Source organism: Hyaena hyaena, unplaced genomic scaffold (genome assembly GCF_003009895.1).
Source record: "Hyaena hyaena isolate Hyena2069 unplaced genomic scaffold, ASM300989v1 scaffold_679, whole genome shotgun sequence".
Lineage (NCBI taxonomy): Eukaryota > Metazoa > Chordata > Mammalia > Carnivora > Hyaenidae > Hyaena > Hyaena hyaena.
In genome coordinates, this window is record NW_024081313.1 from 318066 (window position 1) to 390154 (window position 72089).

The 72089-nt window shown below is 40.3% G+C and overlaps 2 long non-coding RNA genes across 2 annotated transcripts; both read left to right on the forward strand.

The window, feature by feature from the left end:
* Positions 1–10380: 10380 nt before the first annotated feature.
* LOC120220260 lies at positions 10381–45370 on the forward strand. The gene is made up of 4 exons (XR_005525506.1): positions 10381–10481; positions 27818–27916; positions 44316–44398; positions 45127–45370. It is a non-coding gene; the product is annotated as an uncharacterized LOC120220260 (long non-coding RNA).
* A 2290-nt stretch (positions 45371–47660) lies between these two features.
* On the forward strand, positions 47661–57589 carry LOC120220261. Its single transcript, XR_005525507.1, has 3 exons — positions 47661–47854; positions 51926–52236; positions 57495–57589. It is a non-coding gene; the product is annotated as an uncharacterized LOC120220261 (long non-coding RNA).
* The last annotated feature ends 14500 nt before the right edge of the window (positions 57590–72089 follow it).

The following is a 72089-nucleotide window of genomic DNA, read 5'->3' on the forward strand; positions in this document are numbered from 1 at the left end:
ATAAAGGCTAAATACAGCTTTGTTGATTTTGATTGATCAAAGATGTTTTTATTTGCTGGGATCAGAATTTCCCATATTTTTAGGCCTCAGATTAGGTCTAGTTCACAGAAAACTGTCATGGATTCTCAAAGCAAACCTAAATTTGAAAGGAGAAAGAAGGGAAGGAAGGAAGAAAGAAGGGAAGGAAGGAAGGAAGAAAGGAAGAAAGGAGGAAAGGAAGGAAGGAAGAACGGATGGAACAAAGGAAGGAAGGAGAGAGAGATAAAGAAAGAGAACTCTGTGTAGCTCTAGATTTTTGTCTGACCTCCCAAAAGTGGGATACATTTTCCTGGTGAATGAGCAAGGTCCCTGCTAAAGAGACAGAGGCAGGAAACCAACACTTATGACATCTCACAGAAGCAGTGTCCACTCCTTCCAGATCCAGCAGGCCCAGGTTTAGAGCTAGATCTGCTTCAGTCAGAGACAGCGACAGTCCCTGTCCTGTAACTGGCTCACACTCTGACATATATTTTCTACCAGCTACATCTTTTCGGATTATGCACAAGTGGTAGAGTTTTTAACACAGTGCATGAGATGGCTGTTGGATGAGCAGTTTCTAGATTTTGCCAATTCCCTTGTGAGAAATTTGATGATGTGGTGATGATGATTGTTTCCTGTCAAGAATGGAAACCACCTATTATTGGAAGCCCCGAGAGGCTTTTGTATAATTTGTGTGTCACCCAGATCTAATACCCAAATTCTGGCCTGATTTCTGATGACTGTACCAGGGCTGTTATTCATCTCAAGTATCATATATGTACAGTGTATTAGTCAGGAAATGGAACCAATAGAAGGCCTAGAGCTATATCTATGCATCTACATATCTCTATCTGTACCTGTATCTCTATTTATTATAAGGATTGGATCATGTAGTACTGGAGGCCCACTGCCTGCTGTCTGCAAGCTGGAGGCCCAGGAGAGCCATGAGTATACTTTGGAGCCTGATTCCTGGAACACTGATGTTGTAGATTCCAGTCCAAGTCTGAAGGCCTAAGATCCAAGAGTGTTGAGGACAGGAGATCTGTGGACCAGCTCATTAATATAGTTGAGCAGAGAGAGAGGTTATCCAACCTTCTTCTGCCTTTTTGTTCTATTCAAGCCCTCAACAAACTAGATGATGTCCATTCACGCTGGGGAGAGCCATCTGCTTTACTCAGGTCAGCGCCAACTCAAATGCTCATCTCTTCTGGAAACACACTCCCAGGCACACCCTGACATAATGTTTAATCTGGTATCTGGATATCCATGGCCTAGTCAAGCTGACACACAAAAATTAATTATCTATATTACTGACTCTCCTCCAATTATAGGTGCATTTGGGGAACACTAATTTGGGTCTGAGAAAAATATTTCCAGAAGTCACAGAATTCTGACTCTCTACCAGTTACTGGTGAGGCAAGAATCAGTTCTGATGATCTCATTCATCTATCAAATATTAATTTAGAGCTTATAAGACAGATGCTCTGTTAGCTCTCTTAGTACTCATTTCAAACTCTTTTCCCTTGCCTCCTTCCTTTTTATAGAAGTTGCAAAGCTAAACACTCATATTTTTAGACAACCTTGAAGCTACGTGTGGCCATGTAACACTGTTCTGACCAGTGAAACATAAGAAGGAAATATTGCTTGAGATTTCAGAGAACGCCTTCGCTTTCTTGATAAAATGGATAGTACCTTCTGCCTTTATTCTACACCCTATCTTTCTTTATCTTGCCTAGAATAAAGACGTAATGTCTGGAGCTCTAGCAGCTATCGCATGAGCATAAAGTAAGGCCAAGAGAATTAGCAACCATGGCCTTACTGTCCTTCACCTAATGAACCCACACACACAATTACCCTCAGATTTCCTCTATGAGCCCAGACAGTTGGGTTTTCTAAGACTCACAACCAAATGCAATCCCTGACTGATATATATAGGCATTGGGAAAATAATGGAGAGAGGACAGGATAGAGTCTCTGACCTATGATTTTGTGAGAAAGACGAGTCTATAGAACTTGAGGTCTTTAGGCAGTGTCCTCCAGACATGTCTTGGAAGCTCAGGGCTCATTTCCTGCCCGAGGAACCTGGTGCACAGAGACAAATAAAACAGCATTTCTAGCTGTTAATGCAGAATCAGTGGCAACTCCAGTGTTAATCCTGCAGGCTGGAAAAAAATTATGCTCTGTCTCCACTGGACTGAATCTTTACTAAAACAGCATTAATACCTATTTATATTTTTCTATCAATATTTCATAAATTTGAAAAGAAACAACTTGAAAGAATTCAGATGATTTTTTTCTCTGTGTGTGCTTTCAGAGCATCAATTATTGCTGTGGGGCACCTTCAGCATTGCCTAAAGCTGCAATAAAATCACTAGTTCTAACTTTGAAGATTTTAGAAATGCTAATAGTGGAATGCGTATGAATTATTACTCTTGCTCTAATGCAGTAATACTCTCCTGAAGAGTAAACAAAATCTTCATTCAATTTAAGAATGGATGATGATTTTTTTTGGCTTGAGTGAGAGGAGGTGTGAGTGGAGGGTGGGAGGGATTAAACAACTTCTTAATTGTTTTAAATTCAGTGTCTCATTGAGTAAAGAATATAGATAAGTCAAATAAGATTGTTAGTGTAATATCTTTACATTCTTTCCTAAATATTTCACATATTCATATGATTCTGATGAAAATATTGTTGGCAGGCAGGTTAATATAACTATTTCCATTTTGCAGGTGGGAGATTAAGGCATTGAGAATTTTTTCTTCATGGGCTTTTCAGTGTTCCAGGAAGACAAAACTCACTACTCACAATTGGTATAAAAAGTAATCTATTGGTCATGTCTGTCACTTTGTTGTCCTTCAAGCCTGGTAATAAATAAAAAATAAAAAACAGAACAAAACAACCTGACCAACTTCCCTCATTCCACTCTTGAAAACAACAATAATCAAAGAATGGAAATATTTGTGAATCCATTTACATTTAATCCAAACTGAACCAGGAGAGGTAAAGAGGGAATGGAAAAGGAAGAAAGGAGGATCAGAAGTAGCATTATAAAGGTAAATATACATTCATCTACCCCCTTAATTCCTTCTCCCAGATCTAGAAAAAGAGATGGGAGGGATAATGAAAACACAGATTCCATATTTTTACCCACTTCAGATCTTTTAAGTTCTAGTTAAATCTGAAAAGAAAGGTGGTGAGAAGAATGAGATGAGATTAAAGTCAAGTTTGAGGAGAACGTCTACATTAGTGGTGTGAGAATCTCCATGGATCATCTCTCCAGCAGAACCATAATGGGTGAAGTTTATTTTTTAAATAATTTTAAGTCTCTATAAATTGTCCTAATAGTATATAACAACTGGAAAAAGATTTATTCAAGGAAATCTAATTAACCTTGATAAGAGCAGCAAGAATCTGTGGCATTTGAGCCACGACCCACTTCATACACCTCATACAGCTCATTTCAGTAGAAGTTGTATCATGAAAAGAACAACCATAAGAGAGTTAGAACGACTGTACTAATACCAGACAAAATGGACTTTAAATCAAAAATATGTTACTAGAGATAAAGAGGATCACTTTATAATAATAAATGGATCTATTCATCAGTTAGATGTAACACTTATAAACATATATGCACCTAACAAGAGAGTTTTCAAAATTCAGAAGGAAAAGTTGACTATTTGAAGGGAGACCTCGACAATTCAACTATACTAGTTGTAACTTCAATATTGTACTTTCAATAGTAGATACAACAACCAGGCAGAAGATCAACAAATATAGAAAAATTCATGACACTATAAATCAACTAGATCTAACAACAGTTGAACATTCTATCCAACAAGAGCATAAGTACACATTCTTATCAAGTGCACATGGATCATTTATAGGTATAGACAATATGCCAGATCATTAAAAAAAACTCAAGGGGCGCCTGGGTGGCTTAGTCGGTTAAGCGTCCGACTTTCGCTTAGGTCATGATCTCGCGGTTCGTGGGTCCGAGCCCCGCGTCGGGCTCTGTGCTGACCGCCAGCTGAGAGCCTGGAGCCTGTTTCAGTCTGTGACTCCCTCTCTCTCTGACCCTCCCCTGCTCACGCTGTCTGTCTGTCTCTCTCCTAGAAATAAATAAAACATTTAAAAAAATAATAAAAAAATAAAAAAAACTCAATAAAAATAAAAAGATATACAAAGTATACAAAGAATGTTTTCAAACCACAATGAGATGATTTTAGAGCTCAAAAACAACAAAAGATTTTTGATAAATTCACAAATATTGGAAAAAATAAGACACTTCTAAATTATCAATAGATCAAAGAAGAAATTACAATCAAAATTGGAAAATACTTTGAGGTAATAAAAAACAAAGCAAAAAAGGAAGTTAGCAAATTTATAGGATACAATTAAAGCAGTACTTCAGGAAAAATGTATACAACAGTATTTGGAAGAAAATTATAATAAATGTCTATGTTTTAAAAAGAAAGATCTAAAGTCAATAATCTAACCGGCTACCTTAGGACACTGAAAAAAAAGAAGAGCAAACTAAATCTGAAGCAAATAGAAGAAAGGAAATAATAAATATAAATATATATAAATATAGAACAGAAATAAAAGAAATGGAGAATAGAAAAATAGTAGTGAAAAGTGACAAAACCAAAACTTGATTCTTTGAAAAGATCAACAAAATTGATAAGCATTTAACCAGACTGATCAAGAAAAAGAGAGAAGACTCAAATTACTGGACTCAGAAATGAAAGAAAGGTCATTACCCCCAACTCTCAAATTCACTATACTATATACACTACTTTATCTTTCCTTACTTGGGGAACTGGTCAGCCTTTTTGTTCTATTCAAGCTTTCAACTGATTAGATGAAGCCCACTCATATTAGGGAGGGAAATCTGCTTTACTCAATCTACTGATTTAAATGTTAATCTCATCCAAAAACACCCTCATAGAGACACTCAGAATAATTTTAGATCAAATAGCTAGGCATCTTGTGGCCCAGTTGACTTGACACCTGAAAATAACCGTCATACTTCCTCTCTTCTTTCCTTCTTACCCCGTCTTCCTAGCTGTAGGTACCCACAGCTGAGCTTCTGTTGCACTGAGCTGGGTTAGAATGAATGAGCAGGCTGTATCTCAAATGCCATGGATTCTTGCCCGTCAAGATTTATTAAATTTTTCTCGGATAAATGTTTCTCAATTTGCTATAACCCATTAGGGAAACTTTCATTAAAAATTTAAACCTATTGGATAAAATGGAATTAATTCACCCTCTCTCCTTCCTTTACTTCCTCCCTTCTTGCCAGAATTCCCTCTTTTCCCACTAACTTCCTTTCTTCTTTCCTTCCTTTTTTTCCCCTCCTTCCTCCAACACATGTTTAGCAGAGCCTCTAGCCCTACATAGCCATATTGAGAGGAAAGTAATATATCTAATCATCCTTGTTTATCAAACTCTTTGGGGAAATAATTTGCAAAGACTAGAGATCTAAGAGCTCTGAGTGTGGGAACTGAATGCCACCTCTTGGATTCCTAGTGGAAAGTGTGGTCTGGGAAAGAGGTTTACAATGGTAAGGGTCAGACAAGGTCTTTTTATAATAGAATGCTTACATCAAAAATCATCTGTATTCTGTGACTTAGAGGAGAATACTTTACTGGAAATTATGCATTTATTGGTTTCAGTGTTGCACATTCTGGATTTGGTCTCTATTCCAAGTTTTTAATTAGTATACATGACTTACACCATTGTCTTTTTTTAAATGAATTTAAATATTGGTCTAAACCAATAACCAAAAATCTAATAATATAGTTATTTCTCCTGCAAAGAGTGGGTTTTTTATCATTACTTTATTGAATATTTTTATGCTTAGATATAAGTAAAATTTCATTTTATTAATATCATACATTTTATATCTTGAAGCAGTGATTTGTTTAGATTTTCCATAAATTATTTGTGCTGTTACATCAGAAAACTGAATAATGACTTTGTAATTTTCTTTATTAAAAATAGCTGAAGCAATTGTTTTGAAACTAGTGGGATATGAACCATCTCTAATTCAACATGTTAATCATGGATGCTTGGGGGGAATATTTTGGAATCAGAGTATTAAGAATAATTATTAACTCCTCGAACAATAGGCATTCATTTTGTGTGTATGTGCACATGTTCTTTTGTTCATTTAAAAAAATGGAGGCTTAATGCCCCTTATGTCCAAGAACCCGTATCAGATACACAAATTTTCCATTATTTTTTAGCCTACTTTGAGGGTGGGAGACATGTAACTGAGATAGTAGAAAGTCTAAGAAAATTCCTTCAGACGTTGGAATAAATACTACAGCGTTTTGGGAAAGAGAGTAAGTGCAGTTTGGTTGAGAGTCCAGGAAGTGCATAGGGGAGGTGATACTGAAATTAGAAATATATACTCTCTAAGTTGGAATTAATTGTTCCTGCATCCATGTTCTTTGCATCTTCATTATAGAATTTGCTTCATTCAGTTTTAGCATTCTTCATTATTTTTATTTGCTTATCTGGCTAGTTTTAAAGCTTCTTGAGGACAGGGACCTTGTCATAATCATATTGGCTCCAAATACTCACTATTCTTCTGTCTCCTTTCATCTAGTCCCCATAGTAGTGGCTAAACAAATGTTTGTTTCACTAAATTTGGCACTACTATGAAGAGAAAATTATGCAGAAGCTCAGAACTCTAGTCTATATGAGTCAAAATACCTTTGGTAAGAGGTTTAAGATTAACGGAAAATTCCTATGGAAGTAATGCACACTTTCCTCTGAAAAGAAGTCAGGGCCCAGATAGACATGAGGTCAGAAGCTATGAAAATATTTTTGAGAATCAGGGGGGATATGGTAGGACACAATTGGGTTTTTTGTTTGTTTGTTTGTTTTATTTCAGAGAGAGAGAGGCAACGTGAGCAGGGGATGGTCAGAGAGAGAGGGAGATACAGAATCTGAAGCAGGCTCCAGGCTCTGAGCTAGCTGTCAGCACAGAGCCCGACATGGGGCCCGATCCCACAAACCGTGAGATCATGACCTGAGGTGAAGTCGGACGCCCAACCGACTGAGCCACCCAGGCGCCCCAGGACACAATTGTTTACAGACACCCAGGAGAAAAAGGGTAAGTGGGTCTTGTTACAATTAGTGACTGGAAGTCCTAATTATGAATAAAGATGTATTGTAACTTTTGCTAACCTACCTATGCAAAATTGTGTTCTAAGATATGAACAGATACAGAAGACTTGGTTTCTGCCCTCAAGCAGCTTTTCAAAATATATTTTCAACAGAAACATATTATCAGCATTGCTTCTCTACCTTCTGCCTTCCCTATTTCTTATAACTAGAACTGTTGACTCACACTATACAGCACCAGCTTTTCCTGATTCTGAAGCTAATCTTGAGTGAGGGAGACATATTAGCCTCATTTTCACTATTTAGGAGGACTTGAAAATGAGCCTCATTCCTGGACCTGGGATCTAGGACTCAGCCTAGCCATGGGTGCTAGGCTCCCATGAATCTTCTGAACACTTAGACTTGGGATGACCACTGTTTTGTTGTCATGTGGTTAGAGTTATAGTATTTGCTACTCTCTCTTTCACCTGGTCCAGTACCTTCATTCTCTCAAGTTTCTGCCTTAGCCCACACTCTTATCAGCCATGTATGTCTCTGCCCATTTCCTCTAGCCCTCTGGCCCCCAATACTAGCCTATTTCATCCCTTCCAGTCTCTTTCTCTGAGAGCTGGACACCACCCTGGTATATCAGACTGCAGGCCCCAACTCTGTCGGGAATGGGAAAATCTCCCAAGACTGTCTTTTTCCATTTCCTGAGATCCTCTGATTTCCTCCTTTTTGAAGTTTCCATTCCTGTGCACTACATTTGTAAGACCAGACCACACAGTTGTAATGGTTTCCTGAATAGTGCCATGTTTTCTGTACCCCTTGGATTCTAAGCCTTAGACTATCCACCTTCCTTTTCCTGGGACAGCCTTTGCAGCTGGACCAGGTTCTGTGCTACCTTCACATCCGTTTTTACTTTACTTGGTTTCTCTCCTCTTTCTTCCAGTTCCATGTTTCTGAGGACCCTCATACTTCAAGCTCAAGTCCAGGTAGGTACAGCCACATTGATCTTCTTTTATTAGATGGTGCTTCTAATCTAATTAGAATAATTTTCTTAGCACATATGGACACACACACACATTCATTCATAATACATCCTCTTTAAATATTAAATTTGTGTCCAAGTATTTTTGTGTCCAAGTATCCATCCATCCATCCATCTATTTATCCATTCAACATATATTTAGTAAGAAACTACTGAATTTAAGCCATCTGGCTCAAATGATGATGATTGGTAAATTCAAACCATACAGACACTCTTAAGATAAAACTCTGCTAGTTTTAGAATTTATAAGATGACATGAAACTTTTGTGCTACATAATTATGAGTGATAAATTCTAGACCACGAATGTAACTTTAAGACTAAGTGTATTTTAATTTGAAGTAATAAAAATATGATCTCAAGTGTATTATATAGAATGTAAAGCTAACTATTATATATCAGGTACTTTACATATTTTATAAGATAGGTTTTTTTAAATCAGTATCTACAATTTAAGGGGTGAAAATAAGAAATGGAAGCTTAGAGAAAATTAAGTAACTTGCCTAAGTCAATTGTCAGAAAGCAGTGGAGAGAGATTGTATACTTAGGTATTTCTAGGTCTAAAACCCAGATTCTTACAATATTACCTCTCTTATATTTAATAAAGAGTAAAAACAACATTTGAAATTTCATAATCTGGTCCTATTAGAATTTTATTATTATTATTATTATTAAAATGTTTTTATGGTTTTTATTTATTTTTGAGACAGAGAGAGAGGAGGACACAGAATCTGAAACAGGCTCCAGGCTCTGAGCCACCGGCACAGAACCCGATGCGGGGCTCGAACCCATGAACCATGAGATCATGACCTGAGCTAAAGTCGAACACTTAACCGATTGAGCCACCCAGGCACCCCTATTATTATTATTATTTTTAATGGTTGCTTTTTTTATTCTTCCTGAAAAGTCTATCATTACACAGAAATGTTATATGTCTATGTCCAGCTCCCACCAAGCCCCCATTTGTCTAGTATTTAAATAATCAGGATGTAGTTAAAGAAAGGGGTTTGACCAGTCAAGGGAAAACGCATGGCTTCCCTTCTGCTCAGGAACTTCATGTGAGGTACAGTATCTCAGCACTTCAGTTAAATTTTAAGGCTCTAAAGTTTTAAATTAAAAAAAAAAAATTTTTTGGTTTCATTTAATTTTGAGACAGAGAGAGACACAGCACGAGTGGGGGAGGGGCAGAGAGAGGGAGACACAGAATGTAAAACAGGCTCCAGGCTCTGAGCTGTCAGCACAGAACCCAATGCAGGGCTAGAACCCACACAAGGGAAATCATGACCTGAGCCAAACTCGGTCACTTAACCAACTGAGCCATCCAGGTGCCCCAAGTTTTACTGAATTCTAAGAATGCCCTTTAGGTGGTTTCTCAGCCCATAGCAGAATGCAGTGGGAATGATGAAGGCATATAACTGCAAGAAATAATAGCTGCTGTATTTTGATGAGAGGAAAGATGGGGAAACTACAAAAGTAGACATAGAGACTAAGAAAACTAAGAAATTTAAAGAGCCTTTATGGTGAGACACTAGACATACCTGCCTGAAAAAGGCATTGTGTGATAATTGCTTCCTTACAACCATTTAGAAGGGAGCTGGTACATAGGGACACACAAAATGATGATTTGGGGAACTAAGTAAAAGATTAAAATATATTCCAATTCTCTCTCTTGGAAGGCAAGAAAGTGTATACAACATGTGAGAGCATTGAAATCCAAAATGGTTTTAGGACTTCAAGGAATAAACTTATATTTTATGAAAAATTACACTCATTTGGAATATTCATCCCAGTGCTACTTCTTACCCTCTCTGTGACCTTCAGAAAGTCACTCAATTTCTCAGAGACTGTTCCCTTCTCTGTAACATGAGGCTAATAGTAATAATTATGATGGCTTGGTTGTGAGGATGAAATTAGATCAAGTGCTAGCACAGCTCCCAACATATGGTAAGTACCTAAAAAGGAGTTTGCTATTGTTTTTTAGGTTCCGTCCATTTGCATTTGCATTTACTTGGATCCATGGATTTAGGTTTTTGCATTTTGGAGCTTAAGAAAATTCATCTGCAGAGATGTGTTTATTAGAGAGTTTGTAGTATCTTGAGATCCATCTTTGCCTGAGTTTCTCATTACTTTTTACAATTACATGAAACTCAATTATATTTCTCATCTCTTTTTTTGTTGCCCAGACACACTCCATAGGAACCACATGGCAGCCTTGATCTAGTGTGAAGAACCCCAGGCCAGCCTCTGGAGACCCAGATTTCATTTTGCCTCTCTTGGTACTTCACTGTGTGAACTCAGGTAAGTGGCTTAACTTCTCTGGGCTTTTATAGTCTGAATTTCTCCCTAATATTCCTATCACCTTCTTTTATAGCATTTTCTATCACTCTTTGGAACTATTTAAATGCTTTCTTTGAATAAATTTAAATATATGCATAGTATAGTGTTTAAGTGTGGACTCTCTGGGGTAAGTTTGACTGACTCCAACACTTGCTGGCTCCTGGAGGGTAGGCAAATTACCTAACTTGGCTGTACCTAGTTCTACTAATTTGTGAAATGGGGATAAGAGTATCTACTTTGTATGGTTATTAGGAGGATTAAAAAATGACTCATAACACCTGCAGCATTTGAAATCATGCCTAGCACATGGTATAAGCCCCACAAGAGATATGAAGATGAATACATTTTTGAAGAGCTGTCAATTTACTGGGGGGAGACTAAGGCATATACCAAATAACAAGGAAGAGTATGATGCATATTCAGTAGAAAGAAATTGTAGAACCTGATGGAACACAAGGGAAGGAACAACTGGTTCCAGTTCCTTGGACTGAAAGGACCAAGGAAGGTCTCATGAATTAGGTCAATTTTGTCTGGGCCAGGAGGAGTAGACTGGCTTTCATGGGAAGGGTTTCTTGGTAGAAGAAATAAAAGGAGGCAGAGTGAAAAAACTCAGAGAATACCTGACGTAGCTCTTTTTAGCCACAGTGTTAATGCTGAGTGAGGGTGTGTACTGAGAAATGAAGTTGGGAGAGTGACCTGAGATTAGATCAGCAAAAAGTTTGTTTAGTGCTTTGGCAAGGAGTACGGGGTTGACTCTACCAGCAACAAGAAGCACTGAAGGTTGTTGAAGTGATATCATTCCATTTGTGAGCTAGGGAAAAGTTTCAGGTGATTCTATCAAGGAGAAATTACAGGAAAGAGAAAGTGGAGTCAGAGAGAACATTCAAGGACCACTGGGATAGTTGAGGAAGAGGTTATAAGGGTCTAAATTGGAGAAGTGGCTGTTGGGGTAAAGAGAAGGGCTAAAATTGAGAGGTGGGAAGTTAGGTGCTGTGCTATAAACTTTCCTACCTGTCCATCAGTTTTCTGTTGTTTTTTGTTTTTTGTTTTTTTTTTTTTCTCCCTGCTTGGCTTTTTTAGCCCACCTTCTGAGTTCCTGTGGAGTTCTCTCCATGGTGATCTACCTGTACTCAGTGGCCCACATGAATCTAGGAGTGGAAAGGTTAAATGGCAAGCCCTCAGTGAGGTTTTGTCCCCGTGTGTTTAAGTGAGAGGATATTTTAGAAGCAGAAGGCAATCACACAACAAATAGCTTTTGTTTAATGGGGAAGGCACTTCCAAGCAATAATTAATCTGAAAGCCTTACTTCACTTACAGGAACCCAACTATTGAAAGGTGCATTTAAACCTTTTCATTATACATCTGCAATAGATACTGTATAGCAGGAATTTGGGGGATCATTTTATAATGCAGCCTCTGTGGTATGAAGAACACTGTCTTTCATCACTGCCTGGGTTTGTGTAATAGCAAATAGGAAAGGAACCATCTAGATCAAAAGAAATAACATTATAGACAGCACCTATGTATTTCAGAGCAGATATTATCTTTACTTGAAAGAGGACAATGTAAGAAATTGAAGGTCATGCTGATTCTCTTTAATTAGTTATACTTGGTTTGACAAAAGAAGGTGAAATTTACAAATCTGTGTAAAATATAAATCAGAAACCAATCAGTGATCACTGCAACAGAATAACAAAAGGAGATCAGAACCAGATAGAAACATAAAGTTAAGAAATTTAGAGTGACAGTGATGTCCTGTGAAAAGAGACTGTTAATGAATCCCAGAACCACACTGTAGCAATTATCCTGCATTGACATATGTGAGTGTGTATGCATATATACATTTGTATATATATGCATAGATATAGATACATAATATAATACATAATATATGTAAATAAAAGATAATTAATTCACCAAATGTTTACTGAACCCTCAATGTGTGCCAGACGCTCTCCTAGGAACTAAGGATAAGGCAACCAACAAAAGCAGACCATATCCTGAAGAGCCTATACTCAGTAGGAGAGACAGACAATAAATATACGTGAAGTAAGGTGATGATAAATACTAAGAACAAAATAGAGACCACGTTAAATGGAGAATGAGAGGTAGAGGGAAGGTTGTGTTTTATATAACATGTTTAGGAAGGGCCTCCTTAGTAAGGTGAAGATTTGAGGAAAGGCTTCCAGAGATCTGGGAAAGAAAAGTGGTCCAGCCAGAGGGGACAGGAAGTGAAAGCTCTGAGGTGAGATGTCTTGCTGTTTCTGAGGGACAGCAATGAGGCAGGATGGTGGGGTCAGATAGAGGGAGAAGGAGACGGTAGATGAGGGTCAGAGGAATAGCTAGGTCTTTCAGGCTCTTGTAGGGCATAGTAAGATTATGGATTTTATTATGAGTGAGATGGGAAGCTTCTAGAAGCATAGTATTTATTTATTTATTTATTTATTATTTTAGAGAAAGAGTGAACATGAGTGGGGGAGGGGGCAGAAGGACAAAGAGGGAATCCTAAGCAGCTTCCATGCTCGGTGCAGAGCCCTACGTGGGACTTGATCCCACGTCCCCGGGATATGGCCTGAGCTGAAGTCAAGAGTCAGACACTCACCAGGTGCCAACCAGGTGCCCCTAGAAGCATATTATAATGCTAACCACATAGAGTTAACTTTACTACTTTCATCTGTTACTTTATGATCACAGTTTTGCATCTAAAAATGTCTATGATAAGACATCTCCTCCTCTTCTGTCCTGCTTGCCTTCTTCCCATCTATAGTGCCCAAACACAGTGCGAGGACAGCTCTGGACTCTGTCCTGGGCTCCTGCCACTGCATCTTTGGATAGTTTCAGTAAGTTACACTTCTTATTTAGTTCTCCTATCCAAAAAAAGGAAGCAATTTCACCAAACTCTTGTTTTTAATGACTTAACAAGAAAAAATTTAAAAATGTGCAAACTCATAATATTACAAGATTCTTTGTCTTTATACAATTGCCACGGGGCATAGTATGCAGTAGGCACACAATAAAGGCCTGTGGAATTGAAAGGCGAAAGATTTATATGATCTTAAGAGAAACCAGAGTAAGGCCTGTGGAATTAGAGAATTAAATGAGGAGAGATATAAAATGTTCTCTGAGTTTCATTAGGGCTAATATAATTTTATGCAGTAAGCTCAAAAGATACCTTCTCTGGGGAATATCAATCTAGCTACCCAGATGTGTCATTTTTGTTTTCATAATACTTCTCTAATACTTTTTTTTAAGTGTATTTATTTTGAGTGAGAGAGAAAGAGAGAAAGAGAGGGAGAGAGGCCGAGAAAGAGGGAGAGAGAGAATCTTGAGCAGGTTCCACACTGTCAGTGCAGAGCCTGATGTAAGGCTCAAACTCACAAACCGTGAGATCATGACCTGAGCCAAAATCAAGAATCAGATGCTTAGCTGGCTGAGCCACCCAGGCACCCTAAAGAGCTTATTTTATTTCCTAGAGGGAAAATGGTTCATTATACTTGGATTTGTACTTTTCATGATGTTACAGATAAAATATATTTAATCATTCCCTTTACAAAATTTTGCCAACAATTTTAGAACAGTTTTAAAGCTTTGCAGGATATTCTGTGTGATACTTTTGTGTGTATATACTTCGAGTCTAGCTTTCATAGTAGATATTTGCATAAATGGTCAGAAATTCTTTTTCTTCCTATATGCATGTCCCTTTGATGTGACTTTGCAACTCCCATTAAGAGCTGGTATCTATTTCTTTATGTCTTGACTCTGGACTTGGCCATGTGACTTGCTTTGCCAATAGAATATTAGCAACTGTGATAAAGTAGACCCTTGAAAAGTACCATGCAGGGGTGCCTGGGTGGCTCAGTCGGTTGAGCGTCTGACTTTGGCTCAGGTCATGATCTCGCGGTTCGTGGCTTTGAGCTCCTTGTCAGGCTCTGTGCTGGCAGCTAGCTTAGAGCCTGGAGCCTGTTTCAGATTCTGTGTCTCCCTCTCTCTCTGACCCTCCCCTGCTCATGCTCTCTCTCTCTCTCTCAGAAATAAATTTAAAAAGAAAGAAAGAAAGGAAGGAAGGAAGGAAGGAAGGAAGGAAGGAAGGAAGGAAGGAAGGAAAGAAAGAAAGAAAGAAAGAAAGAAAGAAAGAAAGAAAGAAAGAAAGAAAGAAAGAAAGAAAGAAAGAAAGAAAGAAAACGAAAGTACCATGCACAGTACCCTCCCTTGCTGCTCTTGGTAACCCTGTGGCCAATAGCATGTAAACAAGCTTAGGTTTACCTGCTGATGAGTAGCATATGGCCAAGTACCTCCTTTTCCTCTGCCAAGAGCCAGGAAACTACAAGACATACCAATGATGCTATTGTCAGCCATCTGACACGTGATTGAGCCTGACCAAAAACACACAGACCAGAAATGAACCATCCCAGCTGAGCCTAACCCACCCAATCCATTGAATTCTGAGCAAATACATATTTTAAGTGCTAAGTTTGAGACAGAAAAATCTAACAGATACAGCTCATATCCCTATTGTTTATATTTTGTGAAATATATTTTCTTTTTGCTCCTTTTTCCTCCAAAACACACTGTGGTAGGGACAAGTGTTTCTACCCCAACATCCATTTTCTCTCTTTGGTTTTATTAATAGACCTCTCCCCTTTCCCCCACCTTTCCACATTTGAGTTTTATCTGGCCCCATGGCTGTCCAACTTAAGACTAAATTCCCTGCCTTTTCTAGCAGCTAAAGTGTAGTTATGTGGCAAAATTATGGCCAATGTAACATGAACGGAAAAAAATGTGTGCCAAGAAAGCCGCTTGCTGTCCACTCTTTTGCCATCTCATCTTTCCGTCCCCATTTCCTCAGCCTGGGAAATGGAATAGCCTCAGGCCAGGAGATGGGAGCCACAGGTTAAAGATGGCAGAGGTAACCCACTAGCTTAGGACCCAGATCAGACCTACTTTGCAGATCATACCTACTTACCCATCTTGGACCACTGTCTGCCACTGGTCTGTTATGTGGGAGAAAAATAAACTATCCCCTTAAGTATGCCAGTATATTTTCACATCTCTTTGTTATAGCAGCTTGACTTTTATCCTAACTTGCACATAACAAATAATCAACAGAAACAAATATATAAACACACACTGCCTACGACTTAGAATTCAGGAGCTCAATTAATGTTAGATTCATGGACTTATTCAATATCAGTTACTGATTTCCTTTTTTTTTTTGGCCAGGACAAATGATCAGGGATAGAAAAAACATAACAAAAAATAAAAAAAGGAATTAAAGGTGAAGAATACTGTAACAGAGGACTCTGTCAGGGGTGGTATCCAGAGAAAATGAAAGGATTTGGACATCTTTTAAAAGTTTGCTGTAGTAGGATGAAACACAAATCATGAGATAAAGCAGCCATTCAATGCAACTGTACAATTACTTTTACAGAATTTGGAGGCCTCCTCTCACTTGTTTCTGGGTCACTGACCTTGAGCTGGGGCGGGGGTAGGGGGTAGCCACTGGCTTACTGCTTTCTCACTTCAGACTTCCAACACTATCTTTTCAAAGGGTTTTGTGTGTTGGGCATAGGGGTGGCAGTAGGGACGGAGGTTAGGTTTAGAGGATTACTGACAATCCTGTAATAACTTTTGAAATAGCTTTTCAGATCAATTCCCATTCATTTCCCACTCTACAGAGAAAAGAGGACCAGGGAAGGATCAACAGTTATGAGAAAAACTTAGAGGAAAAAACTCCACTAACCACACCTGGAAATGGAAGATATTTCTTTGTTCCTGTGTCCCATTCCCCGCCACCCCCACCATATTCTGTGGCTTGTTTGTGTTTTCCTTCTATCCACAGTAGCTTTTATTTTATATTGAGAATGTCCTGCGAAGAAGGCACTAAGTGAGAAATCATTGAAAAAGTTCAAGAAAAGAACATATATAATATCTTGAGTGTTTACTAAGAAATGCTAAGCATAAGAGAGAATCTTGTCAAATTAGGTAGTCATGTCTAATTCATCTAATTGCACCAAGTCTCCTGACATGCCCATTTGCAATAGTGGTAGTTTTTATTTTGAGTCATAATGACCTTGCTCTTTATGAATGCCTTGCCCATATGTGCCCTATGTTTTCAGTATGTCTTTTGTTTCCAAGTTGTAGGGTATATGCCTTTACACAAATCATTTATCCTCTGTAAGCCCCATTTTTTAAATTTGTAAAATGATTACATAATCTATGAGATCTGCTTTGGGTCCCAAATTAGACAATTTGAGTTCCCTTATAAACATATTGATTAAAGTCTGGTGACAACTGTAGCTACAATGGCAACAGAATGACGAAGCATATTAACGTTAGTGTTAATGCAATAATCAGCTGTGTTTTATTCCATATGGCAATTTATTTCAACAATTAAGCCAAACTCCATCTGTTTTGGCATACACAATTTTTTTTCAAATGGGTTCCTGAAGTACATCTTTGGAAATAATATTATGTTTTGCAAATATTGCTACCATCAATAAGTGATGACTGTATGGAATCCTTCTTATTAAAAAAATCATGGATACCAAAGCCCATCTTATGTTACAAAGGGCTCATTTTGCTATTTGACCTTAAGGATATGTTGCATGGTCTAATCGATAGTCCCAGAAAAGGAAGACAAATCTCGGTGTCGGCATAGAGGGAATGCACATGGGGTGCTAGTTTCTAGAAGAGGCAGAATAAGCCTCAATGCCATCAACAGCAGATTTCTATTTTTCTGACCTGAAGATCCTGTTGGGACAGGATGTGCCTCAATCTGTGATGGAGACAAGACAAATGGTACCTTCCATACATCCGGCTTGGGTTGAGCTGCATTGACAGAATAGCAATAGGGAACATTTGTCTTTATCTTTATAACACTTGACAAGAGGCATGATTACTGCTGTAAGGGTATCAAAATAAAGAAAAAAATGGGCTGTCCTACAGCCCTGTTATTTATCACATTCAGAAACGCTAACCCAGACTAGCAGGAGAGAAATTCCTTGTCAAATTGCCTCTAAAAATCATTATTTTCCTCCCCGAGATAATATGTGAGTCCCATGGATCCACCCATGCTGTCCCCCCACCCCCACTCCAGGTTTGTGACTGGGGACAGTCATCCCCTGAGCCAGGCTATCCCTCCATAGACTGGAAGTTGCCTCCATGTGGCTCATTGCATGTGCCAGTCTGACAATAAACACACCGTTCCTTGCATGTGCAGGAAATACAGAAAAATGCTAGCTGGCAGCTTATTAACAAATATTGAATGTATGCAGAAAAATTCGATTTATTTTGCAGCAAGTGTTAGAATGTCTCCAGGCAAATTAGTGCTGGAGCCGACTTTGTTCAACCCCTTTATTTATTTTCCTATTTCTCGTTTTCTAATTAGGCAGGCTTTCTTCTGCTTTACAAACACCCTCTCTGCCTAAATCATTGCAGGTCTATTGCATCCTGAATACAACAGTCTTACATATTCATATTAATACCGTGATAGGGAGGTATAATCCACCCTTCTGCATATAGGCTCCAAATTGTTTCAAGAGTGATACTAAAAGCCTTTATGACACAATATGCATTTTCCTGCTCTGACTTATAGGAGGCCTATATGTGCTAATTCCAATGGTTTTTTCCAAAGAAATTACAAACAGTAGACGGGTCTAAATAGTGTTTTCATGAAAGGCCACCTTCTTCAGTGTGTGGTACCAAGTAGTTTTTCTCTCCCCAAAGTGTTCTTTTTCAACAGGTATTTGTGAAAGAGGGTATTTGCTCCCAGTTCCTTATGGAGAGCAATTCAGGAACTAAATCGATGGCTATGTCCTGAAGCTTGTTTGAAATTCAACATTTTATTTGGATTCACGTTCTTCTGTAGGGTTGAGAGCAATGGTTCTCAACCTTAGCTGTCTATTAGAATCATGTGAACCTTAAAAAAATATTGATGTCCAAGCCCCTTCCCAGACCAATTAAATCAGAATATCAGAGGGTGGGGCCATGGCACTAACATTTCTCAAGTTCTCCAGGTGATTCTAATAGACAGCAAGCTGTTGGTTTGCAGATTTTTTTTTTTATCATGAGACTACATCCAAAGAACTCCTGTTTATTTATTCAATAAATATTTGAATAACTACTATTGAAAAAGACTATGTACCATCGGGGACTCAATGACAGAATAACTACTATTAGGAAAAAGACTATGTACCATCGGGGACTCAATGACATATAAAGGAATTTCTATGTTCTCAAAGTAGCTGGTAAGTTAATAGAGGACATGAAGTTTTCATTTATTCCACACATATTTATTGAGTCTTATTATGTGTTATAATCACTGGGGAGTGAGCAAGGAACAAGACAGACAAAACCCCTGCTATCATTAGGTTTACATTCTAGCAAAAAAATTCTTTTAAATAGGTACTTGATTAATCATATAAATAAATGAATACAGAGAGAACATGATAGAGAGTGGCTGAAAGGGGGAAGAGTTCTGGGATGTTTCTCTTAGCAGCAGATGTGAATGATGTGAAGGAAGCAATTAAGTGAAGACCTGGAGTGATCCAGTTTTGTATAGAAAGAACACCAGTGTCAAGGTCTTGAGGTGGGAATGAGCAACTGCCAGAAGCAGAAAGAAGCCAAAGTCGTTAGTGGAGGTAGGTGGTCAGAGAGGAGGTGAGAGAGGTGGACAGAAACTAAACATTCTTCATAAAGAAAGGTAATCTTAAGAGAGTGAAGAAAGAAGTTAAGAGTTGGGAGGTACAGATTAACGGTTCTGAGTATTACCTGGTATGGGCATTCAGTGTTCATAGAAAACGTGGTTTTGAATTGTACCTTGAAGGAGAATATCTGAGAACTGGAGGGGAAGAGCATTTTAAGTAGTAGTATTTCTCTTCAAAGACAAAAAATGGCACAGTAATCTAGACCATGAACTGAGAGTAGAACATTGCTCAACTTGACTGGAGTGAGGGATGTGGAAAGGAGTAATTGGGACTCAGAGTTTGGGATAATAAAGAGCCATATATTGGACATCATTCTAAAGAACTGCTTACTTCTTTAGTCTTATGTCTGGCCAATTCTTGCCTCACTCCCTGTATCCCAGCAACTCCAAACCACTCCTTACTGCCCCACCTCCCACACACACATACTTAGCTGCCATGCTGGTCCTTGCCTTTAGGTTACAATTGTCTTTCCCTTTGTTTGAAATATCTTTCCCATATTCTTGGGCTCCTCTTTGTCTACAAGACAAACTCCTACTAAGGAATTAGCTACAGTTCTTTCAGGAAGGTGTTTCTGACCCTCCTTGGTGACTCCATAAAATGAGAGGCATATTTCTTCAAGGGAATTTGCCATGTTGAGTGGATCATTCATGAGCACTAGGTACTAGCTCTTTATTGAGTGGTAGGTACTACCACTTGTGCTTGCATTATGGCTTAACTGATTGGAAATAAACACTGAATATAACAAGTAAACAAGTTGTATAGTATGCTATACGATGGTGTGATAGGAAAAAGTAGGTTAGGCTATGGAAGATTGGAAGTGGTGCAGGAAGGCAGTTACACTTATAGTAAGTCAGAGTGGGCTTAACTGAGAAAGCAAAATTTGAGCAGACTTTAACCAACTGTTCTAATTTACATGAGACAGAATTTCCTGGGATGTGGGATTTTCAGTACTAGAACTGGATCAGTTCTGGGCAAACCAAGATGATTGATCACCTGAGAGCTGTATGTTAATATTTGTCTTATCTACTAGTTATAAACAATTTGAGGACAGGAACTAGAGAATCAGAGTACCACGGTGGCTAAGATCATAGACTTTGGAGTCAGAGTAGCAGGGTTCAAATCAGAGCTTAGCTCAGCCATTTGTTAGCATTGTGACCTTGGACTATTAAGATTTTTAATTCTCTTGAACCTCTGTCTCTTAATCTATGAAATTGAAGTAGCTGGCACAGAATAAGTGCTCAATAAATGTTGCTGTTATTATTATTCATAGTGCCTAGCACAGCTCCCTGGGGAATAGTAGCTCCTTGATAGATATTTGCGGAAGGAACAAATTAATTAATGATAATGTACCATGTGCCAGGCACCAGGCTAAGCCCTGGATATACAAAAACGAATAAGGCATGATTTCTGCCTTCAAGAAAATCACAATATATCAGGGGAGACATATATGAAACACCATATTTGATTTTAACAACTGTTGTCTTGCTCCACCATGCCATTCTTCATTCTACTTTCCTGGTGTACTTTTCCTTTATAGAGTAGTCATATATGCCACAGTTATTCTCATTGGAATGCAACTGCTTAAAAGCAGGAACCTGGTTTTTTTCATTAAGATATCCCAAGTGCCTGGAACGGTACCTGACACCAAGAAGCTGCTCAATAATGTTTGGTAGATTAATGGCTGGAAGTTCCATTTGGTGTGATCAGAGCTTTTAAAGAGGATGTGCAAGGTGTGGATGACTATTTTTAGAGTCAGGAAAGGTTTCATAGATGACTTAAGTTCCATAGATTTGGCATTTTAGGTTGATCTTGAAGGAGATAGTGTTTCTTTAGAAGATTGGAAGGCTTCTAGAGACTTCAAGGGTAAGAGCCCAGCAAGAGGACCTGACAGAAGCAGGAGAACCAGAAGAATGCAGGGTCAATGAAGGTGGAAGGAGAGGTTGATGGGTAAAGAGGCCTGAAGCAGGTTAGCGTGGGTGAAATTTAAGATACATTTCAGTGTGTTGGTGCTGATGGAGAATGGATCAAAGGTTGAAGCAGTGTGTGGAGTGACAGCATGGAGACCAGTGTGTAGTTACTTAAGAATCTGGATGGGGATGAGTTGGTAATTTGATAGAGGATGGTTTTAATTTTTAATGAATTAAAATCACTTGAGCATTAGAACGCTAAGGGAAAATAGCCAACAGAAGAGGCTAGAATAAACACTGAAGAGGGCACAATTGATACATGAAGTTCTAGAAGAGACAGGGAGAGATGAAATTGAGAGGACAGAGAGAGGGAGGGAGGGCTTCCTTTGCAAAGAAAAGAAAACCTTAATCTTCTTCAGAGACTAGACTTAAGCTTCTCACACTTGTGTGGAACCCAATACTGATTCATGAAGTCATAGGAGATAGTACCATTCTAGAAGCTGAGTCACTATTGGCAACTCAGTTGAGCCCTGTTACTTCATTTCATGCTGGATAGCAATTAAGAAAGGTGGAAACTGGGAGACGTTCTTCAAGAGGAATGTTTAGGGAAAAAAATGTAACCATTCAATTATTAGAAAACACAGGATGTTGTAACAGAGTTTTCTGGCTAACTCAGAATTCATCAAACAACAACAACAACAGCAACAAACAACCCTCTCTGTTTCCAACATTGTTAAAAGTGATGGCATTTTTTTCTTTAATGAAAATGGCAACTGAAAAACCATTTGTTTTTTAACAAATTTTAAATACCCCAGAAGTTTCCTCCTTATTTTCATTTAATTACTCTGAGTTGCAAAGGTAGATGGTATGAAGGATTAGTATTAATGGGTATAGAATTTAAGATGTGCCCAGAGACAGACTTTTTAAGAAAAAAATTACTTAATTCCAGTTGTAGCACAACTACTTAGTGAGTTGAGGTTCCTGGTTATTTGCTTTTACTTATTTTTGACTTTTGTATTAAATCTGAAAATTAACATCTAAGAATTAGGAAATGAAGGATTATGAGTAGCCTGGCTTTTGCAGATCAAACTTATGCTTATAAATTTTGTAGTGGGTGGGTAATCTTTATATTCTGCCATCAGCCAAAGAAGTGGGTTGTCTCTGAATATAACTATTATATTATCAGCTATAATAGTCTTTTCCTCAAGGGCAGTTTCTCAAACAAATGATTTCAAAATCAATAAACACCCTGTAGCCTCCTGTTTCAGAATTTACTTATTCATGAGATGCTTATCTCTCTGTAAATTCCCAGGAAGAATTCTTATTGCTTAATCCCACCATATTGGATTGAATGCTTATCAGTTCAAAATTAGTTCTTATTAAATTTTCTTGGCAACTTTGTAACCATCTCAGGGGGTTCTCCCCCAGAGAGTTTTTCTTACTTTTAAATCTTACATGAATAGAAGCACACTTTAGCATCCTAAAAATCATTAAACATTGGCTTGCCCATTTGCAATGTGTTCCATTTCAGTGTTAGTTAGGCAAAGGCCATATGCCCTCAAACAGGGCTTCATAAACAGCCTATTTTGTACAGCTGTATCTTTCATTATTAGACACCAACAGTCTCCATCACTGACAGGTAGAGACAAATTGAAAGCTGAGCACAATAGAGGCTAGTGTAGGTATCTCCTCATTTTTCACCTTGAAGGCTGTTCCACCATCCTTTGGTTTGGTCCCAGGGTCATTAGCAGCTTCTCTCTCAATCTAGGGATGTGATGTACACATACATGGCCAGGTAACTAAAGAGGAATGGTCTGCTCAGATTGCCTGACTTTGAGAGAAGATGCCTGCTCAAGATGGCAAGAGCTTCTGAAATAATGCTCTGCTGTGGGCTCGTTTGAATAATCTCTCTACTCATTAAACACAGCTGCAAGGCAAGAGGCAGCAGAGTTCAAAAGGCAAGCCAAGGGAATATATTAGTAATAGAATTATAGTTTAAGCCTTTAGGCATGTTTCCCCAATATTTTTGTACTCCATTAATTACAACGAGAACACTTTTGTCACTTACTAAAAAAAGGTTAGAGGAATATTTTGACTAAGAAACATAAGTAAAATGTATATGTTTTATAAAAGTGTTAGGTATGCTGCAATTAAATTTTAAGACAAACTCTGGAAGTCATCCAACAAGTCATTTCCTTGTTGTACAATTTAAGTCCCTGGTGAGCTGGGATTAGAAACCACCAGCATGATTTAGCTTCATGAGTCACTTTACCCTCGGCCCAGTACTTGGGTGTCCTCACGCTGTCTTCTCACAGCTGTGTGTGTGTGTGTGTGTGTGTCTGTGTGTCTGTGTGTGTCTGTGTGTCTGTGTGTGTGTCTGTGTCTGTGTGTCTGTGTTTGTTCTGTTGGGTCATTTCTGTTCTAAATCCTAGAATGCCTCTTATACCCACTCAGAATATCAAATTTATTATAAGACTAAAATAATATTTAAGGGAAAGGAGAAAATGGTGGAAGTAAAAGGTGGAGATAAAAAAAGCAAAGGTTTCTTTATGAAGACCTCACTGGCAGCATTTTTCCTCTTCTCTGTCTTTGAGTTTCAGGGTCACTTAGGACTCTTCTGGAGTTGCAGGGTCATGTTTTTGCTCTTGATTTACCCCCACCCTTAATATCATCCACCACACCATCTCGCCTGGATGACTCACCAACATGACATTTTAAGATATTGGGAATTTGATGTATTTAAATTCTGAATGGTTTAGCTCTGAATTCAATTCTGTAACCTCCCTTGGGCTGTGGATTGGATTGAGTTGAGGTTTATTACCCCAGGGACTCATGTCCTCTTCCAATACAGAAGCAAATGGCTTTCATTTTGTCACAGTTTCTGTAGGGATTTTAAGGATATATTGGTGTCTAAGAGTGGACAACTCCATCCTTCTCCTTTCCTCATATACCTGTCTAAACTGACAGAAAGTGATGTAAATAAATGTAGCACTATTAGAGATTGTAGGGACATTCTAGTTCTCCATTTTCATTAGCATTTCCATATTAAAATCTTCCTAAGGGGTGATGCAGAAAACTACTGAAGAGTTTTGCTTTTTAAGGCACTTTATTTCACCCAGCATCGTATGAATAAAAAATTCCTTTCTGGTGAATTTTCTAGATAACTGAATTGAGCAAAGTCTGAAGAAGAGCTAACTGATAGTCACTTGGTTTTGGCTTTGATCTTTCCCTCTATCTATTTGATTTTGTATGTGGTAAGTGATTGGCAAGCAGTGAGTATAGTATACTGATAAATGGTCCCTCAAAAGCTTTCCACATCCTAATACCTAGAACCTGTGAATGTTACCTTATGTGGAAAAAACGAGCCTTTGTGGATATTATTCAGAATCTTGAGGTGGGGAGATTATGCTGGGTTATTTAGTTGGGCCTTAAATGCAATCACATGTATGGTTCCATGAGGAAGACAGTGGGAGACTTTATACACAGAGGAAAAGGTTATGTGGAGATGGAACAAAGTCAGATTTTGAGATACTGGCCTTGAAGATTGAAGCAAAATGGCCACAAGCCAAAGAATGTCAGCAGCCACCAGAAGCTGGAAGATGTAAAGTATGACTTTATCTAGAGAGAGTGTGGCTCTTAAGATACCTTGATTTTTGCTCAGTGATACTCATTTTGAACTTATGGCTTCCAGAACTGTGAGGAAATAACTTTATGTTGTTTTAAGCGACCCCAAATCTGGTAATTTGTTACAGTGGCAATAGGAAACTAACAGAGGAAGGCATTTTCATCACATTTAAACACTGGAGCCACCAGCCAGGCAAATGAACCCCATGTATCTAATAATAGTTCCATGTTTGCAAGTGATCTTCTAGACTAGTTGGAATAGCACAAAATATTTAACAAAAGGGGGAAAAAAGCCTAGTGATTTAAAGGCTATAGACCAAAATAAAAATATAAATTTGGTACCCATGTGTTTATCCTTCCCTCTTACTTTCATCCTAAAGTTTCCCGTTCTTATAATTGAGATGCTCTTTCTCAGGAAGGAAATAGATGGCATTGGTATGATATAAATAAGTCCTCTAGGATGAAGATCTGGCTGCTGCTGGGTCCACAATTTTAGTTACTTGCCATGTTATTGTAGGGGAAGCCATAAATTGTCACCTTAGGTCTCAGAGTAGCAGGTGGTCCAGCAAGATGCACAATATAGCATTCCTGACCCTGACTGTGCCCTTGACTTTCCATCTTTGGTTTTTCCCTCCTCCTCAAATAAAAGTAGCCCTGATTGTTAAAGGCCTTTTCCATCAAGTTAAATCAGAAGCACCTTCTCATTGGCCAATTTCCTCCTAAGACATCTTACTTTTGGCCTTACCAGGTCCATTTCAGTTAGGGAGATGAGTTCGGTAAGAGAATACATCGAAGGATCTCTGCCCAGATTTATGAAATCAGAAAAACATATATCTTCTAAACAAAAAAACCCTGAAATATCAGACTATAAACATATCCTCACATATATTTACACATATCTGTATGACTTATTTCTATATGGAGAAGAAGAAGTAGGCTTTTGCTGAATAGCCCCTATAGCTGGGACAACGCCTATTTTCCATTTTATTCTTCTTTAAGTTTAGGAATAATAAACAGAGCTTTGAGAATAATTCCACATATCTCTAAACACCATTATTACATTGGCAGCAAGACTTCACTAATTTAGGGAAATGATGTGAGGGTGGAGAAGTACAGAGACAGCTGAAATTCTGGTTGTAGAAAATTTTTAAATTTTCTTTTTAATGTTTTATTTATTTTTGAGAGAGAGATAGAGACAGCATGAGCAGGGAAGGGTTAGAGAGAGAGGGAGACACAGAATCTGAAGACAGTTTCCAGGCTCTGAGCGAGCTGTCAGCACAGAGCCCAATGCGGGGCTTGAACCCATGAACCATGAGATCATGACCTGAGCCGAAGTCAGATGCCCAACTGACTGAGCCACCAAGGTGTCCCAAGTTGTAGAAAATTTTTAAAGAGCACTTTGGTGTCAACTAGAATGCATACTAGACATTAGGGTATGAATGTAGGATGGTTATTGGAATAAAGCAAACTGAATTAATTTCAACATTCTTTTGCACTGGACTAAAGAGAAAACAGTCATTTAATATGCAAGATTTTATTATGCCTCCTCAGTGATCTAACTGAACATATCTGGAGGCATGTTTATAAAGAAATTCTTCATTTCAAGAGATTTTGGTTAGATATAGCTACTGATTTTATACTGGGTTCCTTCCCCTGTGAAACCCCAAAAGGGTTTTCTAGGAATGTGTTATTTTGACCTTCAATAATAGATAACATGGACTGGTATCACCTTTGAGAATTAAAATCTCTCCTCACTTTAAGAACTGAGTTTATTATAAGCATTGTTTCCATAAACTGTTTATTCACCTTCTTTCCAATTTCAGCCCAATGCAATTTTTCTTCTTTTTTCTCATCTCCATCAAGATTGTTCTTGGAGAAGAGCAGTGATATAGTTGCTAAATCCATTGGACTTTTTTAGTACTTATTTTACTGAGCCTTGGAAGAAGGTTGATCCAGTCCTGGCAGTAGCCCAGTAAAACATCTTGGCATCTGCCCTGAGAATTCCACTGGACTGGAACAGTTATGGCCTGAAGCTTCTATCACTCTGATCATTGATCCAAGTCATCAACCATGTGTTCCCCTTTCAGTATTTCTTCTGGGCAGACTCCATGCTGTTGATTGAGAGTAAGAGAGTAATAATATAAGCTCTGATCCCAGGGTAACCATCTAAATTCTGATACAGAGTCAACCTTTTGGGTCACCAGATGAAATCCACATGTCCTTTCAGGCAAGCTGCTAGAAGTATGAATTAAGGGGCGCCTGGGTGGCTTAGTCGGTTAAGCGTCCGACTTTTGCTTAGGTAATGATCTCGTGGTTCGTGGGTTCAAGCCCCGCATTGGGCTCTGTGCTGACTGCCAGCTCAGAGCCTGGACACTGTTTCAGAGTCTGTGACTCCTTCTCTCTCTGACCCTCTCCTGCTCACGCTGTCTCTCTCTCTCTCTCTCTCTCTTAGAAATAAATAAAACATTTTAAAAAATTTTAAAAAAAGAAGTATGAATTAATTGTGTTATCCCATTGAGTTTAGGGCACATTCCCCACCCTGCTCCCCAACATTTTTAGTCCTCTTTACTGTTCATGGCATTTAGAATCACTCTTAGCCTAGGTTGACATTGACTTCTTCCCTGAAGGATTTGAGTTTCCTTTGCCAGTCACTTGGTCCACTATGAACTTGAAACCGCTTTAAAACAGATTCTCAGCTTGAGGTTTCTCTTGACCACACTGATGGTGTAAATTCAGATAAAAATCTGTGTGCTGCCTCATATTCTTATGGGAGAAGTTTTAATTTCCTCCCCAATTATTGCCAAGACTGAGATACCCATTCTTCACTGTCCCCTTCTGTGTAGTGGGTTTATTTCTCATTTACTCTTACACAGTGAGTGCAATCCTTTTGTCTTCTAGCTCCAGGCAGAGGTGTTTTCTTCTCTTAATAATATACAAAATTATGGTGCATAGTTTTTTCAGAAACAATAAGAGAGTAAAAGGTTAGTGTTATACCTAGAAGCTTTCCAGTAAGTAGGCTGAATTTATCTCCTAAATACAGAACTTGCCTTCTTTCCCTCAGGACCACACCTTTTGTCTGCAGCAGACGGCCCTCACTCCTGTCCCCTAAAATGCACTCAGCTCTTCCCCTATGGAGGAACAAGTTTGGCTCCACCTCCAGGTTTGTTTTTTCATAATAATACTATCAGTATGGTATACAGTTGACTCATGACTAGGTCAACCAGGCGTGGGTTTGGTCTTTATTTAACTTTATTAAAATGTCTGAAGTTTAGTCTTTATTGAAACTAACCTTAACCCTACCTGGTCATGCTCCCATTGCATTCTTGACTCACTTCATTCCTGGGTTGTCAAGAATGCACAGCAGTTCACATTTTGACCATCCTCTTCTTCCTATTTTATCTGGACTTCCTTGTGTACTAGTATGCTTTACCCCTAAATTTGCTAATTTAATTCCTTTTATTTCAACTAGCTAGCTTTGAAAATTTTCTCTTTTTTTTTCTAAATTTTTTTTAATGTTTTATTTATTTCTAGGAGAGAGAGAGAGAAAGAGACAGCGTGAGCAGAGGAGGGTCAGACAGAGAAGGAGCCACGTGGACTGAAACAGGCTCCAGGCTCTGAGCTGGCAGTCAGCACAGAGCCCGATGCGGGGTTCGAACCCACGAACCGCGAGATCATGACCCAAGAGAAAGTCGGATGCTTAACCGACTAAGCCACCCAGACGCCCCGAAAATTTTCTCTTCTGCTATGTACAAGTTGACCCTCTGAACTTCCTCTCTCAATTTCGCATAACTCATTTCACAATGCCGACCCTTCCTTCATTTTAGAATGCTCTCGTTTCTTGTCTTCTTTGACACCTTACTCTTCTGGTATTTCTCCTACTGCTCTGTCCATTCCGGCCCTTGAATGTTGGTTTTTTTCAGGCTTTTTCACTATACTTCTGGTCTCACTTGGTATACCTTCTCTGGCCATTTTATCTATACTCTCATGGTTTCAATTTTAAATGCTACACTGACCACTTCCCAATCCCTGTTTCTGGTCCAGTCCCTTTGATTAACTCTAAATCCATCTATTCAATTGCCCTCAGACATCATCCACAGACACCTGAGATCTACCAAGTCTAAAAAGGAGTCAGCACTTTTTCCACAAATGTTTGCCCCTCCTATATTTCAATAGCACCTCTATTTCAATGGCACCATCAGTCAGCTCTTAGTCCAGCCTCAAGTACTGGATATGATCCTTATTGCACCAGTTATTAGGTTTACAAGCTAATTACTTGTTTGTCTCTGTAAGTCTTATTTCCCTTATTTCTAAAGCAGGAATAATAGTGCCTATTTCATAGACTTGGGTATGTTTGTAGCACTTTGTATGACCTATGATAAATGTTCTATTAATGTTATTTTTAAATTATACTTGAGTCTTTCCTTTCAGACAATCCCTATTCAGTTGATCACCAAATATTCCTGTACCCTCCTCCTAACCCATCTCTCCTGTGTCTTTCTCATTTGCATATTTCTTATATTCCCTTTGCTAGGATTTTAGTTTACACCACTAAACTAAACTGTGTCCCTTAGGTGAATTATTTCAACTGATTTCTTTGCTTCCATCTTGCCAGATGTTTATCCATTTTCCACCATCCACCCAGAATAGTCTTCCTAAATCATACAGCTGATTGTACAACACTGCTGCCTGGAAACATTTACAACTTTCCATTGTCCTAAAGATGTCCAAATATCTTTGTAGGATCTCCATGGTCAGGCATCTACAATGTCTCCTGCCTCATCACCCTGTGCCCAGACATTTTTTATGACAGTGATAGGCATATGCCAGTCTCTTTCTCTGCATGGGAACTTTGCACTTGCATTCCTTCTTGAAACTTCTTTATTTTTCCTTTTTCTTGGTTAACTCCTATTCATCTTTCAGATCCTGATTCCCTAGTCTGGGTTACTCATACATCCGTAAGCGCTTCTTTAGCATTCAGATCATACTTACCACTTCACACTGTTGAAATTGCCCATTTACTTTCTCCTAGGGTTACCAGATTAGATAGATAAAAATACAGGACACCTAGTTAAATTTGAACTTCAGATAAACAGTGAATAATTCTTTAGCATAAGTATGTGCTATGCAAGCCTTTCTCCTACTAGACTGCTCTCACTTGAGGGCAGGGACCACTAATGCTTCCCAACACCTTGCATTTTGCTTAACCCAATGCACACACTTTATTCATTGTTGACTAAATGTGTAAACTACTTAATGAAGTCCAAAAATATATTCATTATTTGTATGTTATGTGCTGATGTGTTCCAGATCTTTCATTTGGATGCTATGTTAATCATAAGACACATTATTCTAGTTGAGTGTCTATCTTTCAACTGTGCTCTAAAGCAAGCAAAAAGCTTACAAATTGACCGCCCTCACCACAATTAGCCTTTACATAAATGATTTGAAATGCTTATGTTTGGAATTTTTACTGTGTCAGAATGAAGTTGAAATTTCAACCATAGTTTTCAATAAAACAGAAGCAAAAACATAACTTCCACAACTCAACTGCCTTTTCCTTTTTGATCAGTTGAAGGGCTTTTGTTCTTTCTGATACAAGTGTTTTCTGTTCATGCATAGCAAAGACATAATCTAATCTCCAAGGTTTATTTGCCTAAAGAATCACTAGATGTGAAAAGGAGCAAAGGTTTGAATTTTTATTAATTTTGGAATGCAAGTTCACCTGAGAATTAATGTGCAGATCTCTCATAGGAACCTTTTCAAAATAAGAGTACAACTAAGGGAAAGTTCATAGATATTTTCCAACCTGTGAAGTTAAAAGTTTAGTTAACCGAATGAAGGGGCTTCATTGTGCAGACTGTGAATAGAATAGAAGCAAACCAGTTTCAAGGTAAATTCTTCATGCTCTGAATCACTGAGTGCCTTCTTTCTAGAGAACAGCAAAAGCCCTCAACTATTTTATAAAATTTGAGAAAATACTATGGGGTCTGAGGTTGGCTTCATTCTCTGCTGTGATTGGCCAACTCCTCTTTCCTTTAATTGTGCTTGTTCAGTGGTCTAGGTTAGCAAACAAAATGCTGGACTGCTTTCATAGTATGGACAAAACATCATACTGTATTTTCTAATATACTATTCTCAAGTCTTGTAACCATAGGGATCACACTCTAGAATGCTATGCTAGTGACATAAAACAAAACCTTCCACACTCATTAAATCTTTTACTGTTTTTGGTGAACAATAACTCCAACAGCTTTTAGTCATTTTGGTGACTGTATGATTCACACAAGTCTGAGACCCCCCCCCAAAAAAAATCTACAAGAAAAGGGCACACACCAAGTATGTTTCCTAGGGGATTAAACACATTAAAATCAAGAGGCACTCTCATTGTAGAATTTAATTGAACTATTTTTCAGTAGCTGGTATTTAGTTTCCTTTATTTATATTTAATGTAGCTGTAAGTAGGAAGACTGTGAATTGGGTCTCTGGGCTAATCATGCTGACGTGTTCAGGGATGAAACTCAGGGGCTTTGCATAGCAGACTTCTGTGGTCAGGTCAGCACTGGGTTATTGAGTTTCTAAGGCTGAGGATGGGCTGTGTCAGTTTATGCTTTTCCAGATAAGGAAAAGAAAATTGCACCTGGAGGCAACAAGAAGAGTCAAGAGTAATTTGCAGTGAGTGAGCAAAATGAAATCCTGCAGGAGGTCAAGTTTGTTTTCGCCAGGAGGTGTCACTATTGTCAACACACATTACGGGAGATGGAGGAAAGCAAAGAAGCAGTGGATAGGATCATTTGACAATTTTCTGAATTTCTGCCTTCTCTTTTCCTCCATCCTTCTCTCCCTCCCCTTCTTCCTTCTTTCCTTCAATGCCGCCATTTACATCCTCTATGTTATATGTAGTGGGTGTGTTAAAATGCTTTTATTAACATCAGGGGGAAAAATTCAGTGGTGGGGAAAGAATGGAGAAGAATTCATGTAGTGTAGGGGTCACCAGCTCAGATACATTGTAGGCTTTCCCCCCTCTTAGTCATGAGTTAATGGCCTAAACCAATGAAAATTTGATGCCATCAAGTTGTGAGAACTGACCCTTTTGCATCTTTCTATTCCTGCATGACTCATTCTCATGAGTATGAGGAATACTCATTCCTCAAGATTATCCATGAGAGCTAATATGGACAGTCTTCTGAGTTCATGCTTTGTGCTATTTTTGAAACAGCGTTGGGGACTTCTGAGTTGTTTTTATTTTGTTCACACTCCAAAGTCAGAATTTGGCTTGATTGGCGCTATGTAATCCAGCTATGTAATCTTGTTTGTCAGTTTATTTACTCTGCCAAAACTCTCAGTTTCCTCATACGGAAGGTGACAATAATAATACTACCTACTATCACTGGACTGCTAGGATGATTTAGTGTGAATGAATGAGATAACATATCAAAGCACCTAACACAATGCATGGCACATAGTTAGAGGCAGTGAGAGTTAACAATACTATTATCTGTTAATGCAGTAGGGAGGCCCTCAGAGGGCTTGAGAGTCATACTGGCTTTCAAGCTTCCCTAACTTCTCTGTCACCAGTCCCTGGGGGATCTGGAAAAGATTTTATGCCCTTACTTTCTTCAGAATCTCCTATCTGGCACTCTTCTCCATTTAAGTTGATATTTTACAAAATTTATTAATTTTGTATTATTAATGACACTACTTGAGGTATTATTCCTAGTTGGAATATGCTGACTTCAATAGCTTTTTCTCTCTCCTCTCTGCAAGTCCAAGTGCTTCCCTTCTTTTATGCTTCAGATCAACTTCTACCTTTCATGTGCAGCCTCCCTCGTTTTTCTTCGGCTCAATTTCTATAGCGCTCAGAGTCCATATTCCACAAACTAGATTACTGTCATTACTGCTTTTTCTTTTTTCTCTAGTAGTGTTAGCTGTGCAAACTCTACTTCTTCAAATAGCATTTCTGTTTCTTAAGGGTCAGAAGGACATTTGTGTCTTCCTTTTATTCCCTGGAGCACCCAGCTTAGTTTTGAACATACAGGAGGGATTGAATTACACTTTTTTTTTTTTTTTGGTCACTGGTTGACTTATCGAGAGTCCAGAATGTCAGCGAAGCATGTCGAAACAAGCACAAACAAGCAATTTTGCAGCTCTAAGTAGGACGAAGGAATTTAATGGGAACTAGGGATTGGAGGTGGAAATGAAGGACTCTGAGAGAAGTTGGAGGGAGCAGCTCTGGCAGTTTGAATCTGGGAGAAAAACAGGAGTTTGACTAGAGCTACCATTGCTGGATACAGGCAGCACTGTTTGAAAGAGACAGTGTGCCCTAAAAGAGGTGGTGCTGGAGTCACGGATTTGAGTCCTGAGTCTATCATAACCTGTGCCCTTGAGAAAACCACAAAACCTCTCTGGGCCCATGTTTCTTTAATTATAAAGTGAGAAGCTTGGATTAGCGACATCTGATGTCCAAAGTAGTTCTAAAACTGTATGCTTATAGGATATATAGGAGAAATAAACAATTCTAGACTGTGATTCCTGAGATTTCACATGTTCCTTTCTTTCCCCCTAAAGTATAAAAGAAATGGTATGGGATAAAGAACTGACACTGCTCTCTCATTGACTCACAGTGTACCACTCATCAGTTCACCCAACAAGTGTTAGTGGAACCCTACCATGTGGCAAGTTCCAGGCTAGTGCTGGTGACCAAATGGTGAATGAAACTGGCATGTCTCCTCCTCTTCAGATTTACAACCTAGTGGGGGAAAACAGACCCAGAAATGTAAAGCTATGAATGGGATGAGGTCTAGGAAGGACATGTAGATGGTAGGTGAGAGAGATCCAACTTGGATTATAGTCTGGGAAGTCTCTTTAGTGGAAATCATTTAGGTGAATGGCAGGTAGAGAAGAACATGTGTGAAGATCCCTTGGTGGGAGGGAGAATGGAAAGTTTGGAAAATAGAACAGTGCAGCTGGAGGTAAGAGAACTAACGAGGACAATTTAGATAATGAAGGAGGGATAGGGGTCAGATTTTGGGGGGCTTTTCAAATATGGTAAGAATATTGTTCTGGGGTGTGTGAGTGGTTCAATCAGTTATGTTAAGCATCTGACTTTGGCTCAGGTCATAACCTCATGGCTTGTGAATCCAAGTCCCGGGTCAGGCTCTGTGCTGATAGCTCAGAGCCTGGAGCCTGCTTCAGATTCTGTGTCTCCTTCTTTCTCTGCCCCTTCCCTGCTCACGTTCTGTCTATCTCTCTCTCTTTCCCTTTCTCTCTCAAGCATAAATACATATTTAAAAAAATTAAAACAAAGAGCATTGTTCTTTATTTGAGGAATTAGAAGCCACCAGTGGGAGAGTGGGGGTGATCAGCATCGTGGTAATTGGATTTGAGAGTGGCTGGAGTGGGTATGGGTCAGATTGATTAGGAGAAATCCAGGCGAGCGATAGCCATAGATTGCTTCAGAGAGGTAATGCTAGAGACAAACCGATAATAGACTTTCAGGACCTCAGTTTCCTCATCTGCAAAGAGAAGAGCTAAGTTCAACACTAGCATCCTTTCTGTCAATTTCTGTGGTTTGATGGGGAAGAGTGTGTTGCCGTGTGATCACATGACTGATATGTAGATATATATTCTCACATACTGCCTTTTAGGTGTGACCTTTTCCTGGATTTGGGGATTCTTTTAGAACTCCTCAGATGAGACATGCATTACCCCAGAGCTTCAAAATTTACAGAATTTTCTGACAAGTTTATTTTAAAAATTTTACTGTGAATCAAATTACAGCATAGGATGAGGGACTGTTGAATTTTCCTCTGACTTAAACCCCTCCCCACATTAAAAAAAAATCCATGTTAGATATACTAACACAACAAAACAAACAAAACAAAACACAACAAAACAAACTACCTCTACTCGTTTTAGTTCTGGCTCCACTGGAAGAAATAATGAGAACACTTTGAAAATATGTCCCCTCAGGAAGCATAAATCCCATGAAAAACTCAAGAATTTTATACCATGACTTAAGGCTTCTTGATATAACAAGAAAAGGGACAATCTATTGTAAATTTTACAGCCTCTCCTCTGACTATAAAAATATATTCTAATTGCAGAAAAATGTTGAAAAATAAAGAAACTGTAAAAAAGAAAATTAAGATTTCTCATAATCTCACTACTTAGAGATAAACAGTTTAACATGTTCATTTGTTTATGATTCATTCTTTCCTATCAATGTAAATATGTGAGCATATTTAGACATATAAACATATGCACCCTTCTTTTATTCCTACAGATTGGTGTAATATTTAGGGGAAGGCACTCTGCAGTTAGACTGCTGGGATTCAATTTCCAGGCAGCTTTTGGGTAAATTTAACAATTTGCCTCTTTCCCAAGCCTCAGTTTTCTCACCTGTAAATGGGCACAATAATACCAGCCTCTAGGACACTGAAGAAACTAAAGGAGATAAGGTATATAAACTCCTTACTATGGCTCTGGGCACCAGTACTTTAATTTGCATTGATAAATATAGGTTATTTTTGTTATATCATTTTGTTACATAGTTTCTGTCATCTTAGACTTTCTTCCTTTGTTCTCTGTCACTTCAATCTCTCCTGTGATTTGGAAGTTACACATTCTATTTTTATTCCTAGTGTCTATTTTTGAGTTGTATTTTAAAACTTTTCTTAGTCTGTATTTCCCTAAATGTTAAAATTGAGAATGAAATGGTGTTTTTTACCTTCCCCAACCATGAGAGAAAGAACAACTGAATATTTGGGGCGCCCAGGGCATCTGGTTCATTACATGGAGAGGTTTCCTGCCTTTTCATAGACTATTAGCCCCGCTGCAAAATGAGGACTTTGAGGCTGAGGGAAGTTAAGTCACTTATTTTAGGGTATGGAACTAGTTATCAAACTCAATTCCTTCTGACCCTAAACCTTTTAATTCTTGGCTTATGTCCTCCATATCAAGGGGTTCCTGAGTTTCTGTTTGAACACTACTGGGAACAAAGGATTCATTACTTTCTGAATCAACCTAATCCACCCCGAGTGATTATAAGTTTTCCTTGTATCCAGCTGGAATTCTGTCCTTCTAGTTTATTCTCATGGTGTCTACTCCCATTTCCTGTAACACTAATATATTTTGAACAGTCAACCAAACATTTCTTGATTTCTACGTGCTTAGATTCAAAGCAAGCGCTATGGGGGCTTAAGACATGATCTTTGTCCTTAAGTAGCCCTTTGGTGAAATAAGACCAAAGTATATAAAGTAATTACAGAACAAAATGAAATTGTAAAGAATTAGGTAAAAATATGTTGAAGGAATTATCAGCTTATGAAAGTTCAACAAAAGCAAAAGAGAGCACAGTGGTACAATTTCCATTGAAAGTTTATCTTTACCTCACCTCTTACTCCATCCGAAATGATATAATTAAAATCAGGAATTGAGGATTCAAAGTGCATTATTAGAACTAAATGGTAATGCAATAGCAGAAGAAACTTCTGCAGGGGTCCTTGGATGTTTGATGTAAATGTAAAATAGATTCCACTAAAATAATAAATGTCAAATATAAAATCCATTGTTTCCAATTACTGCCACTTCACAGACTTTAACTACCTAATTTAGCCAAAGCATGAGGGGAAAATATTTTGCACTTGAAAATGTAAATTAAAACATTTTCCAATGCAGCAACAATGCTGTATTATTGAGCTTGGCAGACCCCTGCTCCATCTCCTATGGTCCATTACCCTGGCCCAACGCCTTGGAGCTTATCTGGGCTGCAAGACATTCTTTGCTTCAGACTCTGCCTCTTGATAAGGGTTATCACTTTGCTAGATGTAGAGAGCTCATATGTGCCAACTTAGGGCTTTTACCAGAAATTTATGGCAAGGGAAGGGGCATGCTGATGGGGTTTTTCCAGAGCCTCATTCTTCTCTTTTACTAAAAACATTGGGATACATCATTTCCATCAAGCCTTTGCAAACCTCTTAGCAGAAAAGACACAATGCTTCTGCTTACTCAGGATCCTTCTTGTACCAAATTTTAGGTTCTTTATGTTGCTTAGCTCAGAAAACAGACAGGTGACCCGTGCTTCAGGGAGTTTATTTTAAGGAAATTGGAGCAGGATCAGCTTGAAGATAAGTTATGCTCTGTGCACCTCTCTCATGGGCTAAGGGTGGGGTGGGGGTGAGGTCTTTGTGATTCATGGCTTCTCCCTGCACATGCCCTCAGTATCAACTGGCTTCCTATGTTCCCCCATAATTTCTGCTTTCTCATAATGGCCTGCACATGGCATGGACTTGCCTCGGTGTTAGAGTCTACCTGATAATGCTAGCCATCACTTACGTGATGCTAACTATATGTTAGCCATCATTCCAAGTGCGTCCCCACATCATTTACGCCTTGAACTTTACACTAAGCCCACAGTGCAGGTTCTATTATTTCAATTGTGCAGATGAAAACACTGAGTGCAGAGAGATAAAGTACCTTGGCCAAGGTCGCACAGAACTGACAGAACTGGAACAAGGATCCAGGCTGACTAGCGCCAATCTTCATTCTCTACTGTAATCTGCCTCCTTATGGTATTCCTTCAGTTTTAACTCCCATTCCTTCACTCTTGCAGTATTTCTAAATACATGTTCTGATCTAGACTGAATGTTCATGTCTCTCCAAATTCATATTCTGAAATCTTGCCTCCCAAGGTGATGGTATTATGAGGTGAAGCCTTTGGGAAGTGATTAGGTCATGAAGGTTGAGCCCTCATGAAGGGATTAACACCCTATTAGAGACCCTAGAGAAAATTTTCCCCTTCCACCATGTGAGGTTATAGTGAGAAGACAATTGTCAGTGAGGAAATGGGTTCTCAACAGACTCTGAAAGCCATGATCTTGGACTTTCTAGTCTCTGGAACTGTGAGAAATAAGTGTGTGTGTGTGTGTGTGTGTGTGTGTGTGTGTGTGTGTGTGTTTAATAGCCACTCAATCTATGCTGTTTTGTTACAGCAGCCTAAACAGACTGAGACAAATTCCTAAGGGAAAGAATCCAATTGGTCAAGTCTTCATTCTGTGCCTAGTTGCATCATAATTTTTTGTCTCTGGCTCAATGAACTATACATCTCACTAGGGCTAAGGGGACCATGTGGTTGATAATATGACCACATTGGGTTTCCTGGTGAAAGGGGTTCGACAGAGGGCATCATTGCCCAGACCACGCATGGAGGGTTAGGTCCTGTTAACTGAACTTTTATACCCATTAACACTATTTTTGACATGTAGGATTAAAATATTTACATGTATCCATAGGCTTTCTTCTTATAGTCACTGAGTCTGTTAGCTTGGAGATCTGTCTGTCCAAACTTTGAAGTGTTCATCCACATTACTGTTATCTGGTTGAGATGAAGGCATATTGCAGCATGCCAGAAAGCATGCTACCTGCTGGTTTAATTTGCTCCCTGTGGAGCCCACTGCATTAGCACATCAAACACTACCTGCTCATAGGTGATGCGTAGGGTACAGAACAGCAATAAGAGAGTGTCTCTGCCATAAGGAATTTACAGTCTCGAGGAGAAAAGTCTCATGCACCAGCACACAGAACAAAACAAAGCCCTGTTGGTGAAAGAAAAATTCCACCAATATTTATCAAGTACCATGCTGGGTGTTTTCACAAATGGTACCTTACTTGCTTTTCACCATCACTCTAGTTGATATGTGATTTATGCCCATTTTTCAGATAAAGAAACGATGTGATGGTGATGTCAACTGCCCCAAGACACAGATGACATGAAATAGGCACAGTCTTCAACTACGATTGTTCTGACTTTGCAAAATGCTCAAAATTTTTGTTCCAAGTGACCCACTTCTAGCTGGAATAAGTTCCATGGGTTTTCAATTTATGTAACTGCCTCTGAGAACCCCCCAAAGATGGAACTGGTTTAGCAACATTTATTTCTGAGAACAATGAAAAGCAGAGATTTTGCTATGACAAAATTCTGAAAATCTTTGCTTGGGGTCTTCCTCTGTCTCATGAACAAAAGCAGCAGGCCTGGGCTGGAATTCAGTTAACCCAGCTGGAGCCCAGGTGAGTGATGAGGTGAGGTCTAGCTAGATAACAGAATCTACAGGAGAATGAATCTTGAGCTGAGCCCAGCTTGCTCTGCCTCTCTTTAGCTTAGGTGCTAAACATGAATTTATGTAAGTCTTGGGCTTGTATGATCCCTTCTCTTGTGTTTTGTGCATTGATTAAGAGCTTGGACTTTGGTGAGAGATTGACCTAGGTGTGGTCTTGGCTTTGGCATTTATCACCTGTATGAGATGAGGCAAATTAAGTCCTATCCAGGAAACTCATGTGCCTAACATGTGCTTGCTAGACTGTATCTGTTATCATTAATTTCCTTTCTCTCAACATCTAGGCCCTAGTTTCTAGGGAAAGTATTTTTAAAAGTATTTTATAACACTGGGCTTCTTTAGGATAATTTTTTATTTTTTTTTCTCTATTTCCTTCTTTGAAAATATTTATTTATTTTGAGAGAGAGAATGAGTGGAGGAGAGGCAGAGAGAGAGGGAGAGCATCCCAAGTAGGCTCTGCACTGTCAGCATAGTGCCCAATGAGGGACTCAATCTCATGAACTGTGAGATCATGACATGAGCCAAAATCAAGAGTCAGGCACTTAACCAACTGAGCTACCCAGGTGCCCCCAAGATTTATTTCTCTATGGAAATTTGACTGATGTGATCTGGCCAGGTGATAAAAAGACACATAAAAACAATGATGTCAAGTGTCACCAGAGGATTAGAATTAGTTGACCATGGATGCATTATCATGCTCCTATGCAAACATACAATGGGTAGTAAGTAGGCCTCTTGTTTTCCTCCAAGGGAAACTGTATTTATCTGATTCTGTTTCTAAGAAATGTCTTACCGCCCTCATCCTAATCATGTGATTTGGATGGAAATGGACAAATTCTTTTTTTTAATGTTTATTTTTGAAAGAGAGAGAGAGGAAGAGGGACAGAATGAGAGGAGGACAGAGGGTACAAAGGGGGTTCTGTGCTGACAGCAGAAAGCCCAATGTGGGCTCAAACCCATGTACTGGGAGATCATGACCTGAGCCGGTCAGACACTCAACTGATTGAGCCAACCAGGTGCCCTGGAAACGGACATATTCTTATGGATCCCATCAACTTGGCCTCCATTCTTTGACGTGAGATAAACATATGATTTGTGCTTGGCCATTTGGAGCATTTTCAGTCTTTAGAACTTAGGATGGAAGAAAGTGAGATGTAATTCCTGATCATGTTGGTGGTCATGTTTTCTGTTATGTAAAAGAAGCCTGTCTGAGAGAATGAAAAATATGTTCAGAGAGAAGCAGAGATGAGAGATAAAGAAAAAAATGTTTGGGCATCTTTTGGGGCCTTGGTTCCATTGTCCTTGAAGCCATGTGCCCTTAGGCCTTCCTGTAGGAACACAAGTTAAAACGTTATACTCTGTTTAAAGCTAGTTGAAATTAAGGTTCTGTCACTTGCAACCTTTATTGCTAACTGTTACTGAATAATAAACTACTACAAAAATTGGTGACTTAAGACAACAATGCACATTTATTTTCTTATTACTCAGTTTCTGTGGGTCAGGAATTCAGGAGCAGCTTTGCTGGGTGGTTTTGACTTGGGATTGATTTGTTCATTCAGATATTGGTGGGCACTACAGTCACCCAGAGGCTTGAATGGGGCTAGAGGATCTATTTCCAAGGTGTCTCAGTCACATGGTGGTACACTGGTTCTGGCTATTGGTGGGAAGTTTTACTTACTCTTCACACAGACCTCTCTACAGGGCCACTTGTGTTCATATGACATAGCAGATGGCTTCCCCAAGAACAAGTAATCCAGGAGGCCAACGTGGGAGAAACAAATGTCTGTTATGACCTAGCCTTGGAAGTCACACATTGTCACTTCTCCAGTGACCTATATATTGTTCATATAGGCCAGCCCTGTTTCAGTTTGGTAGGGGAATACACAAGGACATGAATAGAGGTGAAGACTATTGGAGGCTGTCTTGGAGGCTGGCTACAATGGAACCAAAAGAGTCCTGACTGGTACACTGTGGTGACAGTTGTCTCTACCTCAAGGTTAGATTTTATACCATATAGGTATTCTGATCACTATGATAATCAATATTTATTCTTAAAGTAATTGCCATTATTTATCACCTATCATCTTTTTGGAGGTTAAATTCATATAATATAATTCTCTCTCTTTTCACCTTATATATAATACACAAATGATTCATTAATAGAGTTCACTTTTTTCCAAACAGAGTTTTCATTGGTGTAAGTTCCTTAGTTGTATGTGGGCAGGGAGGTGTGAGATGATGACATGAAGTTAAGAATAAATTGCCAAGCTCCAAGTTCTGCTATTTTCCCAGTTCAGAGGTGGTAGAATTAGGATAACAGGAATGGAATTAAAATATCTGGTTTCTAGTTGAATTTGCCACATACTAACTCTGTGACATTGGTTCCTTAAGCTCAATGAGTCTCTTTCCTCATGTTTAAAAAAGGGATTAATATTTTTGTCTTAGAGTGAAGTTATGAGGACTCTGTGATATAGTGCTTTATAAACTATGAGATTTTACTTGTTGCTACAGAAAGATACCATGGTATTGACTTGGGAAACAGAAACCAGACTTGGGTCCTATTTTAGCCCCTTGTGGGTCACATGCTTTTATAAGGAATTATGTATCCTCTCTGAATTTGGATCTGCTCCTCTGTAACACCAATTTAATAATAATAATCCTAGTTTTATGCAGATGTGGAGTTCAGATGAAATGCTGTCTAAAAGTTTGGAACACAGCTGTTGCTATGATTATGCCTCTATCAGAGAAGGGTTGGAACCAAATTTACTGTATCTTTTATATAACATTTAACAAGATTAAGTAATGTATTTAATGAATAAATATGTACTGAAGGTAAATATATGGCAGGTGTGAGCTAAGTGCTGTGGATACAACAACAAACAGTGAAGATGCTATCCCTGTCTTCTTAGAGTTTGTGAAGGAATGATAAACAGGCCAGAAATTATGAAGCCTATTGATAAACGGTATGGGTGGGCATGTGGGTGCTATGGGAACATGTAGGAGTGGTGTCTAACACACTTGTGGCAGGCTTTCGTGAGGAAGTAAGGTCTAAAGTAAGATCTGAAAGGTGAGTCGGAATAGGTTAAAGGAGGTGGGTGAGAGTTAAAAGGAGGAGCAGCCCAGATGGAGGAAAGAACCTACCTAAAGAATGAGAGGTAAGAGAACACAGGATGGTCAGAAAATTATTCACTGTGGCTGGGGCCAACAGACAGAGGCAAAGCCCTTTGTGAACTAGAGTTGAAGAGATGTTCGATCATAAGGAACTTTCTGGTAGGCATGCTAAAGCTTTGCCCTGGATTTTGTCTTGAGGGCACTGAGGATTCCCTGAAGGATTTCAGAGCAAGAAAGAGACATATTAGATTTGCATTTTAGGCAAATCACCCACTCCATATTTTTCAAAGAGGCTGCTAATGGCATTCTGGATGGAACAATTCTCTATTTTGGAGATCATTCCAGCTGTGGTTGCAGATTACTGGCTTCCCAAGGATACCCATGTCCTAATTCCCAGAACCTACGAACATGTTACATTACATGGCAAAAGGGGCTTTGTGGATTGGATTAAATTTATGGACTTTAAAATAGAGAGGTTATCCTGGATTACATAGATTGGGTGGACCCCAAAACTTAGAGTGGAAGAGGAAGACAGAGGAATCAGGGAAAGATGTGGTAGGAGACACAAGGCATGAAAAGTATTCAATCCACCAGTACTTTGAAGATGAAAGGAGTAAGGAACCAAGAAATAAGGGAGACCCTAAAAGCTTGCATGATCTCTGCTGATAGCCAGCAAGGAAACTAGAACTTCAGTTCTACAATCCCATGGAACTGAATTCTGCCAACAGCCTTACTGGGCTTGGAAGAGGAGGGCGGCCCTTTGGAGACCTTGATTTGAGCCCAGTTAGACCTCTGTCAGACTTCTGACTTACATAACTTGTGAGGTAATAAATGGGTGTGGCTTGAGCTGCTAAATCTGTGGTACTTCACTACCAGAACTGTCGGAAATGAGAACACTGGATAGTGCAGCCTCCCTGGTTCCTGCTCCTTTAATGCCAGCATGCCTCTCCCTCCCACACACCTCCCCCCAGCCTTCCCCCACACACCACCCTTCCACCCATACCAGCACCACACACATCTAAAAGCAAAGAGCATTTTTGTAGGAACCTGACTTCCCCTCCAGTGAGCAAGAGAACACACTCTTGGAGCCATCAGCAATTTGTACCAGGATCAGCCAAGGAAGGGAAATGACAGTGGAGCGACTGCGAATCCAAAAGGCCCCTTATGGCCAGAGGCACCCGGTTGGTGAAGCACAGTAATTGCTTGAACACTCTTCAGCTACTCCATGCTGCAATTGACGACAGGAAATGAAGAGAGATTTTATAATTCCCAAGAGAAGCAAGTCAGGCGATCCAAATGGGTGGAATGCTGTTTGAACCAGGGTGTTTGGCTAAGCTGACCAAACTCCTGGGTGCAGTTTGAAAGCATGTTACCCTGGAGATTTTTATTTATACTTGAGAACCTGTGCCCCTTATTTCCACCCATAGGTGTACAAGGATCCAACTCCTTCTACTAAATCCCTTCTGTGTGAAATACTTCATGTGGTTTCTGCCTTCCTGACCGACCCCGAGGCAGGGCACACACTACGCCACACACATAAGCCTATTTCAACAGTGAGTTCTCACTCAGATGTCACAGCCCACTGGCTCCCCAGGCCTCTTCTGGTTTGTGCTGAGTTCCCCACCCTAGCGATTGGGAGGGCCAACTCTGCACCATGAACCCCTAATCCTGGGAAGAAGAACACAACAGAGCATGTAACCAGTTACCCAAAACAAATGCAAGTGTCATGGGAACCTTTCAAAGTTGGTTCTCAGTGGGAAATGAAAATTCTCCCTGCATTTGCATTTTCCTTACGTTCTTGAAAACAGCCACGGTGACATGAATGAAACATCAAGTCACAAAATAATGATTCAACATAATTCATAGGTCACAGCAGAGAAGTTGAGTTTTTTTGTGCTCTTTTATGCATAGGGATTGATGAATCCCACAGGTATTCCTGACGTCGGCACTTTAAGTAAGGTGTTCAGCCTATAATATTAAGACTCATTGGCAAAAATGTAATTCACACATGAAGGTTTTGCCTTTGAAAGTCCAATGAAAGTTGACCATATTCTCCTATTCCCAGTGGAACTGAAGTGGGTCATGTCACCGGGTAGGTCGGCTCTGTGTCTGATTAAGCAAAGCAGTTCGCCCTTTCTGCCTCTTGACTGAAGTCCATTTAAGTGGAATCAGGTCTGTTTCTAAAAGACAAAGTTATCTCTTATTCAAATCATAATAACAATGTCAAGTTTCAGCCCTAAAGCAGGAAAACCAGGGCCGATGCTTCTCATTGCTCTACACTTACCTTGCTTCTGAGTCATTTTCAGCTCCGAGAGATCCTCTTTGTTCTCTGCCCAGGCACTGAGAAAAAGCCAAGGACAGAAAGCAGGCCTCACTGTCAACGTTTTCGGTGTCATTTTCCTAATGCTGACTACGTATCAGTATGTGTGATTTTATAATTATAGCTGTTTATTTGATTTGGATAGGCAAATTGGTTTGGGAGCAAAAGGGATGTTTTATGTCAAAATGCTCTAACTTTGGTTGGCAATTATCTTCTGAATATTTAGAAATGGTGACAGCCCTCTCTCCGTTCTTGGATATATTTCTGGCACTGTCAGGGGCTTTGGTCCCAGGAAAGGAGGGAGAGGGCTCCTATACAAGATGAGATAACTAATAAAACTATAGTGGTGGGATTTTTTTCTATAAAAGAAAATCCATAAGTGACAAAATATCTCACCAAGTCATTTTTCCTCCCCAGTGTCTTGGCGTTGTGTGTGTGCTTGGCACATGCAGAAATTAAGTTTACAGATTCTGTAAAGCAATTCATCCTGCTCTGAATCTAATGCCAGTAATTTTTCAAGGAAGTCAGCAAAATGTAGCCCAGGAAGGAAAACATTGCCATTATTTTTTAAAAACTCTATTGTTTTTATTCAATCTGCTACTGAACTGTGACTAAATCATTTACTCTTCATATTTAATTTTTAATTTTGTGATATTCTCACTCCCAAATGAGGTCAAGTCCTAAATCCTTGTATCCTAACATCCCAGCTGTACAATCATATAAGAGGTTTGTTTCAGTAAAAATGATTACTGGTGTCTATAATAGAATTGTAATAACTCAATACTGTTTTATAAATTTTTGATTCACTCTGCATTTTTTATTTGACAGCTTGCCAAGTTCCAGTTTTTATCTGATCATCTTTGCATCAATAATACATGAAGTTGGATCTTCTGAAAAGAGGATACTTTTCTCCCCACTGAATGTGTTGCTTTTGCCAGCACAAACATGGATTTGGATTTAATAATCTGTAGGCCTTTGGGTTTGATCACACTTTGCAGGAAACCCCAAAAAGAGCGACGGCCACATATCCACCAACATGGACTCAATTGCTCCTCCTTAATAAATGCAATCATTGAACACCTGATCCGTACTATTGCTTGTTATGTGTAATTGATTAAAGGTTTGACATAGTTGAGATTTGAGTGACCCCAGGTTTCCATATTCAGATCCTCTCAGCCAAAAAATGACAATCAACAAAAGCTATGCCATAGAAGGATGATGTTTCTGATCATAATTCCTTGTCACCTCCATCATTGCGCATTTTGTCACACTGCCCTTAAATGATGGCAGGGGTTCTGCGAATCTCAGGCTGCTCTCCCTCCAGCTGTTCAAGTTAAAGACCACTGTGTGAGTAACAGGTCTACCCATCACCCACCTCCAAGGATTGTTATGAATAATCAGTATCAGGAAAAGGAACTGACTAGGACTGGGAGCATCATATCTTTATCTATTGTCTTATTTTCCATCTCTAAGGAATGCAACCAAGATACTTTTAAAATTCATCATTCCCATCTCAAATAAACAATAAAATGCTGGGGAGTAAGAGAACTGCTCACCCAATGGTTGTCAAGCAGTTAAATCAGAATCTCTGGGAGGTGCAATGTGGGCATTTGGTATTTTTAAAAGCTCTTCAGGTCATTTTGATGCATAGCCAAGGTTGAGGCTCGGTGTGCTCTAACCTGAAACCTTGCCACTCGGTGTAGCTGGGTGCCAGCCTCATGGGCTTGTTAGAAATTCAGAAATCTACTGAATCAGCTAGATCTATTGAACCAGGTCTACTGAACAGAATCTGTGTATTAGCAAAATCTTTCAGGTGATTTATAGGCACACTGAAGTTTGAGAACAGATCTAAACTGCTATTATTGTTAAGAAACATCCGTAAATTAGGTAAGCCAATTACTAAACAGATTGGCCTCTTTCAGTGTTTCTGGGGGAAGTGGGGTATAACTGTGGGCTCTATTGTCAGGCAGTGCTGGGTTTGTACCCTGGTTATCCCAGTTACTAGCTGTGTGACTTAGGGAAAGTCTTTCTAAGCTTAAGTGTGCTCACCTGTGTAATGATGCTAATAATAGTACCCACCTCTCTTGGGTTATTGAGAAAATGAATTGAAAGATTTCATGTAAAGTGCCTAAGACAATGCCAGGTGCACTGTAAGCAAGCAATAGTTTTTAGTAGTTAATACTAATATTAATAAAAGTTATACTCTTCAGAGACTGCAATTTCTCAGATGTTTAAATGCAGAAAATAATTCTTTTTTATTTATGTTTACCCTCAAAGCCAAGTGAGGCTCTTATGAAAGCCAGCCCTAATGTCCATCCTTGCGTTTTCAGCTCACACTTGATCCCATTCATCATTTACAGGAGGGACAGCAGGAAGGTTAATGGATGCCTAGAAAAACAATGTGGTGGTGAACTCAACCAGAATGCCTTTCCTATTGCCTGAGTCTCGGTGACTTCAGCTTAATTTTCCTTGGAACCTCTTGCCATTGTATGTGAAAGGACTCACAAAGCAGGCTTCCATGTGGGGCTAACTCCGTTCACCTAAATTTGGCCTGATTTGGAAAGCTTTCTTGGCTTTTTCCCATCCAATCCAAACAGGGAAGGGAGATTTTATTAAAATGACTTGGGCCCAGCCTGCTCTGTGCTCTGAACCATTGAAGAGAGCCAAAAATGTCCCCTGGTGTCCATAGAAACATTGTTCTTATTTTTCAAAGTTAATCCAGCTGAATTTGCAAGGCTGCCTCACCTCCATCAGAGCTGCAGACGGCCAGGACAAAGAGCTGTTTTGATGTTCCCAGCTGGGAACCCTGCCCTCGGCAAATACAGTTGATATAAATAAATGGTCTCTTGCCTGCCTACATTCATGCCCATCTGTTTGGAGGGCGTGGTGCCCAATCAAAAGTTGCCTAGACGCTCACCATGGGCACGGGTGCCAAGGAAGGACGATTTCATGGCAGCCTGCCTAATGCTATGAGTGCCATCTTTTCAGTAGTGGGTTCTCATGCTGGACCAGAATGGGAGCACTGGCACTGCATGTTTCCTTACTGTTGATCACACCTGTTGACAAGGTGGTGCCAAACTAAAAAAAGAGGGAGAGAAAGAAAATTGCTGTGTAGGAACATCTTTGGGCTCCCAGGGCCTGGCACATCCGCTAAGACAGATTCTAATTAAGGAGAGAAAGTCTCTGCCCATGGATGTTCTGATGAGGCACAAGATTGGCAAGTCAAACTTTACTTGGCTCTATCGCAGGGGCAAAGGGCAAGCTGCTCCCAGCTGGCGATCTGCCCCTATCTAATATAGGAAATATAATAGAATGCTGGTCTTTGTGATGACATCAGGCACCAAACAAACCAGGGGAATGAATCATGCTGAGCCCAGCCCACTATCCCCTTGCTCCCAATTTTCACCCACCCACTGGCAATGATAGCCCTGATGAGCACAACGAACGACTGTAAAAACCTAGGAGCTGATTTTATTTTGCGTTGGCTGAGCTTGAGAAAGGAAATGAAGCCAGTCAGGAGAATGCAGGATGTGGGGACATTTTAATGCTGATAAAGGTAAGTAAATTTCCTCTGAGTTTGTCAAGCATGATTGTTAATAAATGCATGTACTCAGGTCAACAGGGGACCACAAAGGGGACCAGGAGAGAATCCTCACCACAAAAGTTAGGAAAGTACTAATCCCAGCATTCTCTGTAGACCTCTAAATGCCTAAAAACAGTGGTTCTCAGCCACAGAATATTGTGGAGATGGGGAGTGAGCAATCTTTATTGATGAGAAATTCAGGCACACTACCTTGTCCTGTAGAAGAAAAATAGGTTGAGAAACTGCTGGCTGAGAGAATCAAAGCAACATGCCTTATTTACACTTAAAAAGGCATTTGTTAGTTCAGTATTTGGTTTTGATCTGAAATTTGCATCGTCTATTTAAACAGGAAGTCTATCAGTTAGACTTGTGGCTAAATCTTGAGATAAGCTGACAATGGCCCTCCAAGATGTCCATATGCTAATCCCCAGGACCTGGAAATACATTACCTGACAGGACAAAAAGGACCTAGCAGGTGTAATTAATTTAAGTCTCTGGGCATGTGGGAGATCATCTTCGATTATCTGAAGGTCTGATGTAATCACGAGGGTCCTTATTAGAGCAGAAGGTAGTATGAAGCGGGCAGCAGAGACTGGATGATGTGTTTTGAAGATGAAAGAAGGGGCCCAAAGCCAAGGAATACACACAGCCATCAGATGCTGAAAAAAGCAGGGAAACCAGTTGTCTCCTCAGAAATTCCAGAAGGAACCAGCTCTGTATATCCCTCTATTTTCACCCAGTGAGACTGGTTTTGGAGTGCTTACAATTCCTCCAGAATTGTAAGAGAATAAATGTGTTTTGTTTTAACCACTAAGTTTGTGGTAACTTGTTACAGCAGCATTGGGAAACTAATGCAATCCTTAGCCTGGTGTCGCAAAATGGAGGGCCCCGGGGTACACATAGCTTGGAGCAACACAGTCTATCAGCTGCTCTGATAAAACCAGCTAGTTCAGTTAATTGTTTTTCTCCCTAACCCACTGGCCTTTTCTTCCCCCATCATGAATACAAAAGACTGTAATCAAATCCAATGTTTTTGTTTATCCTTATTGGCATTGCACTAGCCTAAGGTTAAAAGAAACAGTTCTCCATCAGATCTCAGGTCACACCCTTAAATTTACAACATTTGGCCTACCAGGCAAGAACATCGCTCAAATTAACATAAACACAGACAATCCCAGCTCTAATTGCAAGCATTCAGATCCCAAAGGATAGGAGCAGTTTTAAGGCTTTGGTTTAGATTTATGTTTGACCAATGTTGTAGCCTTACTATGTGCCAGGTACTAACCATTATATATTGCCATTTAGAATATATCCCCAAGCAACACAGTGGGTTAACTTTGCAGTTACTGGACATACATGCAGTGTGAAATAGCCATTATTATTAGAAAGAAGTTAATACATAACTTATTCCTCTCAGCAACTGACCTAACCCTGTAGGGCACCTGCTATCACTGAATGTTAGCATCAGGTGTCCATCCATATAGCCATCCATCATTCCATCTCAGTGTAGCGGTGCATCACACACAGGGAGTTGGGACACTGAGGCTTTTCTTTCCAGGAAGCAACTTTATCTGTGCCAGCACGGGCTCAGCAGGTTAAGACCCCAAAAGGCTGAGCCCCGAGCACAGCGGGGGGATGCCTTTTGTACAATTATGCCTCTTTGTCTCTCATATATGGTTAACATACATTCTGAATGGATGGTCCATGTTACAGTCATGAAGAAGGTCATGCACTTGCACATAGTCAGGTTACCTTCCCTTGTCTTGAGGTTTTTACCACATTCCTTAGGGAGAAGCTCTACTACATTCCCCACTTTGATGCTCAGACCTCCTAATTTGGGTCAAAGAGCATCATCTTGGTTTAGAGGTTTATATTTCCAAAACATCATCACATGCAAGACTGTTTTCCTTTTGACCATTACCTCAATGAGGTTGGAGACAGACTGTATAACCAGGGGAGGTAGGCAAGGTAGGATTAAGCAAGCCCCAGAATCAAGAGGATAATAGTTAGGAGGGTTTTGAATCCCCAGAGAGTTGAAAACTATCCTCCAATAACTCCCCAGGGTCCTAACCTTTCCAGGTCTGGACTGAGACATGAGCAACCTTTCTCATTCGATCTATGATCTTCTCTATGACTTTTCCTTCATCATTATCTGTAGGCAGCAGTTGCTCAGGTTAAACTTTCCACAAAGTCCTCCTTTAGAAGCAAGCAAGTAATCTAAGGCCAAGCAATTTTGATAGATACTATTGTGCATTTTGGTTTGCTACTTGGCTAGTAAGTTAAAAGCTCTGGCACTTTCACTGGTTATAATTTCTACAACTGTGAACAGTCTGATTATGTGGCTTAGCATGTAAATTGGAGTGTGGTAACCCCAGGACCCATCTTCTGCCCCGGTGGTAGGGCCATAATATTGGATTATACATTTGGGGGTCACTTATCATCTTTCCATTTGCCAATTTGTAGGGCACATTGTTTCCTTTGAGTCTCCCTGTCCCCATACACTTGGACTCCCAAATCCTCCTCTCTGGCAAGTGGGAGCAGGAAGAAAGATGGATAAATAGTTCCCAGCACACGTGACCCTGACCAGCCTGAGGGAAGTACTATATAGGCTGTCCACCCACATATCCAGTGTAGTCTACCTGGGGCCTGCCATTCAACAGCTGCATCGACATTGTCTGAGGCCTCTTGGAGGTAAGAGAAGTTAGACAAGGGGTGAGGATCTGGGCTCAAAGTGATCTGGGGACCCCCACCCCTGTGTTTCCTAGGAGGCTGAGCCTAAACACATTAAGCTTCCAACAGAGATGGTGACCTTTCTTCCCCACAGGGCAAGCCAGTTTGTCCCAATAATTGAGGTTTTGAGGAGCCAAACCCTGGTAGGACTGGAATATTCTGTTCCATTATAAGGCTTGTGGGGATCTAATTCTCAGCCTCCCATGGCCATTGAACTTCCATGTTCATTCCCCTACGTACATAGGAAGAAGAGATCTTCAGAGTCTGGGCTATAGTCTCTGCTAGGGCTAGAGACAAATTCCTTGCTGTGACTGAAATGGGAGCAGGGCTACTTCTCGATGGACATGGTTGGATGCGTGGTAGTGACTCTCTTGAAATATAGCACTGTCCCTGGGTCTCTGCCTCGCCCATGGATCTAGATGCCAATTCAGGTGCTCCATTGTCATTTGGAAGCTCCTGGGTTAGTGATGGTAAAATTAACAAGGTTACAGGCCTTTGATTGACAACCTGATGTAACACCCCCCTTCTGAAGGAGCACTGTTGTGCTTTCTTTTTTCCAAGTAGCCCATGAAACACAGCTTCAGCTGGGGCATAAAAACTCAGGTGTACTGGCACATAAACCATTTTCCTCACATATGATTTGTCATTGAGTCGGTATTCCCGCTGCCAGTCTAAGCATCTGCATAGTATATAAAGAGTCCTTGGGCCTTCTATGACAAGTGCCCACTTTTTTCGTATGACAGATGCCTCTAGGCCAACACCTATAATGGCACATACATCAAACAGCATTGACACTGGTCGTTTGGGCTAGTAATTTGTGTCTAGCTGACTAAGACATCCCCCACTCCCGAACCTTGGTAGGAACAGACTTCTAAACAATCTACACTGGGGGAGTACTGTGGGTTAAGGCAAGTGTATTGACTCTCCCATTGGCAGATAGAATATGTGGCCTGATTGTGTCTGCAGGTCCCCAGGACTTTCCCTGGGCATGAGAAGTGGGTATGGTATAGTAAGGTTCAAGTGACTCCCTGGCCTGACTTGGTTATGCAAATACATGGGTCGCGTGATGAGGGATCTAGGTCTACAGAGGGGTCCCGATTAGAAGCAACCAATACCAATGAATCATTCTGTTCATAAAGGGAAGGTGGTACTAGCAGAAATCTCTCACCACACTTGCAGCCAGCCAGGGCAGCCTCTGTCAATCCTATGGCAAAAAGTAAAGCAAGAATCACAGTAACAGCAAGAAACAAGGGTGACAGCATCACAGTAAGGAAACAGATATAGAAAATAAGAACAGTCTATTTGTCCCATCAGACCATCGATTCCTCAAGATTCTGTCCTGCATAGATTAGTCAACTTCTGGAGTGACTAACGCAGAGCTGCAGTTTCCCAGAGCCTCTGGAGTTGCAGATTGCTCCTTCCACATGGTCAGCTTGCATGGTGTCGATGGATCAGGAATGCACTCCCAGTTTCAAGACGCTGGCTTTGCTGTGCTGTGGTAAATCCAGGGACCCACCTTAACTACCTTTACTGCAGTAGGTGACAGTGAATGGGCCCTTGCAGAGGGGTTTTAGGGGTTGGACATTCCACTCCTTTCCCCAAACGGCATCTCCTGGTTTAAAAGGGTGAGCATCTGTAGTCAGATTCACAGGTAATCCCTTCCTAACCAGGTGGTGCAAGGTGCTTAGGGTAGAGCCAAGAGCCTGCATTTGTTGCCTTAGGGTTAGATTGCCTATCGCGTTTAGATCCCCACTTATGCCATTGATAATGGGGGGAGGGCACCCCTATAGGATTTCATAACAGGAGAACTCCATCTGCTTAGTGGGGCTACACCTGATTCTTAACAAGGTAATTGGCAACACCTGGTCCCAGTGTGGGTGGGTTTCCTGACAGTTTACTTAATTGAAGCTTCAGGGTTTGGTTCATTCATTCCATCTTCCTGGAGCTCTGGGGTCAGTATTCCGTATGTAACTTCCAGGTGACCTTTAACCTCTTTGCCACCAGCCACACCACCTCAGCCATGAACACTGACCTGTTATCTGATCCCATAGTGATAGGGATTCCAAATCAAGGAAAGATATTTTTAGAAGTTAGGCCACTTCATGTGCCTTTTCTATGTAAGTAGGGAAGGCTTCCACCCAGCCTGAGAAAGCACATGCAAAGACCAACAGGCATTTACAGCCTCAGGCCCAGGGAAGATCAGTGAAATCCACCATCATATTTTCAGTGGGACTCCCCTGACACTCTGCACTCCAGGGGTGGCCTTGGGTCCCTGACGTGGGCTATTCTGGGCACACACTTCACATTGCTCACATACTGCTCAGGCAATGCTGGAGAGTCAATGGGTGTAGAGATGTCGGCTTAACATAGTCTCCAGAGCTGTCTGGACAGTATGGCTTTCCTCATGCTGGACAAAAGCTGGACCCAGGGCCTCAGGAATTGCTACTCGGCTGTCTTCAAATTTCCACCATCCACCTGGGTGGTAGCTTCCATTTCCAGTCTTAAACCAGGTACTCTCATGTTGTGAGTAATTAGGGTCTCATTCTGCCAGTGGACTAGGGAACAGTGTGGTGTTTAATGCCACTGATTCCACTGTTCCTTTGGAAGTTCCTAGCTTTGCCTCTTGGTCTGCCTTATGGTTTCCCCATGCAGCCATGGTGTCTCCCCTTTGATGTCCCCAACAATGCATGACTGCCACTCTTTAGGGGACCACACAGTGTCTTAGAGTTCAAAGACTTCCTTACCATACTTTAAGTCTTTTCCTCCTGAGTTTATATTAGACTTTGCTCTTTATATAAAGCCACATGTAGGAGGGTGGTGAAGACATACTTAGAGTCTGTGTATATATTAACAAGTATCACTGCCACCAACTGGAAGGCTTGGGTTAGCATGATGAGTTCTGTGTTCTATGCCAAAGTCCCCTTTGGCAGGGGCTTGGCCTCAATGATAGAATTCAGGGTCACCACAGAGTACCCTACAAAGGTGTTCTCCCTCTTTCACAAAACTGCTATTATCGGTGAAATACTCAGCATCAGGGTCCTTGAGAGACTGGTCCGTCAAGTCTGGTCGGCTGGAGAACACCTCATTCATGACTTCAGTGCAGTCATAATCTGGTTGACCTGGCCTGACAGGCAGTAGGGTTGCAGGGTTTAGGGTCCACACTACTTCCAGGTAAATGTATTATCTGACCATCCAGATGTTGGTTAGCCAGTATTGTCCTTTGTAATCCATTAATGTCAATACTGAATGTGGCACACTGACTGTCAATTCTTCTTCCATAGTTAACTTGTCAGCCTCAGACACTAAGAGGGTCATGGCTGCAAGTGCCTATAGTCAGAGTGGCCAGCCTTAGGCAACAGAATCAAGCTGCTTGGAGAGATATGCCACTGGGCAATGCCCTAACCCCCACACCTTGGTTAGGACTCCCATCGTGATGCCAGTAAGTTCATGAATGTACATGAAGAAGGGCATGGACATGTCTGGAAGCCCCAGACCAGGTGCACTGGTGACAGCCCATTTGATCTCTTCAAAGGCCCTTTGTTATACTTGTTCTCATATCAGAGGTTCCTGCTCTCCCTGCTTTGTGACCTCATAAAGGGGTTTTGGCAAAACTGAGAAGTTAGGTATCCATATTCTACAGAAGCCTGCAGCCTCAAGAAACTCCTGAATCTGATGGCAGGTCAACAGGACTGAGATCAAACAAATGGCCTATTCTTTCTCCAGGCCGAGTTAGCGCTGCCCTTGGGAGAGGTGAAAGCCAAGGTACCTGACTTTCTTTTGACAGATTTGGGCCTTTCCTGCCTCTTCCTTCATGCCATTTAGAAGGGCTTCCTGATACTGGTTAATACTTGAGAGCCCTCCATCTACACTTGAGTCATTTGGGTCCCATTTGGGGTCCTCCCCAGGGAAATGAGCCTGAGCATAAGCATGGGTGTCTAGCATCCCAGCTGGACCATTCTCCTAGGGCTGCCTGGGTAATTTGAGCATCAGGAGGAGTTGGCAACAGTCCATCCAAGTAGATTTATGGGTGTGAATTATGCACGGCATTAATTCAATCATAGCCTGGGGCTTCTCCATATAGGAGGGAGTATGGTGCTTCCAGTTTAGGAGGTCCGTAGTGGTAAAATGGTTGGTACACAAAAACATGCTGGCTTCCTCAGATCTGGCCTTCCTGATCATAATACACAGGTCTCCTAGTTTTCCTCAGTGGCACCTGTAGGGGTCCCCAGTGTTGCTGCAGGGAGGGACTGTCTCCACTGACCTGATCTCTAATCACCTTCCAGGAGGGGTGTATGGGGTTAGGACCAGTGGTCCAGGTGAGCCAGTCATATCCAGAGAGGCTGGTGGTGCTAGAGGCGGTGAGGCCTCGGGACTAGGAGCAGGCTCCAGGGTGAGGTTTCAGTAGGTGGGGTGGCTGGAGGCACAGGTGGCAGTGAGGGATATAGTGGCGTATGGTGGTGGGGTCCCCTCAGGCTCTGCTGACAGTATGGGTTTATCATGACCTGAGCCACCATAATTTTGCAGTTCTCTTCAGTACAGGCTTTTAGCCAAGGTGGCCGGAATAGGACCAGGTCTTGCCAATGGTCAATGTAAAGAAATTGGTTGGGAGTGGCCTGGGTCCTCCACAATGACCTTGAACACTCAGCCAACTAGTTCCTTATCAAGTGAGACCTCAGAGGGCCAGCCAACCTCAAATGATGGCCAATCAATTTCATAGAATGTCCAGAGCTTTCCGGGAGTTAATTTCACACTGTAATCTCCTGAATATCCCTTTTTGAAATTCCTCAACATACACTCTAGGGGAATCATTTACTCTGCTTTCCACCCATTTCCTCTCCCTAATGGACAACTTTCACCCACAAGAGAGGGAAAGGGGGGAAGGAAGGGACTAATTTGGAGAGGACACACACTTGCTTTATCCATTTCCAACTACTCTCCTCTCTGAGATATTTCAGGCACTACTTAGCATTGGTGGATTCAGTATCAAGCCCTGACCTGGATCAGACTTCTGAGGAAGTCTGACACTGTCGTAAACTATATGAGGTTTCCCCGGAACCACAGATCAGGACTCAATACTCACTTTGACCCATTGGTCAGGGTCAGAACTTTTCCTCTGTCCATCTCATTTAGACACAGTCACACAGCGACTCCAACCTGCTGCCCAGTGCCCGGTGCCTTAGAGTTGCAGTTTCATTCCTTATGGTACTACTCAGGCACCTCTGGGAAGTGATCAGGCTCCCCTTCTGTCTCTTAGGGGCAGATCTACAAAAATGAACCCAGGTTCTTACCAGTCTGATGGGCGGTGTTCCTGGGCCTCAGCCCTGAGCTGTTTCCTGGGCCTCACCAGGTTCCTTTGTGGATCTGAGGCCCTCACCCTGGTGTGCTGTGTGGTGGCTAATCTCCTAGGGACCAAGCGGTCCACTGGTGCCAGGTGAGGTTGCCTCTCCCAGAGCCCCAAAGTTCGTACTTGGTGACAAGGGAGGTAAAACGCCATCTCTGCCTCCCAGGCAATGCCCCCACAGAATGTAGTGGTGAGTCACACAGAGGGATAAGATCCCAAAAGGATGAAGGCCTGGGTGCAGCAGGGTGTGGGGGGATTGCCTTTTGTACAATTTTTGCTCCTTTGTTTGCCATATATAGTGACATACAGTCTGAAGGGTGGTCTATGTTACAGAGTCGTGACGAATATTGCATCTGCACACATAGCCAAGTTGCCTTCCCTTGTCTTGAGGTTTTCACTACATTTAAACAAATTTTTAAAAATGTTTTATTTATTTCTGAGAGAGAGAGAGAGAGAGAGAGAGAGAGAGAGAGACAGCATGAGCAGGAGGGGAGGGGCAGAGAAAGAGAGAGGGAGACACAGGATCTGTAATAGGCTCCAGACTCTGAGATAACTGTCAGCACAGAGTCTGATGTGGGGCTCAAACCTACAAACCATGAGATCATGGCCTGAGCCGAAGCCAGACGCTTAACTGACTGAGTCACCCAGGTGCCCCTCACCACATCTTTTGGGGAGGGGCTCTACTACATCAGCAGCAGGATTGTTCATTTGCCTGTCTGCAGTGGCTGTGATGTGATGTGCAGAAAGACACTGGGAAAAACTCGGGCTTTACTTTTGGCTACATTAGGGTTTGACCAAATCTAATATATAATTTATATATATATATAAAATATATATTATATATATAATTATAATTTACATATAATTTATAATTATATATTTATATATAATATATATTTTTATATATTTTATAAAATTATAATAATATTATATAATAGATATATATAATCTAATATATAATTTTAATGTTAATTTATTTTGAGAGAGAGAGCACGAGTAGGGGAGGGGCAGAGAGAGAATCCCAAGCAGGATCTGCTCTGTCAGCACAGAACCCCACTCAGGGCTCAATCTCATGAGCTGCGAGATCATGACCTGAACTGAAATCAAGAGTTGGACACTTAACTGACTGAGCCACCCAGGAGACCCTAATATATACATATTATTTAATATAATATATTTAATATTAATATATTAATATAATACATTTATATATATATTAAATCATAGTGGACCTCTTTTGCTTTTGTTTCTTCTTGGGCACAACATAACACACACAGTACACAATAAGTCTGTACATAAGAATAAATGACTTGAGCTCCAAAGTAACAAGGATCCTAGAAAAAGAAGCAGTCGTAATTTAACTGTTTTCCTTTTCCTTGAAGGAAATTAAATACTCTGCCTTGTTTGTTCATAAAAATTTTGAGAGATTGAGAATCTACCAGGTCTTCTATTGTTTATCTCTATTGAATAAAGTTAAATGACATCTTTTCCAAGTTGGTTGAGTTGTATACATATTTCCCATCAATTGGTCTATTTCAACAGGTATTTCCAGCATTTGGCCTACCGGAAAAACTGCCTCCATTACCTCTTAATCTAATATTTGGACCTCATTCTGCCAAAGTTTTTCTTTTAAAAATAAAAGTAAATAAAAATATTTTTTTCTCGGTGTACCACCTTTTTCTCTAAATGCTGTTTTCTTTTTTTATTTTGCTTGCAATCTGAGTTAGGGATAATTCAGTCTTCCATTATGATGAAAGTCTCAGTTTTTGAGATGCCTGTAAGTAAAATGAAAGCATCTCTGTAGAATTTTATGGACCTCAGAAGAAAATAATAAAAATAGTGTTTATTTATTCATTTATCAGTAAACATTTATTGAGCATCTAGTTTTGCCCTGATATCCTCCCTTTCTTTTTGTTGTCTTTTTACCCCCAATTTTCTTCCTTCCTCTCTCCTACAAAGTTGGCATATTTCTCAGAACTGGAAATTTAAAGGTAAACAAACTGAAGGACCCTTAAGGACTTACAGCTTAATAAACAGTAATAATGCAATGCGACCGTTCTGTTGTGGAAGGGTGCGGGAGGTACAATGGGGGTTTGAGGAGGGAGAGTTCGTCTGTAATTAGGAGCATCAGAGTAGGCAGGTAGCACTTAGACAGAACTTTGAGTAGGCTTCTCCAAGTGAACAGGATTGGGGGTGTATTAGTGTTCTATCTCTATGTAACAAATTCCCACTTTGTAGTAGTTTAAAACAACAAACATTTATTATCTCATAGTTGCTGTAGGTCAGGAGTCTGGGTATAGCTTAGCTTGGTTCTCTGCTCAAGGTAACACAAAGCTAAATTCAGGATGTTGGGTGGGCTACATTCTCATGTAGAGGCTTGGCTGGGGAATAATCTATTTTTAAGCTCATTCAGGTTGTTGACAGCTTTCATTTCCTCATGGTTGTCTGACTGAGGACTCCCTAGTTTTGCTGGCTATTAGACAGAGGCTATCCTTAGATCCTAGAAGAACACTTATAGTTTTCAGAGGCTGCCAGAGGTTCCTAGCTATGTGATCTTCTCCTACATGACTTCTTTCTTAGGCCAACAAGGATAGTCTCTAGTCTAGTCTGCTAAAAGAGTCTTATATAATGGAACAAAATCATGAAAGGATATCCCATCAACTTTGACATACTCTATTGTTTAGAAGTAAATCACAGGTCTTACCTGCACCTAAGGAGAGCAAATAACTCCTTAGGAGAGAGGCATGATCACAAGGAGCGACTCACTGGGGGTCACCCTAAGGTGTGTGCCCCACATGGGGTGATAAAAGGAATGGAAGAAGCAGGTAGATAAGAGATTGTGTAGGGAATGAACAATTGTTCTGTATGGTTGCAGTGGGATGGAGGAGTGAAGGAAGAGTGACTCAAGGTAAGACTCAAGGCAGGTAATCATTGCTAATATTTAGATAATGCTTACCTCACGCCAGGGTACTTTATATATGTTAAATCATATAATCTTTACAAAAGCCCCAAGAGGTAGATATTGTCACCATTTAGAGATGCAGAACTTGGCTGAGATTATATAACTTGCAAATGATAGATCTAGATCCTAATCATCTGGCCTGTGAGTCTGTGTTTTTAACCACTACACAACCTAGTCTCTGGGCAAGTATTGAGGTGCACGAGAGGAAGATTATAAAGGGTCTTGTTAAGGAATTTGAATTTGTTCCTGAATCAGTGAGGAAACACTGTAGAGTTTTGAAACAAAGGTATAGATGCTCAGACTGACACACTGCCAAAAACACAGAGGAGGCATAGGTGAGGGAAGATGGGGTACTGGAAGTCACTGGGTGAATGGGATCCGGGGCTGGGGAGGAGGGAACAGATAAGAGGTCTTTGGATGATCTGACTCAATGACCACTTATGAGAGCTGGGTGGGCAGTGGTGGAACTGAGGAAGAACAACTTGTCTCAGGTAACTTTCAGGGTCAGGGAATGACTTGGTGTGTAATGGAGCGTGAGACTCATCCAGTAAGCTCAAAGTCACTGGAAGGCAGGGACTATATTCTTCTTGTTCGATGTTATATCCTTTGGGCCTAGCATATGTTTCTGCCTAAAGTTAAGAAAGCAAACACTGTGCTGTGCTTACCACATGCCATGCACTGTTCTAAGAACTTTACCTGTACAAACTTACTTATTCCTTTCAACACCTCTAGGAGATATACTATTACTATGCACATTTTACAAAAGGGGAAATTGAGGTATAACATGGTTAAGTAACTTGACCAACTTCACACAGTTGGTAAGTATCATAGCCAGGACTTGAACTCAGGTGGGCTCTCTTCAGAGTCCATGTGCTTAACTACCACAGTATGTCACAGCCAAAAAAAGCCTCACACAAAACAGATGCTCAGTAGCATTTGCTAAATATTGTCGTGTGACTTCATGAAAACAGAATAAATATTGAAAATACAATGTGATAAGTTTGTCAATAGCCTTAATTGGCTATCACATTGAGGAAATTGAGGAAATTGTATTCTAAGGATATGTTGAAATATCTTTCTTTCTTACTACTGTTTAGCTGCTCACACATAAGGATTGGGTTCTTTTCTAGACATTTCCATTGTGTCTTGAGCAGTACACTCAATAACCATTTGTGGAGTGAATTACTTTCTTGTATATTATATGTATGATTAAAATTTTTAAACTTAAAATTAAATTTTAATTTAATTTAATTTTTATTTTTTTAAGAAGTTTTTATTTATTTTTGAGAGAGAGAGAAAGAAAGAGAGAGCACAAGGGGAGAAGGGCAGAGAGAGAGGGAGACACAGAATCCAAAGCAGGATCCAGGCTCCAAGCCATCAGCACAGAGACTGATGTGGGGCTCAAACCCATAGACCATGAGATCATGACCTGAGCTAAAGTTGGACGCTTAACTGACTGAGCCACCTAGGTTCCCCTTAAATTTTAATTTGATTTGATTTAATTTAATTTAAATTCAATTTAATCTCATTCAATATTGACCTCAACTAGAAAAAATAGGGGTAGTGGGTCCTGTTATTCCCATTGTATAGCCATGGATACTGAGGCAGAAGAGAGTGACCAAATGGAACCCCAAAGTTCAATTCTTCCTCATCATAAATTAAATCTTGGCTGCGATAATGGGGACGAGTGAGAATGTCAAATTATAGCGATTCTTTGCAAGTTTTCCTTTTACAAGTACAGCAGAGGATCAATAAGGACATGAGAACACAGGGTACACTAAAAACTAAAAGGACACAGGAAAGTATCACGACTGGCATTAAGTGATTTATTAACTAATTAAATGGCCATCAGAGTGTAGTCTAAAGAAGAAGTCTATTTATTGAATAAATAAAAATAAAAAGCCAAGGGAACAAACTGTGACTGCCACCCTTGCTTCAGCACATACATGCCCACCTCTGTCACTCTGACCTCTTATCCACTTGCTAATTCAAAATAAATTTAAGAAAATAACACTCATCAGCAGTGTGGCTTTCAAACCACTCCACAGATAAGACTAATAGTCTCTGTTTTTCATTTCAAAATTCACCCAATCCTTCCCTTAATCTGTATCAATTGTCTCATTCCCTTCCATTATTTAAGAGCATCTTTTTTCCCCATTCTTTTCCTCTAAGATAACATCTTAAGATATAAGATAACTTATTTACGTTCTTCCCCCTTTTTCTTGTTTGCTTGTTGTGTCTCTTCCACAACCTTCTACTTTCTTCCCACACAGACTCATATTGACTCCTTTGCTTTAAGAATCAGTTCAGGAGTTCTTTTGGGGTAGCCTGACTTCTAATAAGGGCCCCCATGGCCCCTGCTTCCTAGTATTTATGCGCTTTTATAATCCTCTCCCATTGAGAATAAGCTGAACCTAGTGTCTTGCCCAGGACTGGCAAAAGTAATGAGATTATTAGTATGGCGAAAACGATGGGGTGTCACTTCCATGGTAATTATGATGTCCATCTTGCAAGTAGGCTCTCTTTTTTGTCTTCTTGGCTTGCGTGATTTGATGAAGCAAGCTGCTAAGCTGCTATACTGGGGAGGTCCACGTGGCAAGGAACCAAGGGCAGCTTCCAGCCAACAGTGAAGAATTAGTGCCCTCAGTTCAATAGTGCACACAGAAATGAATTCTGACAACAGCCACAGAGCTTGGAAGTGAATCCTTCCCTCAGTAGAGCTTTCACCTGAGAGTGCACACCTGGACTAACACCTTGGTTGCAGACTTACAAGAAACCATGAAACAACCTAGCTAAACCACGCCGATTTCTGACCCATCAAAGTGATGTGTGCTGTGTTAAGCCACTAAATTTTGGACTAATTTGTTACACAGCAAAAGATTGCTAATACACATCCATTCCAAGCAGCTTCCCCTCACCCTAGGCATCTCTCCTTTATGCAGCCATCTGTATAGCTTTCTTCTTGTACTTAGAACACGGTATTCTAATTATGTTTGTCTTTGTTTCCTGCTCTTCACTGAGCTCATTGAGGGCAGTGACCTGATTTATCTCCTAGCACAGCACCTGGCTCGACAATAATTGTGTGTTAAGTAATGAACACATATTCAATAGCCCTCTCTGCTCCCACTGCTCTCCCACCAATCACCTGCAATTGGTGCCATTAGGACAAAAGAGGATGGTTCAGCTCCAACAATCTCAGGTAACTGCTGTAATTCTTCCTGTGCCCTTACTCTTTTGTCCCCTTGAGCAACATATCCTGGCAAAAAATGGGAAGAGCAGGTTTGCAATACATTGTCTTATTTGATCTTCCAGTCAGTCTTACGAACTAGGTATCAAGATCCAATGTATAATGAGGAAATTAATGTTTTGTACAGAGTTACATAGCTGTTAAATAGCAGAGCCAGAGTTGGTATCTCAATGTGTCTGGTTTTTAATTCAATGCAAATCTCTATTCACAGTTACACTATGCTGCATGATCATGGACAAAGTTTCTTACACACTAGGATAAACTGGAAAAATGAGAATAATAACAAAGATAATGCTATTTAAAAACATTTATTGAGTTCTTGTTCTGTAACAAGCATTGCTTTAAGCCCTCTAAATGTATTTACAAGTGAAATTTTTATAAAAGCTATGAGAAAAGTATTTTTTTTTTCCATTTTACAGATAAGAAAACTGAGACGAGAAAAGGTTAAATAAGTTGCCAAGGTCATATGCTTAAGTGGCAGAGTGAAGATTGAACTTGGGTGGTCTGGGTCTAGTAATCAGTGCTAGATTCATCTCAGGTAATTTTGCTCCTATAAGAGAGTAGAGTGACAGAGCACTGCTCACATGTGTTTGAATCCTAGATTCTCAAGACAAAATTAATTTGGAGATCTATTTCTCTTTTGTTAATGAGCATCAGATTTTCTCTGGAGAGAGGACCCCTCCTGTTATAGATCCCCATGCAATGTAGGAACTCTAATTAAGCCTATGCAAAGTACATAAAAAAGGGAAATAATGAGAATCTGCAATTCAGAAAGACATGACTCTGGTAGCAACCCTGAACACAATTTGGCCAGATTTTGTCCCTTCTTCTGGGCATCCTACAGCTGTGAGCAATGGGAAGGAGATGCAAAACATAAGTTAATTTTTGAGAGAAGAAAGCTTAATTGGAAGATTTTTCTCAAGCAGGGGCACAGAGCATTATGTGGGCCTCTAGTTCATTTGCTGAGAAGAATTTACAAATTTTATTTTATTTTTTATCGGTTGTTATTGCCATAAAAAAGGCAAATAGTTCTGCAAGACTTATGAAAAAGATCAGCTCCCTGCCCTGTTCCCACCCCTTGTCCCCCAGAGCCTACCTCTTTAAAGCCTTTTCAGCTCTCTCTCTTGATATTTACCTACATATTTTCAAATAACTTGCTCATACTGCTACCTCTTGATTATTTCAGTTTTAGATATCATTCTGAAGAGGGATTTGTCATTGGCATTTTATATGTCAAGTTAGCATTTCCTTTTCAGACATTTCCACAAGAATAAGGAAAACAAGGCAAAGGGGTAATAGTTCCTTGGCATAAAAAGTACATCCACATTTATACAGAGCACCTCAAGATAGGTGGGGTAAGTAGAGAGAACAGCTATACAAGACAATGTAAGAGCAGTAACCAAGTAGATGGGGAAAATAGCCATCACTATTTTGGAATATAAAGTGAAAACTGAAGCAAGCTTGAGGTGCCATTTGAAATTTAATGTATTAGCAAAAAAGAAAGGTTAACAAAACATCCGGTGCTGGTGTGGTTGTTGTAAGTTGAAACTCTCACATGTTTTTGATGGAATATTTTTGAAAATCGATGTAATTACGTACCAAATGCCATAAAAATGGTGATACTCTTTGACCCAGTAATCTACTCTTGGAAATCTGTCCTAAGGAAATAATACAACAGAAGCAAAAAACCTATATGTATCAACATGTTCATTGTAGTATTAATTATAAGAGAAAAAGTTAGGACACATGGACACACACACACACATACAGATAGAGACAGAAAGGCAGCCAGTTTAAATATAGTGTTTCATATATTAAGGTAAATCACTAGATGGATTACTGTACACCTGTTAAAAGTGAAACCTTTATAAAAACATGAAAAATATTTGACATTAACTGAACAAGGCTAAACACACAAAAAAACAGTATATATTCTCTGATTTTAATTACATATAAACAAGTATGCACACTCACAGGAGTGGCTATGGTATGAGGGACATGAGTATTGGAAAACGACGTACTGATTTGAAATTTAGGTCTTCCATTTACAAGCTGTATGTTGTCGGGCTTTAAAAAAATACTTCTCTGAGCCTTGCTTGTTGGAATCTATAAAACTGTAGAAAATATCAACTTTTTAGTGTTGATGTAAACATTAGAGAAATAAATAATTGGCAGCTAATATGGTACACAGCATATTATGGTAAGGGCTCAATAGATGGTTATAAGTATTGCTAATATATGGCCCGTATTCAGGAGAATGGGGAGCTATGTTAGGGACAAAAAGCCATGAGTGCTTTTGTGCCCTTAAAATTTTTTATATATGTATATGTATAAAATATTATATATGCATGTCTATATATACATTTTATAAATTACATATATATATACATATATATATAATTGCTGCATGAGCATTTTTATTCAATGGAATCACATGGAGTTTCTTTGTCAGTAACAAAGGTCCATGTTTCTGAAGGTGTCATAATGAAATGATCTGGGAGTGGAGAGAAAGCAAGGCTGAGAGCTTTGGTCTGTTACACCTCTGTTCTCTTTTTATTGCCCTTGGCTCTCCCAGCTCTTTGTTCTCCAGTGGGCAATTGCGATCGGAACTGGTGCATTCCTGCTAAATGGCATTTTAACCCCGGTATTCCCACAACTCTATGCTATTTCCTTAACTGACATTTGCATGGCAGATGGCGCAAATGGCCTAGCAAATATATACTGGGTCAGTGTTAAAAAACTGCCAGATTGATGGCTTTGTTGGCTGTGTGCCTCTAAGCAGAGACACGACTGGAAATTGCACAGAGACTCAATTTTTCAACCAACTTGTGGGCTTTCTGTCCCTCCTTTGCTATGGGCAATCAGGAGGACAGGTGAAGATTGGGCTAGTCTGATTGGCTTCACTTTTAAATAGACAGCGATGTGGGCAGATGGGTTGGCACACAACGTGCTGAACTGGGAGCTAAATCTTTCTACTTCTAATCCTGCCTGCATCAGATTTGCTAAAGAATGGAAGCCAAATCTTAACCTGTTCATTTCCAGAGTGTTCCATAGGATAATACTAAACATCTTTCAGGGAGTGTCATGAAGGCTGATTTAGGAAGGTAGGACATTTTTTCTAAGTGGTTGAAGAAAGCTGGTTTACTTAATACTTCTTGGTCCTAGCTACTTTTGGGGAAGAACAAACCATTGATTTGGCTTATACCTCTTCTTTGACTCTTAGGGTTTTCATTTCTGGCACAACTGTTTCTGTGTCTGTGATCTGTGTCCCCAACTAGACTATAAGTTCTTTGGGGACAGAGACCAAATCTCATATATGTTGGTCTTCCTCATGGCATGCAATAGGATGTCTTGCCAATGGTAATTCTCAGCACCTAGCAAATGTTTATAACATAAGCACTGCTGGTCTGGTTCATAATACTGTGACAACAGGAAGTTCTGCTCTTAGAGGGACCCCTGCCCTGGATCTCCTGTGCCTATCACCCTGCTATTGGGATAAAGAGGCCAAAGTTTTCTTATCTTAGTAGATGACTATGAACACGACATCATGGAAGTTAGATAGGATTCTACTTGGGCAGCTCCCTTCTCCACACCTACTAGACCACATTCTTCATATCTATGACTCTCTAATTTCTTATCCCAACGGTTCTGAGCCCACTTCCAGAAACTGCATGGTCCTCTTCCAAGGGAAGACCCTCTTCCCTGTTCTCCCAAGGGAAGACTACCCTGTTGTTTGTGTCCTTAGGGCTGGAGGGTGGCCAGGGAGCAGCTGTTTGCAGGGAGAGGAGAAAAAATGTAGAGCTGTAGCCTGGAAACGTGATCCAAGAGGCAAATGTAGGCAGAGTTGGGGCCTGAAGAGACGGTGGTGAATAGCAGCCCGGTGCTGATACTCCACATGCTGACATGTTCAGGTACAGCTCCTGGTGATCCAAGAGTTTAAATCTGAAGCTGGCCTTCAATTTTTCATACTAACATAGGACTATTTTTCAAAGTAGACAGATAGAATGGACTTTATTTCACACATGTTAGCCTGATTTATAACTTTTAAATATATGGACCTAGAGTAGTAAGCTTCCGTTTGTATTCTCACTCCTGAGCCCTGCAGATTTTAAGGGCAGGCTCGTGTCAATGAATTCAACTTGCAAAATAGTATTGGGCTGGAAAGGTGATGTCAATGCCTGCATTTTATCAACTTATTTAACCTTCCTATAGATAGGCATCTTTGAGTGTAATAAATAGCAGGAAAAAAAGGTGAAAGACCACCACTGTATGCACATGGTACCAGGGATATTTTCCTTATATGAACCTGAAACCACAGAGAGTCAATCCTGGTTCTTTCAATATTGGGAAGTTAGGGGAGAATCTGAATGACAGTGCAGCTTGAAAAACAATACAACTTTGTTACATATAATCACCCAAACTGATGACCAGCTAAGTATTGCTGAGTTGAAGTCCTACGGGTCTCTTTTAGTAAAAAGATAATTAGCTCATTAATGGCTCTGAATGAAATGAAATGAAATGGCTCTTAATGCACTTGAAAACGGTATTTTCTAAAAGAGAAAAAACATTTCATCTGTATTTTTGTATATGGCTAATTTGCTTAGGTCATTTCATCTCTGACCTTTTGTTTTCTAAGATAAGGTAAACTCCCTTGTTCGAGTAAGAAGGATGACCAATTCCAGGATGCACTGGGCCCAACTGGCAGTTTTATGGTGCTGATTATGTTGAGAACAAGACAGGGCAGTAAGATTCCAGACCCAATGTCAAGCATCCGGTTTTTCCTTTGGGATACCTTTGGGAGAGAACAATCATCAAGATAATGATTATTACAATTTATAGAAACATTTTATTGTTCCTTTTCAAATGATTTAAAAAACCCCACTATAAGCAGGAAGAAATTAAATTCAGAGGGAAAACAAGAACTTTATAGGCCATCTGCTCAGACTTTCAAATTTAAATTTTATACATAAGAGCACATTAGCTGTGGGGAAAAAATGTGATCACATTTTGTAGCTGTCTGAGCAATGAAGAAATTTCCCTCGTTGGGCTTTCTGCATGGAAATAAAAGGAGCCGTTTTGCTGAAGAAAATGAAATGGCTTCGGTATGGGGGAAATTTGTTATTCACCATTTTATATTTATGGAGTGCTGAACTTACACCACCTTTGTAAAATATGAAGTAACGAACGGTCCATGCCTCGGGGGTTCACAGGTGACGTTAGACAAACAGTACTGGAGAGCACCTCACAAAGAGGAGCCTGGGACCCTGACAGCCTGTTAGCGGTGGTGAGTAACGGGATGGATGAGGGAATTCAGGGCAACAGAGTGGCGATTCTCTGTGGCGACGGAGAAACAGGTACATGAGGGAGGGGAGGCTTATCCTCAACCTTCCTCTGAATCCGGGCCTCCACCTTACAGCCCGGTCCTAGTGGCCTGTGCCTTTAGGAATATACTTTCTCACACGGGCACAAAGAATGGTAGGATGCAATTGACAGAATGAGAGAGTCAAGGATCACCCTGAATCGAGAGCGGGTGACAGCAACGCCGCCCACACTGGCCGCTGACCCCTGCGAGCCGCAGCTGGCGGCTTTCCTGCGAATGGTCAGGAGAGCGTTTGATTAGGTCAGGCTGCTCCTGCTGCCTCAAACCTACCTGTCTGATGCTCCGTGACAGGGGGAAGAGAGGTCGTGGCGAACACCGGGACAATTAGCGTGTGCCGGTGCTTTTTGCACCTGCCTGCCTTCCTCCCCAGGCTATGATCTCCAGAGAAACCTCCATCACCGTTTGGTCAAATGAAGCCTGGCAAACAAGCCAACCCTCTTCCCCCGCACTTTGTTTTGCTCTGAAAAGATAAAGGAGGCACAATAAACATCCGAACTGATGGAACGAATCCTGACCCTGGTAGGCAACTCGGTCTTTTACAGCCAACCCTAAGAGCTGATACTTTAAAGCACCTAATTTAGAGAGGTATGTGAAATCGTTAAAAAAATACTAATTAAGGAAAACCTGCTACAGGGAAAACTGTGAACCAAGGGTCAGGAAAAACAAATTAAATTCATCTGAGTTGGTGCTATTTTAGAAAAGCCTAGAAAGGCTTAAATTAATCTGATGATGAATGAAAGGAACACAGAACTCAAAAGGAATGGTAAACACTGAAAATCAAGCTTTGTTCAATCATAAGATCTTAGAAGCAAACAGCATAGTGGTACAGAGTCCAGCCTCAGTAGTCAGACCACCTGTATTTGAATTTTAGAAGATGGGAGTATTTTCTAGCCATGTGACTTTGAATGAGTCAATTGCCATCTGTGGGCTTCCGGTTCCTCATCTGTAAAATAGCGCTAATAATGGTCCTTAGTTCACACAGTTTTGAGGAGGGTTAAAGGAGATAATACATAAAAAGTACTTAACAGTGTGCCAGAGATATTGCAAGTATCCCCTAACTATTGGCAATTTTAATCCAATGATTTTCAAATTATGCTTTAAAGACTCCCAGGTTTCTACAAGTCTCATTCTGGAACACCTACAAATTTAAGATAAGGATAAGCAGGGGAAACTGGGTTTTCATCTGCAACTACCATAGTTGCTCAGCTTTTGTATATCTTGTTTTAATTTTTATTTGCCAATTTTATTTGAACAAAATCCTCCTAGTTAAAATAAAGCAAAACACACCATTATAAGGCATCTGATCCAGTCTGTTTATCCAGTTAGAGCAGGAATCCTGTCCTATCTGTGGATCATCCTGCCGCTTCTTAAACCTCTGCAGAAACATGGGCTCTCACTGATCCACAGACCTTTAAAGTTCAGAGTTGTTTGGATAATTAGAAAGTTCCTTCCCATGTTGACTTCTCTGATTTCACCCTCAGGTGCTAGTTTTGCTCTCTAAATATGGCCAAATTCTCTTCTGAAAAGATCCATGTAGATATTGGGAAAAAAAACTATTGTATCCTTTGATATCTTCAGTGGCAAGAAGCAGAAATTGACTCTTGCAAACCTTAAAAGAAGATAAATTTCCTGGGGAGCCATTAGGCTGCTCATAGAATTGAAGAGAAGTTGGAGAACCAGGCATAGAAGAAAAAGCTGGAGTCAGGGTCTTTCTGGAGGTCTTGATGGCATGACCCACTTAGGACTTTCCCTCCCACATTCTTTCAGCTATCCCACCTAAGATGTGATTTCCCTTCTCGCTGCCCATCAGTCCATCAGCATCTCTTCAAGAGCGGGGCATGGAAAGACCCAGCACACTCTGCATGTGCTCTCTTGAGCTCAGTGAATCCTGGGGTTCTTTCATCTAGTTGTCATCCTTCCCGTCCTACTGCAAAATTGATATACTTTCCAAGGCACCCATGTCTGAAGGTGTATACTCAGCTTTCAGTCAGTTCAAACCTCAAGAGTAAGGCTTCCAGATTTACTAAAAAACACAGAACACCCAGTTAATTTTAAATTTCAGAAAAATAATGAATAATTATTTAGTATAAGTATGTCCCACATATATTGTCTGGCAATCCCACTTCACAGTTGTTTTGTTTTTTAATAAAATTGGCTGTGGGACCTTTGCTTGCTCATCTTCTGTACTTCCTTTTAGAAGATCAGTCAGGCAGAGAAGGAGAAATATCATATGTTTGCACGTATAGGAGGATTAGGAGGAACTTAACGGAAGACCATGGGGGAGAAGAAAGGGGAAATAGTGGGGGAGAGGGAGGGAGGCAAACCATGAGAGACTCTTGAATGATGAGAACAAACTGAGGACTGATGGGTGTCGGGGGGGAGGGGGGAGATGGGCATGGAGGAAGGCACTTGTGGGGATGAGCACTGGGTATTATATGGAAACCAACTTGACAATAAACTATTTGTAAAAATAAATAAATAAATAAAGATTAAAAAAGAAGATAAGCTTAGAAATATCCATTTATCTCAATTAAATTTCATCACATTAATTTCAGCTTCTCTTTCCAACTTGTCAGAAGTTTTAAATCTTGATGTTATGAAGTCAGTGTATTCACTCTACTTCTCAACTCTGAATCCTTAGTTTGACATTGTGACCAAAGAGGGAAGGAGAGCAGAGGTCCATGGAGGGAAAGATAAAGAGAATAATGCAGTGTAGAAAGGATGTTGATAGTAGGGAGATAGCCCATCAGAAAGAAGGACTCAGGATAGAAAAAGCTCTAGGGAAACTGGGGAACAAGAAAGAAATAAATATAAATAGAAAGGAGAGGTACCAGTCAGTGTTCTTAATTTCAGGCAGGTGCTCAATTTAAGCAAAAACAAAAACAGCAATTATGTGAAGATATGAGAGGCTTGTAGACCCAGTGGGAGGTTTGGATAATGGGCAGGAATCAAGGGCTGGGCATCAGGGACCAGAGCAAGGGCTGTGAAGCAGAAATAGACTGAACTCAAGGCCATTTGGGTTGTTGTCGGGCTGATGAGCAACCTCCGCCTGGCTCTACAACCATGGGTCATAGGTGAGCTTTGGCAAAGGGTATCCCACTGGCTGAGCCTAAGTCACAGCCTGTCCTACAGAGGTACTGAGCTGAGGGGAACTTTGGCCAAGTCCTTTGGTCTCCATGGTGGGAGCCTCAACACAGTCTCAAAAAGGGATCAGGGCGCAAATTATGTTTTTTATTTTGAGAGAGACAGAGAGTCAGTGGGGGAGGGGCAGAGAGAGAGAGAGGGAGACAGAGAATACCAAGCAGGCTCCATGTGGTCAGTGGTTAGTGGTCAGTGCACAGAGGCCAATGCAGGGCTTGAGCTCATGAATCTGTGAGATCATGACCTGAGTGAAATCAAGAGTCTAATCCTTAACCAAGTGAGCCACCCAGGTGCCCAAGGAAGGGGCTTTTTTTTTTTTTTTATCAATAGAGTAAAAAATCAATCAAAATCAGTCAATCAACTCATTATTCATCAAGCAAGCAAGCAAACAAACATAATATTCCCCATGGAGGGATTAAAATAATAGAGTCATATGCAGACAACTCACTATATGCTGCCTCCAGCCCAGGCCTCTTCTCCTTGCTGCCAGCCCGTATAGTCATTTGCCTACTCAGTAGTCAGATAGTATGTATGAACCAAAACAATGCCAACAAAGTCTATCCAGAATCAAACTCATGTTCTGCCCCATCTCTGCCTCCAGCCCGTGTCTTCTCTCAGTGTCACCTGTCTCTGTGAACACCACACATTCCAAATCTAGTATCATCCTTACTCTCCCACTCGCTTATCCTTATATGAAAAACACCTTCAAGTCCTGCTTGGAGTTTACTTCTTAATGTCACTTGAATATGTTTACTTCCTTCTATCTCTTCATCTCCACTAGCCTAAGCTATTCCAATCCTACCCTCACCTTTATTACTATAATTACCACATTACTAAGGTCTCTGAATCTACTCGGCATCCCTGCTCCCTGACTCTTCCTCACCCTGCAGCCACAGCAGTCTCTCTGAAATGCAAATTTGAACAAGAAATACCCCCACCCCCTATATCTCTCAGCTGGAAATATTTCAATGGCCTTCCATTGTGCTTAGGAAAAGATTGAGATCTTTAATATAGCCGACAAAATTTTAAATGGTCTGACCCTAGATAGTCCTCTCAAAGCTGTATCTGGGTTGGGAGTGAGGACATGGGGTGGTAGTGGTGGTGTATGTGTAGTGCAGTGATCTTCAGTGGCAGTGTCCAGACAAGAGTGTCTGTTGGATAAGAATCAATCTGTAGGCTTAGAATTAATTCTAGCCTTCATTGAGCGCCTATGGTGTGTATGGTCCTGATCCTTGTACACACGCTTATTTAACTCAGGGCAAGGGTCCTTTACCAGATGATGGCCCATATTTCTATCCAGCTCCTTCTGTGATGTTTTAACTGATTACCTGGAAATATTCTGGCCGCTAGAGGGCCTCGTTGGTTTTTTCCCCTTGAAAGGCTCTCAGATAGTATACAAGAACTAGA